This window comes from Danio rerio, chromosome 2, assembly GCF_052040795.2.
Source record: "Danio rerio strain M-AB ecotype USA chromosome 2, GRCz13ab, whole genome shotgun sequence".
NCBI lineage: Eukaryota > Metazoa > Chordata > Actinopteri > Cypriniformes > Danionidae > Danio > Danio rerio.
Window position 1 is genome coordinate 39652206 of NC_141022.1, and position 72089 is coordinate 39724294.

General features: G+C 35.0%; 1 long non-coding RNA gene and 4 gene segments (V, D, J or C); all 5 read right to left on the reverse strand.

Moving 5' to 3' along the window:
• Positions 1-4400: 4400 nt before the first annotated feature.
• On the reverse strand, positions 4401-5100 carry LOC141379223 (T cell receptor alpha variable 9-2-like). The segment is given in 2 exon segments: positions 4401-4840; positions 4989-5100. Coding segments are annotated over 2 exon segments (423 nt in total).
• A 2033-nt stretch (positions 5101-7133) lies between these two features.
• LOC147837158 (T cell receptor alpha variable 14/delta variable 4-like) lies at positions 7134-7802 on the reverse strand. The segment is given in 2 exon segments: positions 7134-7583; positions 7658-7802. Coding segments are annotated over 2 exon segments (384 nt in total).
• A 31710-nt stretch (positions 7803-39512) lies between these two features.
• LOC147837161 (T cell receptor alpha variable 12-2-like) lies at positions 39513-40008 on the reverse strand. The segment is given in 2 exon segments: positions 39513-39865; positions 39969-40008. Coding segments are annotated over 2 exon segments (393 nt in total).
• Positions 40009-58447: 18439 nt separating this feature from the next.
• LOC147837162 (uncharacterized) overlaps positions 58448-72089 on the reverse strand; it is a 92109-nt gene continuing 78467 nt past the window's right edge. Inside the window, exon 4 of the long non-coding RNA XR_015478722.1 lies at positions 58448-58723. This is a non-coding gene — a long non-coding RNA (uncharacterized LOC147837162). The remainder of the gene's footprint in view (positions 58724-72089) is intronic.
• On the reverse strand, positions 59814-64329 carry LOC147837163 (T cell receptor alpha variable 38-1-like). The segment is given in 3 exon segments: positions 59814-60633; positions 62600-63640; positions 63764-64329. Coding segments are annotated over 2 exon segments (525 nt in total).

Consider the following 72089-nt stretch of genomic DNA (forward strand, 5'->3'; position numbering starts at 1 on the left):
CTTGATTTCTGCTGCAACATTCAGATGGTAGGGTCAGAATTTGGCATCAACAACATAAAAGCATGGATCCATCCTGCCTTGTATCAACGGTTGTGGTGTAGTGGTGAGGGGATATTTCCTTGGCACACTCTGGGCCCATTAGTACCAATTGAGCATTGTGTCAATGCCACAGCCTGTCTGAGTATTGTTGCTGACCATGTTCATCCCTTTATGACCACAGAGTGCCCATCTTCTGATGGCTACTTCCAGCAGGATAATGCGGCATGTCATAAAGCACAAATCATTTCAGACTGGTTTCTTGAACTTGACAATGAGTTCACTGTACTCAAATGGCCTCCACAGTCACCAGATCACTCAATCCAATAGAGCATCTTTCGGATGTGGTGGAATGGGAGATTCTCATCATGGATGTGCAGCTGACAAATCTGCAACAACTGCATAATGCTATCATTTCAATATGGACCAAAATCTCAGAGGGACATTTCCAGTACATTGTTAAATCTGAGGCAGTTCTGAAAGTAAAAGAGAATCCAACCCGATACTAGTAGGGTGTACCTAATAAAAAGTGGCCAGTGAGTGTACTCTGTTTTTATGAGTATTTGCAAGACCTTAGTTTATTTCAGATCAGAATTTTGAATGACATATATTTATAGATTTGCGTTTTGCATTTGGCAGATTAATTTATTTAAATAAACTTACACTGCACTGAAGATACATATTTGATCAGTTCTTCATGCTTTCTATGAGAATCAAACCCACAACCTTCCTAGTACTATACTCTTGTATTAAAGCTACAGGCAGTGTTGGGTAAGTTACAGTACCTGTAAAAAATTTTAATTGTAATCTATTACTGATTATCATATAGTATTTACATTATTAACAGTATTTAACTACTTTCTAATTACTTTGTCTAAAAAGTAACTTAACTTGTTGTTATCACACTCACTCTTCATGCCAGATAAATAAGATCTGGCCCCGGATACCAGGTTCTGTCAGAAAATGTCTGTTTGTCTGGGTGTCCAGAAAACAAGCCAGCAGAGCCACCCAGTACCCAAACCTGTTAACCAGTATTCAACTGAATTAACAGTCTCTTATCAATATACAGTAGGAGTTGACTGAGAAAACTAGAGGAGCAAAAGCAGGGGACAAAGTAATGATGATAAAGAGAGCAGAGTTTATTGAATAATCTTAGTTGTGTATGATCCAATGATAAGAGTTTGTCTGACCAGGATAAATCCAACAAGTGTTATTATACCATAAGCCAGTGGTCGCCAACCACCAGATCCGTGGAACAATTGGTACCGGGCCACATAAGAAATCATAAATTATTTCTGTAGAAAATATTCCCCTCGCGACTTTCCACTCACCCCCGCCATCTCATGTGAAATGGACTATGCCAAAATCCAAAAGAGCGATTGCTAGAATATAGCTCAGTCGTGGTGGTTGATAGTTCAAAGTTATAAAACAGGTATTATAGAGTCCAAATCAGCAGAGCATTTAAGGACTGTGCATATATGTGTGTGTGTGCATCGCTAAGTAAGTACCCGAAATCATTGCAATATGTATCTATATGGAGTTTCACATGATCCTACTCATTAGGGCTGTAACATGACAATGCATACATTTAATTCGGCTAAACGGTTTTATTATTGTTAATATGTTCGTTAGTTGAAATGTTTGGCACAGATGTTATGTATTTGATGCATATAAACCTTGATTGAAACATCATCAGACCGCGGTAGTGCGACTAGCGCATGTGCACTGAGTTGTTCATGATTAACCTGGATGCACGAGCACAGCAGCTGTGTTCACATGAAGACACACACACACACACACACACACACACACACACACACTGGTTTGTTGTAAAATTGACAACCGTTGAACAGTCCGCGGTGATAAAAAGGTTGGGGACCACTGCCATAAGCGACAGTGGAAAATGGCTGTTTCACAAGACAACTGTGAAACAGTCACTGTCGTTGTTTCCAGAGACAACCTTGAAATGAAGACATTCTCTCATTTCTTATGCTTGAAAACAAGTGTTGCTTGAATCCATAGTCATAAGATTATAACAATATAGAAAAATTAAGTAATTTTAAAGCAATAATTATAAAACATAATAAATGATAAATAATCAAATTATTAACTAATGATCAATAAAATGTTATAATAATGATTATATAAATGACTAATGATCATATGATTAAGTAAAATAAAGAATAAATTAAATAAATTAAACAAATGAAAATAAAATACAACACAAATGAATGGTTGTTTTATTTAAACAACGCGCACATATGTTTGCTACAAGGATTAACAGATCCTTAGTTAGATTCTTCATTGTTTAATAAGTAATTGACTTCTTGACTCCAAATAATAAATGTGTACAACTCTCAAAACCTACAGAATGAAAATGAAACTATTTTGATGGTCTTTTAGATTTATTTAAAATAATTAACACTTAAGAAATGTCCTGTATATCTAAACACAAAACATTTCAAAAGTAATAGTAACACCATCTTTCAAACAAACAATAAATTGACATTAATTTGCTACTTAATTCATTGTTTCTTAAGCATGCGCATTTGTTTGACAAATCTATTATTCTGCAAATATATTTGTATGACAAAAACTACATATATTTACAATTAATTTGCTTCTCTGAAATGATTTATATAGAACTGTCAAATGTATGCACAGTATTTTTGGCAAGTTTGTTTTATTCATTCATTCATTCATTTTCTTGTCAGCTTAGTCCCTTTAATAATCCGAGGTCACCACAGAGGAATGAACCGCCAACTTATCCAGTACGTTTTTTACGCAGTGCATGCCCTTCCAGCTGCAACCCATCGGTGGGAAACATCCACACTCACATTCACACACACACTAACCGGAGTACCCGGAGGAAACCCATGCGATCGCAGGGAGAACATGCAAACTCCACAAACGCCAACTGAGCCGAGGCTCGAACCAGCGACCTTCTTGCTGTGAGGCGACAGCACTACCTACTGCGCCACTGCGTCGCCTCAAGTATGTTTTTAGTAACTATAATTAAATGACCTAATAAAAATTAAAAGCAATTTCTTAAATTTTTGCCAATGAAAATTTAATTTACACTGATTAATAAACTAATTACTTTGTAACTAATTTCATCCATCAGGATAGCACAATGTAATATATTAATATCATTTTTAATAACAATAATACTGTATCATAACTCTTAGATTCACCTTCCCTTACTGTATGTAACTCCTTTTAACTTTGCAATTTCACAGCTGTTACCACATATCATGTTTGTGGTTTATAGAGATATGATGTGGTTTGATAGCGATTGCATTAAAGTCTCTTCAAAGCATTATTTTCTTGTGAGTTTTTGTAAAGCGCCTCAGGGATTTTGTATCACTGGGCTACTTCAAGAGCGCAGTAATAGAGAGCTGAATCTGACAGACCCACACTGTTAATAATGATTTCAGTGGTTGAGTCTGATGTCCTTGACTGAAAACCGTCAGGTATATCCTCCTCGCTCCTTGATCGAGCACCTTTATACAGTATATATTCTGGTTCTCTGTTAGGAAACTGTCTGTACCAGGAAAGCCAGATGTCATTACTGTTTGTTTCATATGTGCAGCTCAGCGTCACAGACTCTCCTTCCATACTGATTATATTTGTGTCTCCTTCCCCTGGTCCAATCCTATTAGTATATCCACCTATTTTGGAATTCAACAGTGCAATATGGTTATCTTGTTCAATTATTGCTGTCAGAGTAATGAGGTAATTTATAGAAGTAATCAATATTGAATATCAGTATATATTTACCTGAAACTGTGATGAGCATCATGAGTAGCATCTGCCGTGTTTTCATCTTTACCAAAGTTTAATTTAAAGCATCAGATTGAGATTTATTGTATTGATTTATTCGGTTTTCTTCTTTGATTTAATATAATTAAGTAGAATGTCTTGTATAAAACGTGAGCAGCTGATGAGGGAATGAAAAAAAATTTCAGACTGAATCAAATTCTGTTTTATTCAAATGATGTGGGCGTGGCTTAGTAAAATAAAATATGCAGTCTATGCTTTCAAATAAATTAGTGAATAGTGTTTTCATGTGAGCACAGAGGATTGAGGTCTGGTGAAAAAAACAACATAAGTGATTGTTGCCCCCTTGTGGTGGAGCTCATAACTGCAGATGGGTTTGTCCATTTATTTTAAAAGTGTGCTTTAAAAAATGTGTCATCATAAATTATGAATATGTTTGTTATACAGTGTACAGTCAGTGTAACAATATTTAAGTACATATCAATGTTTAGGTGCATATGACACTTGTTTTATGCCCTTATCTAAGTGATAATCTGTTTAATGCCTTTTGTCTATTGTTTGACATTTATATTTTTACAGTATAACAGATTACAGATTTACAGTAGTAATGTAAGAAGCTCATATATATGTCCACTGTGTGATGTTCACTGTATATAAAGCGTTTGTCTTGCACAGTCATATTTAAGCTCGTTTTTGTACAGTGTAGATGCTTTTCCTGTCACTGTGGTCTCCAGTGCGCAGTAGTAAAGAGCAGAGTCTGATACTGCAGCAGAGGAGATCTCCAGATCCACACTGCTGTCGTCTTTTCTGTGTTTTATGGAGATTCCAGCAATCTGAGGTTTTGCATGAGTAACTGCCCCATAGTAATCCAGTATGAGGAACTGCGGTGGTAAACCAGGATACTGTCGATACCAGTGCAGACCTCGAGCAGAACCAGTGTAGTTACAGGAGAGGATCACTCTGTCATCCTTAAAAGCAAATTCATAAGCCCTGTATGGTGTGATGGCTTCTGTAGCACTGGAATCTAGATTTACATCATGAAAAATGTAAATGTAAATGAAATTTGTAGTTATTTCAAGTGCACTGTACCTAATTACACATTTTATAAAAAGCACATTTGTTCCAAGGTTTACATCCATCTTTTAAAGAATGCATCTGGAGCTATAGCCTACCTTGAGCTGATGATAGGAGTATAATAATGAAAGAGATCAACATGATGGCAGGTTTGAACAGGAGACACTCAGATGATCTAAACACACTTGTGAAATGTTGACAGTCTTCTTGAATCTCATGATGCCAGTGTTAAACTCCTCCCACTCAGATTTACAGCATTCAGCCCTCATCTCGTGCAAATGATGACAAGACTTTTCAAAGTGTGTTCTAAATATTCAAGTGGTCCTAAATATAGACAATATATGCAGTATATACTGTAGACAGACAGTTGCATGATTAAAAATACACACATTACTTTATATAATACTTTTTTTTTTTTACAATCCTTACATTACTAAAACTTTAACTCTTTTATTCTGTTCTGTTGTATTCTAATGTTCGATTCTGTTTTATTCTGTTAGGATAATTTAAAATTAATGTAGTTATTGTAATTATTATTATTATTATTATTAAGATATTTATTATTATTATTTTAAGGTCATTTAGATTTTACATGGCTGACAGAATTGAGAATTATCTTGGCTTGAACACAATTTCATTGATTAAAAAGTGTGAAATTAATTTGATTATATTTTACTTTAATCTTTAATCTCTTTTGGTCAGCTGTGATGGTGTTTTTCTTTATTGTATGCTGAAATATTGTTGAAAGTTTTGTGTATGCTTTGCCTCTTTTTCAAAATACAGTGAGTGAGGGTTTCTGTACAGTGCTGTTTGTTTTCCTGTCACTGTGGGCTCCAAGGCACAGTAGTAAATTGCTGAATCTGTGACTTTAGCAGAGGAGATCTCCAGAAACACATGGGTTTTCTTTTCATTCACTTTTGCAGAGAATCGAGGATCTTTCACAGCTTCAGATTTTTGTAAAACTTCTCCATTGGAATGGAGAATGATGAAAAGAAATTGAGGAACCGATCCAGGATTTTGGCAATACCAGAATAAAGTTCTTGCTGAGGAGTAGCTGCAGGAGACACTTATAACGTCTCCTTCACTATGAATCAGACGGGTTTCAACCGATGTGATGACATTCCCAAAACTGACACCTGCAGATCAACATTTGACATATAGTTCAGCTAACAAAGAGATTCCGATAAGAAAAATTAAGCTATTTAAAAGGGGACTTACACACAAAACAGCTGAACAAAGTCAAAACAAGTAGCATATTTTTTTTTTCAGTTCAGTACTCTGTTCAATTTCATCTGAATCACAGAAAAATCGTAACTGATGTAAACATTCATTCAGTGTACATCAGAGGATACCTTGTTTGAAGCACCTCCTCTTAAAGATACAGTCCTCAGTTCCGTGTTTATGGGGATCAATTTCTATCTACTTTATTACTACTGTACATTACATAATGTACTATAAATGTGCATAACCAGTAATTTGTTAATCTGTATAATCAGTAACTGATATACAGTACAATACTTTTGAGTGTTTTTTCCCCATAGCATGCTACTTTAACACAATAAATGTGTTAAACTTTGCACATAAAATCTAAAATATTTTTTCTTACAGTTGTTTTTAAATTGTATTGTAAATGAGCTATATTTCAGTACAGTAGTGATGGTTGAAATCTGACTGTTTCGGTATATTTTAATAATTGTAGCTGTGTACTGGTAATTCAGATCACTTCAGCAATATTGCCTGTACAAGCCGCCTTATTTGTTGACAAGTTTACTATTGAACAAATCAAATATTGAAAAAATCATTCAAAGACGATTCATTTGATTTACTACATCTTTTTAAGTGGTTGTAGACTATTTATTTGGGCTGAATTTAAACAATATAAGTTGCACATTACTACATTTAGGTTCGAGCCTCGGCTGGGTCAGTTGGCGTTTCTGTGTGGAGTTTGCATGTTCTCCCTGCGTTCACGTGGGTTTCCTCCGGGTGCTTCAATTTCCCCAACAGTCCAAAGACATGCGGTAGAGGTGAATTAGATAAGCTAAATTGTCTGTAGTGAATGAGTGTGTGTGGATGTTTCCCAGAGATAGATTGCGGCTGGAAGGGCATCCGCTGTGTAAAAACCGTGCTAAATAAGTTGACGGTTCATTCCGCTGTGGTTACCCCGAATTGATAAAGGGTTTTAAGCCAAAAAGAAAATAAATGAGTTAATGAATTACTACATTTAATTTGTTTAAATTCCAACCCATAGCAACAATTTTGCCGAAATCTTTTTTTCAGTGTATGTATTTTTGCAAATTTATGTTGAGTTTTAGCTTTGGTTTGTATACTTTTTAAGGCTTATTGTACTGTTTATGAGATGTTTTTGTACAGTGTCTCAGTGTTTCCTGTCACTGTGGGCCTCAGAGCACAGTAATACACAGCAGAGTCTGATACTGCAGCAGAGGAGAGCAGCAGATCCACATGTTTTTCTGCTTTTCTGTGATTGATGGAGATTCCAGGAACTGGTGGATTTGCTAGAGTTGTTACTCCTGAATCTTCTAGTATGAGGAATTGTGGTGGCGAAGCTGCGTACTGTCGATACCAGTGAACGCCACGAACAGATCCACTGTAGTTACAAGAGAGAGTCACATTGTCACCTTCAACAGCAAACTCTCTGTCAGTTTTTGGATCGATGGCTTCTAAAGCTCTGGAACCTGCAAAAATAAAAAGTGACAGTTTTTAAACACTTTAATTGTTTTAAATTTTTTTAAACTTTACAGTTATATACCTTCAATTGATGACAGAAGTATGATGATGCAGATCAACATGTTCACTTAATTTTTTGCAAGTTAAAAACAAAGCAGCTGCTTTACTCTTTGTTGCATGTGTGTGTGTGTGTGTGTGTGTGTGTGTGTGTGGTGTTCATATTTACTCGGCTGTATTGTATAACGTTAAGCTCCTCCTCCTGTCATCATGACATGATTCTGAATTACAAGGCACCTACAATAAGAAAACTTTGTCCCAATCCCAATTTCACACCTTAGCCTTTCTCTTACCCCTACCCTTTGTTTTGCATGTACACATTCAGGGGGTGTCCTAATTCTCTTTAGCTTTAAAGGGCACCTACTGTATGGTCAAAAGTCTACTTTTCAAGCTGTTTGGACAGACATGTGTGTATATATAGTGTATAGACCATCATATTGGGGTGATATAAACACACCCAGTCCTTTTTTTTTTTTTTTTTTTCAATTTAACAACATAAAAACGGTGGACCAATTTGGTGCGGTTTTCAGACCGACCGCAACTTTATGTAGGACTGCGGTCCCCCTGCCCACCGAATTGATGGATAGCTTAGCGTAGCATGTCCCGGTAGTCACGTGTATATTTGTCAACAAGACCAGATGTGCGCAAAGCAAGCGGGAATAAAAGGTCTGTTCAGTTGGCTAGGATCATCAATAGTCATCAAATGTGATCAAGAGTAAGTTTCACATGTTTAAAATGTTTTAAAACAGTGCACGTGTGTAATGAAGTACAGCGAGCTACTTCAGCTTTACTTCATCAGCACAGCCGCGTGTCAGAACAATTATGAAAGAAGACGCTTTAATCCTGGCTTGTGGACGATAATTCAGGTTTATTTTGTACACTAACATAACAGATATCCATACAGCAGTGGAGATTAGCCTGTATCCTGACACATTTGCGTGCAAAAACAATGCTAAGCTAAGCGCGGTGTGTCTGTGTGCGTCTGTGTGTGTGTCTGTGTCTCCGTGTCTCCGTCTCCGTCTCCCCTGCGGTGTGTGTGTGCGCGTGAACTTTGTAACGATATTGCGTGTCATTCATCAATGCAACTGCACAACAAATACTCATGGGTAAAGTACTTACTGTAGTATTTCTCACAAACGCTGTGGGAGACCTTCTTCCTTTAAGTCTGTCTGTTGTCTGATGCAGTCGAGGGAGGAGATTTAAGGCACGTAGAAACAGTAGGCAGTGAGGACTTGCCTTAAAGGCGCAGTACAACTAAACAAACCCCTGGTGGAAAGATGTATAAAACAGGATCTAGTTAAAGGTATAATGATAAATCTGATAGATGTTTTGAGCTGAAACTTACACATTCTAGAGACGCAAAAGACTTAAATTAAATTTGAAAAAAAAATGGGTAGCCTAGGTGCCCTTTAAGGCATAGGGCTAAGGGAAAGGGCTACAGTAGATATCCCTTGAAATTGAGATTTTTTTTTAGGATCACGAATTTCCCCGAATACACCAGCTGCAACGACAACATGGCATGCTTTAAAAAAAAAAAACCTGCTAAATTTTGCTATCTATAATGAATAATAATAACAACTCCTGTTTAGTAGTCCCACAACATACTTCCACATCTGACACTCAAATACCTGGGAATTACCTTTTACCATGTTTGTTAAACCGTTAATCGTCAATCTCTAAGCTCACGATGACATGTAATTGTGTGTGTGTGTGTGTGTGTGTGTGTGTGTGTGTTGCAGTGCTGTCCCATTTCTTAGGGGTAAATTTAAAGCCCTTTACACTCTGTTACAAGGGGTAGGGGTTAAAAACAGAATTGGGATTTCAAAATTGTTTTTAAAAGTCAGCTTTTAATAAATTTGTTTTTAATTTTGTTCCAATATTATATTAACATTTCTCTCATGACTATGTAGTATTTAAAGAGACCTTACTGCTTTCATTTGGAATTAATACAAATAAATATAAAAAAAAACATAATTATAAAAAAAAATCAGTTTTACAGATAACATGAGAAGCATAAAAGAGATGCATAAATGCAGCACGCACCTTCATGTAACCTTTTTCTTTCTTAAATTCACAGCTGTTGCCACATTCTGTGTTTGTGGTTTATAAAAGCTTGATGTGTTTTGATACTGTCTAATTAAAGACTCTTCAAAGCATTCATTTTGTGTGAATTTTTGTAAAGCGTCTCAGGCATTTTGTATCACTGGGCTCTAACTAATAGGGCACAATAATAGAGAGCTGAATCTGACAGAGATACACTCTTAATAATGAGTTTTGTGGATGTATGTGATGTAGCTGATTCATAACTATCTGGAATATCCTCACTGCTCCATGATCGAGCACCTTTATACAGTATATTCAGGTTTTGTTCTTTGGATACTGTCTGTACCAGTAAAGATAAATGGTGTTGCTGTTTGTTTCATATGTGCAGCTCAGTGTCACAGACTGTCCTTCTTCTTGGAGTATATTAGTTTCTCCTTCTGGTTCAATTCTATCAGCGCCTGTAATGTAAGAAAAATTATAAATATATATATATTATGATCTAATGTGAATTAGTTGTGAATTAAATGCATTACCTGAAACTGTGAAAAGTATCATGAGTATCAATTGTCTTTCATCCATCTCTTCTAAGTGTGCTTTAAAGTTTTATTTTAGAGATGATTGATTATATTGTGATTGAGTTATTAGAACGTGATAACTAATAGATTATGCTGAATGTAGCATTATAAAATAAATACAAAGGTCAGAGCAGTTTCATGGTTGAATGATTGGCCTGAGACTTATGTAAGCTCTGCTCTTTGTTAATGTGGGTGTGGTTACGGTAATCAACTAATCATGGAATATGCTCTGTGTGCTTAAAAATGTCAGGCAGTGTTTTAAATACTATTGCGAGTCTATTATCTTTAACCTGGAACTGCATTAGGAACTGATCTACACTTAAAAAAATATATTTTTTTGCTCGTTCAAGCTTCTTATTTAAAATAAGCTGAAACAACATAATTCTTGAGATTTCATTGGGACAACTTGATTTTTTATGTTCAATCCACATACATTTGTTAAAAGTGTTGAGTCAACATGAATAAATTGTGTGAAACCCTGCATTTTTTACAGTGTATATCTAGTGCAGGGGTGTCCAAACTCGGCCCTGGAGGGCTGGTGTCCTGCATATTTTAGTTCTAACCCTAATTAAGCACATCTGAACCAGCTAATCAAGCTGTTTACTAAAAAACATCCTGGCAGGTGTGTTGAAGGAAGTTAGAGCTAAACTATGCAGGACACCGGTCCTCCAGGACTAAGTTTGGACACCCCTGATCTAGTGCATATAGTTGTGGAGCAAATGTCATGGAGCAAGTGAAAAAAGACAAATGTTGATATATCTTAGTTGTCATGAGGAAACATCAAAAAAATACTCGCACTCAAAAATTGACGTTCACTCATTGTTCAAATTACATATTTAAAATGAGCTGAATCAACACTATTCTTGAGGTTTTTTGGGGACAACTTAATTGTTTTAGGTTAAATTCATTTATATTTGTAAAAACGAAGAAGTTACCTTAATTTCTTCATCTTGTCTCAACACATCAATTGTGTGGAACTTAGCATTTTTTACAGTGTATGTATGAATGAGACAGAACTCATGTGATTTTGCTGCCCTCATCTGTTGGAGCACAGAACAACACATTTTCTCTATTTACTTCAGCAATGTTCTTTATAGAATGATAAATGTGTTTAAGTCACTTATTTTAATAAATTCTTAAAAATTTAGGTTTCCCTATGTGGGTTTTCTTATTGATAGCATTGAAGACCAAAACATAAACCATTCTCTTTAGCACTTTCAGTTTACATTGTAATGATCTACACTGAAAAAAGATTCAGTGGATTTACTATATTTTTTAAAGTAAGTGGTTGCAAATAATTTCTATTGGCTGAATTTAAACAAACAAATGAAATGTAGTAATGTTTAACTTAATTTGCTTGTTTAAATTCAGCCCATATAAATTGTTTGCAACCACTTAAAAGAATTTAGTCAATCCAGTGAATCTTTTTTATTATTTTAATACACCATGAAAGCGCTTTTGTGCTGTGGGAAAGTCTGTGTATGTGTTTTTAAGGGTTTTGTTGTGAAAACCATCAATGACAATAATCTTTATATTTTTGAAGAGTATATTTTTCTTGATCTAACTGTTAACTGCATAGGATTGCAAACAACATGTATTTTATATAAATATAGCTTTAAGTATACTCCACTATGTGAAAATGAAAAATTACAGCAAATGAGTTTTCCTTAGCGTCTTACTATATATGCTGAATAATTAATCATTAAGAAAGTCAGTGGTTCTCAAATGGGGGTCACGAGATGTTTCCATCCAAAACCGCGAATTAACTTCATGAACAAAACTGTAATATCGCTTCTACTTCTGGAGGTCATTATTAATATTATAACACTTATATTGAAACGGTTAAGGCGTTTTAGAATGACCAAAACAACATTTGAGATATTTTGCGATGTGCTCAGCCTGCTCGTTTATCCATTTGCACACATTTTTATCATCAAATGACAAATGACTCCTATAACAAAATGACATGATCTTTTTAATGCGCATACTGGAATTTGTGGGGTAAAAGTATTTTTATCATAGTTTATGCACATTTTTCTTATCGAATAAAACATTTATCCTTCTCAGTTTTGCGCATGAGTTTAATATGCACATTTTCAAAATTGATGCGCATCTTGGTGTTTACATCAACTTTTTTTTTATGCACCATAACCAAACTGCACATAAAAATAGGTGGATGAAAGCATAGCTAATGAGGGGAGGGAGGTTGTTTGGTGATTTCCAGAAATATCATATGTTAATAAACTATTGAAATTACCATATTTTATCCATATCTTGCAGAAGATAAAAATAGTGTTTAATTCTTACATAAAAAGCAACATGGAAATAAGAAGCCATTAGGCTTTCAATTCTTTTTCCCAAAAAATTCGACCTCTGGGGTTATTATGCTAAATTACAATACAGCAATAGTTTTAGTTGCAGCAATTTGATTTTATGGCACAATGTTACACTTTTGACACCTTTATGGCACTTGCATATTTAAAATAAAGGCCACGACTGAACATCTCCAAAATTAAACCAAAAATAGTCTTGTGGTGTAAATATCATGCCCACCCTTCTCATTAAGTGAGGTTAATTTTAAATTAAACAAATGAATAAGCTCGTTTATATAGTTCCTACTGGTGTGTGCACTGTTGTGTGAAATATTTGTATGTTTATTACCGTCTCTGAGGGTAGTGGGGGGTTGCGAGTCACTGGAATTGTTATTTTGGGGGTAGAAAGCTAAAAAGTTTGGGAACCCCTGCACTAAGTGAGGTTTTTGTACAGTGTTTATGTGTTTCCTGTCACTGTGGGCTGCAGAGCACAGTAATACACAGCAGAGTCAGTCACTTTAGCAGTGGAGATCTCCAGAAACACATGGGTTTTCTCTTTATTCAGTTTTCCATAGTACCGAGGATCTATATTCACAATTGTAGAACTTTGGGAAACACTTCCAGTCCCATGTACTATTGTCAAAAGAAAGTCAGGAGCTGAACCAGGATACTGGCGATACCACTGCAGACTAAATGCTGAAGAGTATTTGCAGGACACTGTTATATTGTCCATCTCTGCCCCAAACACCTCGGTCTGGACTGGTGTAATGTCTTTCCCAAAAGTAACACCTGTAGATCAAATTGCATTATTTTACTACACAATTTTTATGACCATGAAGTCGAAGAGAATTTATCATAAGATTACATTAAATCCAAAGAACTAAATAAGAATGTAAAAAGAATACTTACATGGAATGGTACAGAACAGAACTAAAAACCTGAGCTCCATTTTGCAGTTTGAAGGATTTGTTGATCTGCTGAACAAATGGTAAAGACTGTTAACACACACACACACACACAGTCTGTCAGAGATTGTCTTCTCTAAGCACCTCCCCTTAAAACAGCACCTTCTTTAGAAGATAATGAATCTTTACAGTAAGCAATCTTGTTTTCACAGTGACCGTTCCTAAACTGGAATAAAAGACAAAAAGACATTTAACATTGAATGTCATAAATTTATTTTCCTTCGGCTTTGTCAATTATTTATCAAGGGTTGCCACAACGGAATGAACCGCCAACTATTCCAGCATATGTTTTACACAACAGATGCTCTTCCAGCTGCACTTCAGTTCTGGGAAACGCCCAAACACACACACACACACATTCATACACTTATACACTAATTTAATTTTATTTAACTCCGCTGTAGCGCATGTCTTGGACTGTGGGGGGAAACCCATGCGAACACTGGGAGAACATGCAAACTCCACACAGAAATGCCAACAGACCCAGCTGGTGCTTGAACCAGTGTGAGGCGACAGTGCTAACAGTGTGTTAAATATTTATTGAAAGGATAGTTCTGTAACGCTTTGACTATTGGCTTATTACCTGCCTATTTTTAAGATATTGACTGTTCATTAGTATGAACAGATATGATCTTATTCTGAATCCTAAATCCTACCCAAAACCGAAATCCAACTTCTAACTTACTAATTATCAATAAACAGCTAATTAGTTTATTAATCTAGTTGTTATGGTTTATTAATACCATGAATTGTGACCTAAATTAATGATAGTTCCCTTAAAAATACAATTTTAATTACAAAATTTTATTCAATCCTTTTCTTCCAAACATTTGTTTTTGTCCTGTTTTCAGTCATCAGAGCGTTTTTAAATTTTGTAACTTTAATAAATAAATAAAAAATTCATGCGTGTATTGCATTCTAACATTGCTACTTTATTAAAATAACGAAACACAGAAAAGTATACCTTAAATAGCCATAATAGTCAAACTGACCGCATTTAATTCTGCGTCCGCTGCTTATTTTTGTGCCTTTGAATATGCATGCCTCTGTTGCCTAGCAACTTTCTGCTAACAAAAACATAACCTACATCAGTCTGATATGTCTACTCAGTAAATCATACATTTATTCAAAGTCAATTCTAAATACTTGCTTGCCTAAATCTATAAGAATGATTGTTGGTACTATCCATAAAACAAAGTTGCAGTAACTTGAGTTTTATTTGGGTTTTATGTCTGGGATATGTGGCATATTCCTGTCAGGTAGTAATGAGTTGGTGACAATACACTCCTCTTTTTTTAAGGATTTGAGAGTCATAATTATCTTCATGTTATTTATTTTTTTGTTACATATTGAATAGGCAGAAATGTACACATTTTAGCTAAATATGTGTTCTCCTAGTGTTTTTAGCAGTGTGGGACAACATCCTCCTAGTCAACATCTCAAAAAATGTGTTTTGGTGTTTTGTCACCTTTTAACTGTAAGTTGTACTAATATGTACCAGATTTCATTGTTGCAAATGCATTATATTTTACCCATATGACTAAATGATTAAGCATCGGCAAACTGTTTTTTTTATATTTGTATTATAAACGCTCCTTTGCATGAGGACAAAAATGCAGAAAAGTATTTGGTACAAGTTGATGATAGACAGAGACCACTACTGTATAGACCATTTCAGTGTCATGTCATTGGCCCATGAACATTTCCTGCTTGTTATCAAACTATTTCATAACTGTAACAAGAGGTAATTCAATCATAACTCAATGTTTAAATGACTATCATAACATTATCAGTTAATATGTGGCTCTTTTTGGATGCTCAGAACCTATAGAAATAAAAACAAATGTAAAACAGGAAATGCGTTAGGACCATTGTTTTTGTTTACATCCCTCAAAATGGTCTATGTGTTAAACATTGTAACATTTTAAGTAAACTGAAATTAATTTATCTCCTTGAGTCCTCCATAAATTCAATCATTCAATCTCTTTGAATGATGCAAATATAGACCGTAAAAAATGCAGGGTTCCATACAATTAATTTATACATGTGCATTCATCTCTATACTTTTCATAAATGTTAATCAGTTAAAAAGGCTCTAAATACTAGACTAACTTCAGTGCATATTAATGTTATTTTTGACAATCTTATCAGGTCACCGTGCATGGCATTGTGAAACGGTATCAACAATAGCACAATATTTCTACTATCAAGTATCAAAATTGCTAATATAACACAATACTATAATACAGTATAAGTTCATGTCTGTGAGCTCAAGTGTGTTTTTGTTGAAGCACTGAATATCCTGTTGTCACTGTGGGCAGCAGAGCACAGAAGTAAACAGCAGAATCAGACGCATGCGGATGTTGAATCGTCAGAGGAACTGATTTTGAAGCAGAATCGAGTCTGGACCCAAATCGTCCCTTGAACTCAGTAGCTTCATCTCCATCTCCAAATTTATATCTTAGTAGAATGTATTTCGGAGAGCCATAATCATCTTGTCTGTACCAGAGTAGAGTAGGGTTTGAGCTTGATGTACTGTATTTACAATCCAAGGTTACTGCTGCATCCTCTTCATTTGCTGATTGGAGGGTTTTTGGCTGATAAACTGAGTCTTGTGCTCTGGATTCTGTAGGACAGTACATTATTTAGTAAATTTGTTGTAGGAAAAAAATCATGAGGGAAAATATATGCATAACAGAAGGTAAAGTACATTACCCATGCTAGTCGCAAACAGGATTAAAAGAGTTTCCAGACATCTTCTTGCTGTAATCATAATGAATAAGGCACACAGAAGTAAAACAATGTTCTCTTAAATCAACCTGGATCCTGTTGAGAGGCTTCAACTCCTTGTTTGAGAAGTTTTATGTCTGGCATCTGACTGTAAGAGTGATGTTGGATGTACTGTTTTTTGTTAAAACATCTCCCCCAAGTGGTATAAAACATGTATGCATTCTCATAAGCTTAATACATAAGAGTTGAAAGAACTAGCCCTACTGTGACATTTTAATTATTTTTCAAATGTTTCTATTGAATTTTAACAGAGCAAAGGAACTTTCACAGTATTTTCTAATTTTAATTTTTCTTCAAGAAAAAGTCTTGGATTTTTTTGGCTGTAAAAAAACATGTTTTTATTCATTTCATATATTTTTATATATGTTTTGTGTCAATATTAGTCTTCTGTTGGCTACAGAACAAACCACTGTTGTCCAATGACTTGCCTAACTAAACTAACTTGCCTAGTTGACCTAAATAACCTAGTTAAATCTTTAAATGGCACTTCAAGCTGAATACTAGTATCTTGAATACCTAGTAAAATGTTGTATACTCTCATTATGACAAAGACAAAAGCAAGTTGGTTTGTCTCCATTAAAGCACTTGGGAAATATTGGAATTTATTAATTTTTATTTTTTTTACAATTTTACAGTAGGGCTTATATATTTGCCTTAAATTTTATGTACATATATATGTATTAATCTATTTGTTTTATATAAAAAGGCAACCTGACACCAAATATGAGATTTTATATTTCTCTTATGATCTCTGCTATACTTTTTACTTTCACACAGAATTAGGGAATAAGTTGATTAATAGTAAGTTATAGTGAGCTTAAAATAAAATGCATAAAATAGAATACTGATGTATTTCAGGAACAGTATTTTGAAGTAAAAGAAGCGTTGCAAAATTGCATTTATTTATAGATTTGTATAGATAAGAATATAAGTTATACTGATTGAATAATCCAGTCTATAACTCTAATACTATGTGTTGGTGAATATAATGAATATGTCTTAACAATAAAATTTTGTATCATCTTATTTTTATTAGTATGTCTTATAGTAGGGGAGAGTGTTTACACACAGTAATGTATATCTGCCTTTTGTCTCTATCTGACTGAGGATTGCAGAGGTTTTTGTATAGTGTCAGAGTGTTTCCTTTCACTGTGGGCCGCACAGCGCAGTAATACACAGCTGAATGTTCCACTGATGCACTGAAGATCTCCAGCTCCACATGCTTGGTGTTTTTTTTATTGATCATTTTTATCCCTGGAACCTGAGGAGTAGCATGTATTATAACTCCAGACGATTCCATTATGAGGAACTGAGGTGCTGATCCAGGGGATTGACGGTACCAATATAAATCATAAACCGTGCCAGTGTAGCTGCAGGATAGGAGAACTTTTTCATCTGCTTTGGCAATTACCGTTTTATTGTTAGGGGATATGATTTCTTCAGCTGAAGAAACACCTTATAGGAGAGAAATTTACACATCTTATAATCAGACTTCTGATTTGCTACATGAAAACCTATTAAAAGCAATAATTAGTTCAACTTACCATGAAATGCTATTGAGAGAAATTCTGCTAACAGGACTACAGCGAAGGTCAACATGATGCTTTATCAGTCAGGGCAAAAAGTGCATGTTTACTGAATGAAGGAGTTGTTTAACTCGGTGTTGTAGATCTGCTCTTTACTCCTCCTCTTCTTGAGCATGTGAGTCTTACATGAAATCCATTACCCTGAATTGTCTCTCATTTCACAGTCAAAGAGAGTGTAAAGATATTAAAATGGGATATTTGAATGAATCGGATAAAAAAAAAAAAAAACAAGAAAAGCATTCATTTCCAACACTTTATTCAAAAGCAGAACTGCAATCTTTAGAAAATGCAAACTAGTATACAGTATACAAACCGGTATAAGATTCTGACTGTATAACCTTAGATAAAAATACCATGGTATTGTTACTGCTCTAAAATATATTCTTTTTAAATGTCAAAAACAGAAGTGAAAAAACAACAAAAAATTCCTATTGAACACAATACATTTTATTTTAGTAAACATTTATAATAGTTTGGAACAGTAAACATGTTGGGTTAAATAATTAAAATAAATCATTGACTTCTGCTGTCTTCATTAGTTTCAAAAACAGAATTATTTACAACACTAAAAAAAGCATTTAAAAAATATACCTTAGGAACAGTGTGACAGAAATTTTTAGCGGTTTTAAGACCTTGACAGTGGTAAACCTTAAAACCAGTTATCGTGCCATGCCTAGTGCAAGCATGTTGCTCCTTGGCCATCCCTGAGCTGTTGTTATAATAATAATAATAATAATAATAACAAAATTATCAGCTTTTTTTAAGCAAGATACACATGAAATAGCATAAGAAATGATGTCTTGTTTTCTAAAAAAAAACACCTTAAATTTAAGTGATTGTTTGCTTAACTTTAAGATTATTTTTCTTACCCCACTGGCAAATATTTTTGCTTATTTTAAGCATCACTTAATTTTCTCAACCAATTTTTTTGTCTAGTAATCTTGATTTTAGAATCTTTTTTTAAAAGTATTTGGATTGGAAACAAGACTAAATTATTTATTAAGAAAAGCTTTTTTAAAAGACTGCATCAATGATCTTGATCGTGACCTATAACGTGAGATAAGTGTTGCCATGTTTACTTACGTATACCTCATTCATAAAAGCGGAACACGCAGGATTCAACGTGTAAATCCATTGGTTACTCCCAAACTACATGCAAATGTCTTCACTCTGCTCTGCGCTCAGTAATTTGATTTTTTTTAATAATCAGACGTCCTTGCGTTGCATGACGCAACGTTGTTTCATCCCTACAGTCTACGCAGTTTTGTAGTATTAAAAGTAGTGCATTCACACTGAAATATTGTTTTTCTTCTAAAAAGATCAAGTGACCCGGATACCCGAGCGTCGAGCGATGCACTTATTTAACTGTTGAACTGGATAAATACTGGAATGTTCATACACTCAAAGGTCGCAGCTTTGCTCGTGCAGCATAAGGGGCGGAGCTATTGGGCACTATTGTTGGAATATTTATTTTGGATTGTTAAAGTAAATTTCAGTCTTACTCGTGTGATCATGCCGTCTCCTGATGGTGATTGTTATACACATGGCAGGTACTATTTGGTAGTTTGGTAGTCACTTATTTAAATATTATTTATTTATTTATTTATTTATTTATTTATATAACTCAATCGTCATCTGGGAAAGGTTTGGGGTAAAAAATCGCAAGCGTTCCATTTGGGATGACACTAAATTAATATATTATGCTGTTAAGTGTGTAAGTGCATAAGTACATTGTGCATAGTGTGCCATAGGACGGAGTGAATGTCTAATGTCAGTGGTAATTTTATATAGAATATGATGACAACTCATGACTGATGTTGTTTTTTTTTTTGGTTTTTTTTGTTGCTGGTTTTCATTTTTAGCCAAAATTTTAGTTCTTTACAGCATTTGAGCTTCCATGTAGACCAAAATTGTTTGTGAAAGCATCTCTCCAACACTGCAGCTTATTGTCAAGATAAGGGGATAGTGCACCCATAAATGAAAATTCTGCCATCATTTACTCACTATTTACTTGTTTCAAACTAGCTTGAGATTTTATTTGTTCTGTTAAACACAAAAGATCATTTAAATCTTGCTGATGTTACATTCATGACTGTGGGATGTACTGTGTTATTTTTAAAACAGAGATTGATAGTTATTTAGCTGTTTTTCGTGCCATATAAAAGGATATGTAACAGTGTGTCAAGTTGTTGTGCATTGTGTGCGAGTGTTTGAGTCACTGTGGGCTGCAGAGCACAGTAATACACAGCAGAGTCTGACACTCGCACATCTGTTATTGTCAGAGGAACTGATGTAGAAGAGCTGTTGAGATTTGCATTAAATCTGTCCTTAAAATTGTCATCTTCGTCGCTCGATCCAGCATATCTCTTCAGCATATACTTTGGGAGCTGATTTGCTTTATACTGGTACCAGTAAAGCGTTGGGAATGCGTTGGTTTTGTATGTGCATTCGATAGTGACTGCTTGACCTTCAGTAGCAGTTTGAACTGTAGCTGTCTGAGTAACACTATCTTGTGCTCTGCATTCTGAAAAACAACACAAACATACTTATTAGATAGGTAGACAAAACTGAGGTTGTGATGCAAAAGAGCAGGTCACCTACCTAAAGAAAATGAAAACAGAATAAGTGAAAATCTGATCCAGTTAGACATCCTGTAACTCTTACTGAGATGTCATTTTTAAAATGCTCTCAACAAAGTTTTGTATTGTACGCTGACTGTATGTGCAAACTTGAACTCCACCCACTGAGAAGGTGCATCTCATCATGCTGTCAAATTAACTGTGTAGACATGGGCTGGTATAAGATTCTGAATGTATGATAACCTTGGATAAAAACATCACAGTTTCACTGTATTGTGAATACTGCACCAAAATACTGTATATTTTACATATAATACATATATAATACATTTTTTAATGCCTGGTAAAAAACAACAACTTTTCCCCCAATGAACACAATACATTTTATTTAAGAAACATTTTAAATATTGTGGAACAATAATCATAATGTTACAGCCATGCCAGTTCTCCCCTTCCACTATCACCCCATTCAGCATGATCACGGTCACCTGCCTTCTGATTAGCCCCGCACTCGTCATCATGCCCATTAGCTTGCCACTTTATAAGCTGCGTCCTAAATGGCACACTATACACTATGCACTTTGTACTTATGCACTTACACACTCAACAGCATAGTATATGAATGTAGTGTCGTCTCAAATGGAACACTAATGTTTCTTTACTAAGAGGAACTTTAAACCGATTCCCTGATGACGTTTGTCAGTTGCCAAATTAGAGAAATAAATTACCAAAGTACCAAATAATACCTGCCATGTGTATAACCGCATTCACCATCGGGAGGCGCTATTGACCTTATTCTTCAATAGGGAAGTACGTTCATTTTTGTGATTGTTTTAGAACTTTCGATTCAGTCGCCTATGGGAGAAATGTCAAGGAATAATAAACGTCAGAAAACAGTCAAACTATTCGCTCTACAAACAAGTATTTGCATGACTTTACAGACCAAGTAGAATAACATAATAACAAAATATAAGTTAGCAACATCAAGCAGCATATCAAGTTTTTACATCTAAAAAAGGAATGGAAGCGAATGAGACCGGAAGTCTTGAGCAAAAAGATTCAAATGGCAGCGCCCGCTCAAATGTGAAGAATAAGGTGAATAATCACTCTTGTATGAGAATTTCGCTTTCACAATCCAAAATAAATAAAGTTATCCAACATGTGCGCCCGATAGCTCCCCCCTTCCTCTACATGAGCAAAGCCGTGGCTGTTGTGTGAAGTGTCCATCATTCCACACTTCATTTTACTAGTGAATAAGTGCATCATCCGCGTATGTAAAGTGCACTTAGTTTTCAATGTGAACGCACTACTTACACTATTTATACTAGAAAATGGTGTAGAATAGTGCAGAAGTATACAATTTGTGTGTCCGATCTCGTTACACCTGAAGGACACCTTGCAACCTTTCTCCTAGTGTGAATTTTTTAATTTTTAATTTTCCCTGGTTCCCTGTCTCGTCATCTTGTGGTCTTCGTGTCTGGTTCCCGTTTCTCCCTGCCATTTCTGTGGCATCTACATCTGATCACCGAATTCATCATTCACATTTATCTCTGTTTTGTTACTGCCATCCTGAAATAAACTATTTAGATCTACCCACCCTCTGTGTCACGGTCCTTCTGTGACACATGTCAGGCTAATTAAAATAAATCATTGAAAAAGTCTTCGACTACACAAAAAATTTTTGAAAAAATGTACATATACTGCAAGAAAGGTATACATTTTTATTGCAGTTTTAAAACTGTGACTTTTCCAAACCACAGTAAGCTTTGAAGCCGGTTATTTTTCCAATCTTTTTGCATGTCAAGTGAGGATTGCTTGTGTTTTGGTCACTTCTTAATTTTATAACTCAGATGTGTTTTTAAAAATCTTTCTTAAAGTTTTGTTTTTCTTTCTTACTGACTGATTGACTGCTCTAGTTCTAGCATATACACATGTAGACCCCAGTGAGCACATGATGGTTCAATGTGACTCTTAATGATTAAACTGAGGATAATTGCAAATGCAAGTGTGCTCTGTGTTTGGTCTCTATCGATATTCAGAGGATGACAATAGTCACTTGTAAGGCTGTTGGGAAAAAATTTATAATTTAATATTGAATTTTTCTGCAATAAATATTGCGATATGAATACAGTTTTATAAGATAGTTTGAATAGCTCTTTTTGAAGGTTTTCTAGGGAGTGGATTAATCACAATGCAAAGCCTACATTTTGTACTTTACTTTGTGTTATTTCTAGTTTAAATATCTGCAAATTGTTATATCAAGTAAAAATATTTTTTGTTTTCAACTTCAGAAGAAATAAGTCAAAATTAAGAGTTTTTCCTCAAAGCAAGCAAAACTATCTGTAGGGCGAGTAAAATAATCATTTTTTCATCATTTTTTATGTTTTTCTCTTTAAAATGTAGATTTTTGGATTAGAAACAAGACAAAAATTCAAAGTGAGAATTTTGTTTATTTTTTGAGTAAATTGTGTAAGTTCTGTATAAAACAGCCATTAAATACAATTCTGTAGCTCTTGGCCAACTGTTATTCAGACTTAACATTGCTTATCTTGCTATTTGACTGTTGTAGATGCGCACATTGCGAAATTGATGCTGAAACGATATATTGTGCAGCCCTACTCACTCATCTAAATAGAGAGTGACTGTTTATCAAAGAGAAGCTCAACACTACTTTACAATAATTACTAAAGTAACTTCTTGTCGCCCTCTTCTGGATTGCAAGAGTTAATACAAGGAGGACCTTACAACTGATTTAAATGTTAAATTAGTTTTTTTTTTATCTGCTTCTGGCAAAAATTGAGACAATTTCAGTTTTCTGGATTTGCGATTAATAGATGTTTTGAATAAAATGTTGTTTTGCATTTTATTTTACTACTAATAACATATTCAAATTCCAGTTGGTAAATTATCATTTACAGCATTATGAAATATTTTATATTTACAAACTTACATAAATATAAATACTTAATTTACAGATTTGACATTTATACATGTGTACATTTATATTTTCTTAAATTAGTATTTAATAATAATACCTTAGAACATTACATATTTTAATGTATAAAACATGGACAACTTTGCATATTTAAAACTAGTTACTAAACTAGTTACTAGAAACTAGGCATGGGCCGGTGTAAGATTCTGATGGTATGATAACCTTGAATATATGACAGTTTCATGGTGTTGTGATTACTGCTTTAAAATATATTATTTTAAATGTCTGGGTAAAAAACAACATACGGTTATCGTCCAAAGCCTAGAAACTAGTTAAAACTATTTACTACTGCTAAAGCTAGTTACTAGTTATTGCATAGCAAATCTCATCTACCATCAAAATATAGTGCAGCTCGTCACCATGAGGGTTTTTGTGTGAGTGTTGAGTGTGTTTTGTCACTGTGGGCCTCAGAGCACAGTAATACACAGCAGAATCAGACACACGCAGATCCTTGATCAGCAGAGGAACTGATTTTAAAGTTTTGTCGTGTTTTGCACCAAATCTCTCCTCCTCAAAGTCTTTGTCATTTTGTACAGTTGTAGCAAATATCATCATCATGTATTTAGGGATTGTGTTCGGCTTTTGTTGGTACCAGAACAGATATGGGGAAGGATCACTGGTTTGATATGTACAGTTAATGGTTACCGATCCTCCTTCAACAGCAGTTTCAACTCTTGTGTTCTGATCAACACTCTCAGCACAATCACAGCCTGAAACACAATTTAAATCCATATCAATTAATATTCTGCATGCTTTAATTAATTACATTTAGAGACTAAAAATGATCCTACTCACCCCAGAAATAGGTTAGAAATAAGATGCAATGTATTGTCCAGTGCATCATGATAAAATCTGTATTGTGCAGCTGACTAGAATAAACTGTTTAATCCACTGTAGTGCCAACAGCTTGTCTTTCGAGTCTGTTGTCAAATATCATCATGCTGTATATACAGTACAATGACTGGGAGGAGCTTGTTCTGTTGAGTTAGAACATGAAGTGTTTGTTCGTTTCCTCTCTGTACATGCTAACCATTTCTTCTTTTTTTTTCTTATTAATAAAAAATGTTGTCTTCTTTTTAAAAATCTTAACATTTCTCTGTATCTATGGATCTCTCACTACTCTCTTTATTGTCTTGTCAGTATTCTCATTACACAACATTGGAGAGAGAATAATTGTTTTAAACAATTTCAGTATTGTTTTTTTTTGTGTTTGCCATTTAATCGATGAGTTAAAATATGAAAATATGTATTGTTCATCAAAAAGACTGGGAAGCAGTACAGTGACTGATTTTATTAGTTATTTTATGTATCAGTATTTATTAATACTTTTAAAAACTTATTAGGTTTTCAGGTTACATTTTTTTATTTTAAGTTTTCAGAAATTTTGTAATAGGTAAAGTAAGAAAAATGAGAGTCTATGCTGAAAATTCACTGCCCCTTAATAGCTTATTTATTGTTTTTGCTATAGATTTTAGCTAGGAAGGGGTGCTATGTTTTTTATTTTTTATTTTTTTTGTGCAATACAACAAAATGTTGCAACTTCCTTACAAAAACATGAATTAAATGACAACAATAGAGACAACATAAACTGAGCATAATTTCACAGATTTTTAATTAAAATTACCATTTTATCTTCACGTTGAACTTTGCTTTTATAGCATTTACTGATGCTTTGCTGTAAAGTTTACTGGTTTCAGCAGATTTCACCTCATTCAGGGTATCCGTGATCAAAGATGGGCCGCTCTGGGGAAACTGTGCCAACCCACAACTCTTTAAAAAAAAAAAAAAAAAATTCATTTATAAAGATTTATTTTTATTTAAAATCAAGTTACGTTTTGAAAATATTGATGCATTTGTAACTTCTGAGAATTGATATAATCTAAAGCAGCATTGAAAATGCTCATGCCTAGCATCTTCCCTGTATACTGTAAGTTTTAGTTTTGGTGTGTGAGAGAGACATGTTGTGATCACTGTGGGCCTCAGAGCGCAGTAGTAAACAGCAGAGTCACACACACACGTATCCTGGATCAGCAGAGGAACTGATTTTGATGTTTTCACCTCAGAGTAAAATCTTTCCTTGAACTCTGTTCCATTCACTCCTCCGCCGTATGAATTTCTTTGTAACACAAGTTTTAGAGATCCATCTTCTCTCTGAATGTACCAGAAAAGCTCTTGTGATGTTGAGGATGTGGTATATTTGCAGTCCAGTGTTACTGAGATTCCCTCCAATGCGGTAACATGTTTAAGTGGCTGATCAACCGTGTCATCTGAATGACATCCTGCTAACACACAAGTATAATTCATAATTGAGCATTATAAAACTAAACATTCAATAAATAACGTGTAGTATACCAAACATACCTAGAATAACTACTCCAATTATTATTAATCTCTCCATCAGATGTATTTTCATAGTTTTTTTGTTCTTTGAGATGATAGCGTGGCATTCGAAGAGCCACTGAAGCATTCACTGAAAGCAGAGTAAACATATGCAGTGAATATGCACTGAAAGCAAGTAAACATATGAAATAAGTAAGGGAGGAGCTTATAACACTGTCAGATGTTCAATGTTAACTGTATTTAGTGCATAACTCCCTCTTCTGGTTTCTCTTTAGAATTACAAACAGTATAGTTCACTTTGTGTTCATGGGAGGGATTTGTTAGGTTTTTATTTTGTAACACGTTCCAAAAATGGTCCATTAGTTAATGTTAGTTGATATATTTATTTACAAGCATTAACTACATAATAACCCTGTTAAGGTTTATTTATTTAAGCAGGTATTTTTTAAACATTTACTAAGGCATTTTTAAAATCCACAGTTGTACTTATTAACAATAGTTATGCACTGTGTATTAATGTGAACTAAAAATATTTAACCTTAATAAATATGAATACCACAACATATGCATTACTTATTTATTATTTATGTTAGTAAATGGACCATTCTTTTATATTGTTACCGTTAATTGTTTTGTTATAATGTACATTAGTATTTTTATTCAAAGGAGATCATTGGCTTTAGTTTATGGAAATCATTCTCAACAAAGTACTTTTTTAAAGATTGGGTTAATCCACTTTACTCAAAGTAATTAATTTACTCTTTCTTTTAGTAATACAAAGAACACACTTTTTATGCACAAAGCTAACTTATGCACACAATTAAAAAATTGCATAAAACAATTATTTCCATTCGGCTTAGAATGAACCCATAACTATTCTAGCATATATTATATGCAGCGGTTGTCCTTCCAGCTGCAACCCAGTCCTGGGAAATACCCACACACTATCTCACACACCTGACACTATGGCCAATTTAGTTCATCCAGTCGGGACTCCAGGAACCAGTGACCTTCTTGCTGTAAAGCGACAGTGCTAACCACTGAGCCACTGTGCATAAAACATTTGTGAATACATGTTTTTTGTGTTTGGCATCAAGACAAATTTAGTCATATTTAGGAAATGCTTTTCAGTATACTTTATGCCCATATCTGTAATATGATAATTATCAGATTATATATGCATGCACTATCCTAAAATATACATTAAAAAGTAGCTACAGTCAAATATAAGCTACTGATATTCAATCATATATTTTTTTTGTAAAATAACTTTAATAATTCTGTTAATATTGTGTGTTCATTTAACAAAGCACTTAAAGGTGCAGTATGTAAGTTTGACACCCAGTGGTTGAACTAGACATTGTATTTCTGGATCAAAACAAACCAACAGTATTTGGATGCAGCCTTTATGATGCAACCTGAGTTTGCATTACTCAGCGATGCAATGTCAGACACAATGCACTCAAATGGAGCGAATGACGTCAGTGTGTGGGGTACGGTTAGGGGTGGGGTTAGGTGAGCCCGTTAAAAGTCATTGGAAGCAGCACAGATTGCACTTCACCAGGTCTGTATCCAGAACAAACAAACGCAAGTGCAGACCTGACTATCGAGGTTAAAGGCTGCTTTAAATTGTGTTCTATATAAGCAATGGCCTGTGATCGTAGGAATATTTTCCATATTAAATTTTTGTTCTAACCAACTCTAATAAGCTGGTTAAAACAAAAAAACTGACAATGATCACATCAGGTGCACCCCGTGTGTTTTATCCAGTATTAAATGGTAAGAATGTGAGTTTGCCGTTTTACATGACATGTATTGCCATATACTGAAAGCAGCAGCAGATTGTTCACCTCAGATGTTGGAAATAAAATAAACAGTTTGAAATTGAACTTTAGAACTAAACACATATCAGTGATTCAGCATGTACATTTAATTATGTTAAAGAGGTTTAATATGTATTAATTAGATTAAAAAACCCATTTCGTGAGTGAGTGCATACTCTGTCCTTCTGAATGGCTGTATTCAAATTTCTGTCATGTTTCGTCTAGTACAAACAGCCAAATTGCTTATCACTGCAAATCTCATCATGAAGTGTGTTTTTAGGACACAGGGTTACAATGTAACCTGCTCACTTAATGTTAACCAGAGTCTTTTTGAAAGAATAAATAAAATACGCTGTTTTTCACCAAGGCAACCTGGGGTGCTGAAATATAATTGGCTAAAGTGGCATTGGGCGGGTTAAAGGAACCAAAACAAAGACAGACATTCCAGCACAGAAAGCACATTTTAAAGCAGAATATCTGACTTCAGCATTGTTTTTCAGAATGTTCACTTGGCATGTTTCTTAAATATCAGCAAACATATTTTAGTATTTTTATGCTTTAGAAGAGTCAAAAACTTACATACAGCACAAGAAAAGTCCTGATAATGCTTTGTTAAATGTGACTTTTTGTACACATGAGAATTTCACATGCAATAAAATCACCTATAAAAATACATAAACAATACTTCCACAAAAATCAGAGGAATAATTTAAACCCTTCTAGTAATAAACTGACCCTAAAAGTGTCTATCATCTACCTCATTGTACAAAGCTATGCTGAGAAATAACTTTAATACATGACTAGCATGACATATTGTAAACACCGCATACATAAGTACTATAGTCACTCCTGTTTTTCAACAGGTGCTTCCACATTCTGTTATTTACAGTCTCAGTGGTTTACGAAAGATATGATTGTGGTATGATAAATGCTTGATTACTGTCTTTTAAAGCATTAGTGGTGTGTGTGAGTTTTTGTAAAACCTCTCAGGCATTTTGTATCACTGGGCTAAAACTCTTAGAGCACAATAATAGAGAGCTGAATCTGACAGAGTTACTGCAGAAATAGTGAGTTCAGTTGCAGTTCGGGATGTTTTCAAATTAAACCGAGAGTCTGTTTTATCCTCTCCTCCATATGATCGAGCTCCTTTCCACAGTAAATACTCAGGTTCTCGATTACTGTTTTGTCTGTACCAGTATAGTCTAATATTATTGCTCTGTGCATCATATGAGCAGCTCAGTGTCACAGACTCTCCTTCATTACTGCTCACACTAGTTTCTTTGTCATTTGGTCCAATGCTGTCAGCAAACACACCTGCATTAAAAAAAGGAATTCTGTGTTAAAGTAACTTTAAATAAGTTTAGACATAATTTTTGTAAAAAAAATATTGTCTGAGTAAAGCATGAATTATATTCACCTGAAATAATAAAAAACAATATCAAACAGACCGCCATGTTGATGTGTTAATAGTTGTTGATCCTAGCTTTATTTTTTAGGTTCATACATTTACAAACTTCCCTGTTTAATCCTTGCATGTAATATGAGGCAAACGAGTACAGAGATATTTTATAAATAAGTGTGGGTGTGGTCAGTGACATCATAAATCTACCTCTTCTATTATAACAGGATACAATGTATATTAGTGTGATCTAAATATTGGCAGAACTTATGAACCTAACACTTATTCATCTTTATTTATTTCTATAGTGCTATTAATTTTCACTGCTGAAAGTCCAAACACTGTAGAGCAAACCCATCGATGTGCAGCTCCACAAGTCCCAAACCATGCAAGCCAGTGGCGAGGAACAAACTTCACCAATTTATGAAAGTAAAGGAAAAAAATCTCAAGAGAAAACAGGCCAAACCTCTTGTGCAGAGTTGCAGTCTAAGCACTGGAGGCTGGAGAAAGCTGGACGTCCATCGTAGAGAAGCTGCAGGTGCAGAGGTCACCGGCTGGTGTACAGACTGGCCCTTCAGGATCAATGCAAACCCTCGTCTGTCACTGATGTCTTACAGGAATCAGTCTCATGCTCTCCATTCCTCCATGACCACCACAGCAGCTGCTGAGGATACAGCCTGGACCAGGATTATGGAAACCTCTGGATTAATAAAAACAAGTGTTCCTGATTCCAGTTGCCCTAAATAATGCAGAACTAACAATGCTTTAGAGGATTTGGATTTCAAAAGCGTTTGTGTTTTGTGTGTATGTTAATCACACACAGTGGATCTTATAATAATAAAAGCAAATGCTTCCTATAGTTCTTATTAAATTGAATCATTATTGTTCTGAGAGTGGCATGGTGACTCAGTGGTTAGCACTATCGCTTCACAGCAAGACGGTCACTGGTTCGAGTCCTGCTGGACCATTTAGGATTTCTGTATGGAGTTTTTATGTTCATTGTGGGTTTTCTCCAGTGCTTGTGTGTGTGATTGCTAGTGTTTTTGAGTGTTTCTCAGTATTGGAAGGGCATCCACTCCATAAAACATATGCCGGAATTGTTGGCGGTTCATTTCGCTGTGACAACCTCTAACTAGTAAAAGACTAAACCTAAGGAAAATGAACGAATGAGTCATTGTTCTACAGTTTGTGTAAAAATTTACATTTTAGGACTGTTTAAAAAAATCATCAAACTAACAGTTGTATACATCTAACAAAGTATACATCTGGCAATATTTATCCCTTTTTTTGGCTATATATTTTAAAGTCATAATATTCTGGATTATTTCTGGTTAGAAATGATCTGATTGGTTGTTGGTCCAATAAAGATGTGTGCTGCTGGCCATGATGATTTCGAGTGGTGCATTCCCTCCCTGCTGGACTGCACCATGATATACTCAGAGTATACTCTGACCTAAATGTTTCCATACCGTTTTTCTAGTTTTTCTTAGGACTTTTGAGATTTCAAATCAGTTGTTCTCTGGATCTATTTGTTTATTTATTTTATAGGCTCAGAAAAAAAAATCCACTTTTAATATCATGTCAACAGCTTGGTCTATTTCCTTATCATATTGTTTTCACTTTTCTCTTCATTGGTTTATACAGCAGGTGTAACCACCTTCTGTTATTTACAGTATCTGTGGAACATGTGGTGGGATAAACGTTTGATTACGGAGTAATAGAGGAAGAATTTGTGTGTTTGAGTTTTTGTAAAGCCTCTCAGGCACTTTGTATCACTGGGCTACAACTCTTAGAGCACAATAATAGAGAGCTGAATCTGACAGAGCTGCTTTATCAATTGTTAGTTCTGTGGTGATTTGGCCTGTAGATGATTGAAAGTGATGATCTGGTCTGTCCTCAGATCTGCTATTTGATCGAGCTCCTTTCAAAAGTAAATACTGAGGTTCTTTGTTAGTATATTGTCTGTACCAGTAAAGCCAAACATTATTGCTCTGTGTTTCATATGAGCAACTCAATGTCACCGACTCTCCTTCTCTCCTGATTATATGTTTGTCTTCATCTTTTGGTCCAATGCTGTCAGAAAACACACCTGATAGCAATAGAAGACACTTTAAAACCACAATAGTTTCAATAAACCAAGAAAAGAGAATGATTGAGGAATCATTAGTATATATGTTATGCTTAACACTCATGTAAATTTTGTTTTATGTTACCTAAGTTTGTTTTACCTGACATAATTGTGAAAAGGACCAATATATATATCTCCATGCTGATTTTAAGATTTGTTTTTGTAGTAAAGATAGCAGTTTTTAAGCATAAATTACACCCGGATTACTTTTAATAGTGCAAATAAATCATATCAGTGCTCTGGAGAAATGGTGTGCTACATATATTAATAATGTGGGTGTGGATTGTTACGAAGTCCCGCCCTCTTTTCTGTCACTAAATCATTTTTTTTAATCCACTTACTGTCATTGAGCAGTTTTTTTTTTATTATTAAAACATGCATTAGTAATTTAAAAACACTTGTGTAATATGTTTTTGCATATGCGTGTATGACAATGAAGGAAGAATGGATGCATGTCATTAGCATTGATGAAGGTTTTTGTCAAAGACTTGAGAGCGTTTGAGTCTCTGTGGGCTTCAGAGCACAGTAATACACAGCAGAGTCTGACACACGCAGATCTTTGATCAGCAGAGGAACTGAATCCGTTGTTAAATCAACATGAAATCTCTTGTGAAACTCTGTGCCATTTTCTCCTCCATATTTGTTTTTCCTCAGGATGTATTTGGGAATGTCATGTTCTCTCTGGATGTACCAGTACAGGTCTGGTGTTGCTGTGGAAGTTGCAGTGTATTTGCATTGTAATGTCACTGCTCCATCTTCAGATTTAGTTACGTGTGTGTCTGGCTGATTAACACTATCTGGTCTGCATTCTGCAAATAAATGATGATGTTGTTACAAATGCTACTTTAACACATACCTATGAACAATAAATAAATAAAACTTCATTAGATAAGTAAATACTTGTACATACCAGTTATAAGTAATGAAAAAAACATCACCTCCAGCCACAGATCCATTGTTTGATGGAGTATTATCCAAGCACTTCAACCCAATCCTGAAACTGTGAGTCTGTCATTGACAACTTTGGAGCTGTCAGTAATAATACAGAGGAGCTCAGCATAGTGCCAGAGAAACATACTGTAAATATGAAGTCGATATCACCCTCTATTGGTGTGTTTTAGGTATTGCAGAATGTCATTTCTTATATTTGCCATATATAGGACTATGCAAACATTGATGTATGAATTTACTCATTTGGTAACACAAACCATATTGATAAAAAGTTCAACCTATTTTATTAAAGCTACATTTATGTAATATAGTACCATATTTTTTTTCTAACTATAATCAACACCTGAGCCTAAATGTAATGCATTGAAATAATAAATTATTATATTAATAATTATAAATTATTATATTACCATTATGCATTTTAATTTATATGCAGTGCCTATGAAAAAGTCATCATACCCCTTTAAAATAAATACTTTATTTGTCGTCCAGCTAAGTCAACAATCAACAAATAAAATCACATTTCAGTCAAATAAATCTCTATTACATAATGTTGGTGTTTTAGTCTTTTTTTTTTACATGTTTTATTAAGATCTACTTAACTATGTCTATTTTAGTGGTTTTTAACTTTGCTTGATTGATTTTTATAAGGTTTTTAATGTTTTTAGGTTGACAATTTTAACATCTTTCCAGGGACAACGGTTAGCCTTCTGGCTAATTCTGGTGCTTTTGCAGCACTGCTATTTAATGCACACTGTCCCTGCCAAATAAATAAATAAACAAATAAATAAATAACTTTTCCAGCTTTCGAAATGTTTTTGTAGCCTTCTCCTAACCTTTGCCTTTCTACAAAAAAAACTAAAGTTCTTTAAATTTTCACAGGGTACGAGGATTTTTTTTCTATAGGCACTGTTGAACCAAATATATATATATGTATAATATCTAAAAGCAATGAAACGCTGTTGGATCTTATATTAATTATATATATATATATATATATATATATATATATATATATATATATATATATATATATATATATATATATATATATATATTTAATATTCTGTAAGCTCCAACAGTGTTTTATTGCTTTTAGATATTCTCAAGGGGAAAAATTACTATTGCAGAGGAATTATGTTGAATCCAACTAATAGCACAATAATAGAGAGTAGAATCTGACAGTGTTACATTAGTGAATTCCTTGCTTTTGCTGCTATTTTATGATATTTTTAAAAATGGTTCTCACATAGTTGATGAACGCCTCTCTTCATTGTTCAGCAGGTGTTTGCAGCTCCCCTCATTTACATTCTCTGTGGTTTACAGGAGATTGTGTCTGGTTTGATATTCATTAGATTGCTGTTGTTCACAGTAAAAGTGGTTAATGAGTTTTTGTAAAGCCTCTCAGGCATTTTGTATCACTGGGCTCCTACTCTTAGAGCACAATAATAGAGAGCTGAATCTGACAGAGATACACTCTTAATAATGAGTTCAGTGGAGGTCTGGGATGTAATCGAATCGAACTGACTGCCTGGTATATTCTTATAGTTGCTGTTAGATCGAGCTCCTTTCCACAGTAAATACTGAGGTTCAGTATTAGCATACTGTCTGTACCAGTAAAGCAAAACATTATTGCTGCTCGTATCATAAGAGCATTTCAGTGTCACAGACTCTCCTTCATTACTCGTCATATTACTATCTTTGTCTGGAAGAATGCTGTCAGCAAATACACCTGCAATAAAAGTTGAAACATTACATGATCACATTAGTCACATTATCATTTGTGCTATTGTTAAAGTGAGAATTGTGTCTACCTGCAGCTGTAATGACAATCACTAGCAGAAATCTCTCCATGCTGATACCTCAGGTTAAACTGTTTTCAATATGGTTTTAGTGATGTATTTTTCTTTCCATTTGCTTATAAACTAAAAGTTATAAAAATGAAGAAATTGGATATATAAATGTCTGCAGTGAGGAGGAGCTCTGCAGTTTCTGAATGTGTGGGTGTGCTCAGTGACATCATTACTAATGATGAAATTTAGCATTATTTACTCATTATCAAACTGTGTGACTTTTTTTTTCTTTTTGACCATATTATATGAAAGAATACCTGTTAATAAAACCTCTTGTATATTTTTTGACTGCAGTCATTGATATGAAAGGTCAGATTAAATGATGCTGGTTCTGCACATTCAAATCTTAAAACCTAAATATTAATATACAGTAATATTACATATCTTATGATTATGAAAATTAGCATGTGTAAAAAATGATGGTTTGATGGCCAGCTTTCATTACTAAAGAAATGTAAATAATGAAACAATATAACAAATAAAAAAAAATCTTTAAACCATTTGAGGGAACTTGTCTAAATTGTCTAATACATGTGATGACTAATTTAAAGAGGAGCACGTGTTTTGATTGATCGCGACTCGTCTCCCTTCCATTGTCATTAGTAAGCCAATCGGATTAATCCAAACTCACTATAAATAGCCTGTCTAGTATTGCTCCTTTATCTTCGTTTTTTTAAAGAATCCCCCCATCCACCCCCTTTTCCTCCTTTACCTGGAATCTTGAAAACTACCTCATCTCGTACCCCCTCACATGCTCATTGACCAGGCGTGAGCCCTGGGCTCAATTATCTCAGAGCTCTGGGTTTCTCTACCAACACAACATGCCAAACCTGCTAATAATATCATGCAATATCTAAGTGTGAACTAGACACGGGTAGAAGATTCTAACGGTATAATAACTTTGGATAAAAAATATCACTGTTTCACTATATCACGGTATTGTGATCACTGCTCTAAAATATATTCTTTTTATATGTCTGGGTAAAAAAAAAACTTTTTTCCCCTTTAAAAATAATATACTTTATTTTTTGAAAGATTTATAATATTTTGGAGCAGTAAACATGCCAGGCTAAATAATTCAACTGAATCATTGACTTCTGCTGTCTTCATTAGTTTCAAAGGCAGCTTTCTTTACAATTTAAAACTGCATCTTTGGATATTTTTTTCTGCTGAAGACACTGTTGTCTTGAAAAAAAAAGGAAATAAAAAATCTTACACATACCTAAGTAATGGTATTGCAGAACATTTTGGCGGTTTTAAAACCTTGAAATTACCAAACCGCGGTATACCTTGAAAACGGTTATCGTCCCATGCCTAGTGTGAATTCTTAAAAATGTGTACAAAAATAAAAAAAGTAAATAAATAGAATGAATAGAAATTATCATTTGAAATCATCTCATGTGACAGTAGTATCAAAACAACTATTTTTGTTATATGACTTAGCATAGGAGACTTGGACAGCAGCATTTTTGCAGCTGTTGTGTTTAGAAGTTTTATATTAGCATTTGGCAAATGTAAACAATATCTGTGTCTTTTAATCAAATCAAGTGAAAAAATAAATCAATGAATCACTCCTTATTAAGTGCAATAAGGATATCAGCTGACCGACATTTTACTGGAAGTTGTAGTTTGCATCACATCTGGTGGGAGTTTTAGAATACGTTACTGCTTACAGTGTTTTTGTGTGAGTGTTAAGTGTGTTTGAGTCACTGTGGGCTGCAGAGCACAGTAATACACAGCAGAGTCTGACACATGCACATCCTTGATTGTCAGAGGAACTGTTTCTAATTTGGAGTCCAACTTTGCTGAGAATCTGTCCTTAAATTCAGGCTCTGCTTTTCCTTTCCCGATGGAAAACTCACTCAGAATGAATGCTGGTGATGTGTCTGGTAGTTGTTTGTACCAGTAGAGATATGCATTAGCAGCGCTCATCAGTTTATAATTACACAATAAAATCACTTCATTTCCTTCAGCAGAAGTCAGTTCTCTGTCCGGCTGATCAACACTGTCTTGTTCCCCACATACTGGAAATACACATGACATACAGTAAATTAACAATCATTTACAGATACTGAGCAAATCAAATAGTAACAAAAAGTGAAAATGATGAAGGTGGTTACTTACCAAAATCATGTGATGTGAAGAAAAGAGCAAAAATCACCCATTTTATCATTGTTGAAGAGTGTGTGCAATAACCGGTGCGAGTCTCTTGTATAGATCATGTCTTTACTAGCTTCTCTGTGTGTGTGTGTGTGTCTGCAGCTGTTGAAAATATCCAGGCCCACACACACACATACACAAAATTGACTCCCTCTGGTGGTGAAATTTTTTTTCTCTCTTTTTTTTCAGTGACATTTGGAATCTTTTGCTAATTATGAAGCAGTTTATAAGCTGTAAAACTATAGAGAGCAGTGCCCTTTAACATATTATGAACAGTATTTTATTGTTGTGAAAAAAGTAATACTATATAAAACACATTTTATGGACTTAATTTTATATCGTAACAAATTCTGGTATTTATTCCTAAAACAATATTAATGATGATAAGTTTAATGTATAAACTAAGACAAAAAAAGTCATGCATCTTTAGAGAAACTTTATTTTTTATATTATACAAAAAAATACAGCAGTTCTTCAACTCTGCTAATGGATGCCAACTGTCCAGCAAAGCTCAGCTCCTACCTACTGTAGATAAAGATGAAGATGATGAAAATTAAAGCAGATTTTTAACAAAATTTTCAGCAGTCACAGATAAAAGAGTTAGACCTTGTCCACATGAACATTGATGAGGTATTGTCAAAACTGCACTTTTTTAAAACACGGTTTCACTGTTTATCCACACACAAAAAGTGAATATTGTGTGACTGATCCTAAAAAAAATTTTTAAACTCAGGCCTGGTTGAAGATTTTCCAAAACTCTGGGTACATTGTTGTCATGTGAACACTACAACTGGAATTTTCACCTCATGACATCAACATGCTTGCTGTTTTCTCTTTTCTGATTGGTCCACATGGCTGGGTTCACATCAAAAGCAGAAGGCGAGCTCGTAATGTGCAGCACAGTGCGTTTTGCATTGTTATGTGGACAGATTAAAAAAAAAAAGCAGGGAAAACTCTGTATATAAAGATATTTTGGGTATGTGTGGACATGGCCTATATCATATTCATGTCAGTGTGTTTCTGTTTGTGCTTTCAAAGAATTTGCATTACATGTTTTTGTGTTTTAAAACGGTGACATTTTAATGTAGGGCTGGGCGATGTAGCAAAAATACAATCTTGATCATTATTTTCCTTATTGAACGATAATAATGCATATTTTTATGTTAATGCTTCCAGATTGAAGAGTACCCCAGCAATGACTGAACTTATAAAAATTTAGAGGGTCCATTAAATGGCATAACATATTTTCATAAGATACATTTTCGGTGGCCAACAATTCAGTACATCTCTGATATCAACACACTTAAATTTCCATTGTTGCATTATTCTGCTGTGTGACTGGCTCTTAGGTCAATATAGAGTAAAAAAAAGTCCAGAGCTTATCATTGTTATAAACATAAATTTTATTGGGATTTGATCTAATATAATTAATCGGCCCAGTCCTAATGTAATGATGAATGCAATACTGTTAAGATTTTATTTAATTAGTTTAGTTAACTTTTCGTTTAGTTGATGAACATCTCTCTTCATTGTTCAGCAGGTGTTTGCATATTCTCTCATTTACATTCTCTGTGGTTTACAGGAGATTGTGTGTGGTTTGATTCTCATTAGATTGCTGTTGTTCACAGTAACAGTGGTTAATGAGTTTTTGTAAAGCCTCTCAGGCATTTTGTATCACTGGGCTCTTACTCTTAGAGCACAATAATAGAGAGCTGAATCTGACAGAGATACACTCTTAATAATGAGTTCAGTGGAGGTTTGGGATGTAATTGAATCAAATCGACTGTCTGGTATATTCTTATAGTCGCTGTCTGATCGAGCTCCTTTCCACAGTAAATACTGAGGTTCGGTATTAACATACTGTCTGTACCAGTAAAGTCTAATATAGTTGCTGTTTGTTTCATACGAGCATCTCAGTGTCACAGACTCTCCTTCACTTCTGATTATATTAGTGTCCTTGTCTGGACGAATGCTGTCAGCAAATACACCTGCAATAAAATTTAAGGCAATAGTACATTTAACAAGTCAACACATCAGCAGTTTATTGCGGTCAAAAATTATATTTACCTGAAACTGTAATGACTATCACCAGCAGACATCTCTCCATGTTGATACCTCAGTTTAAACTAATTTTAATAATGTATAAGGGTAAACTATTATATGTATCATTCGTTCTGCATCTGCAATAGAATGCATAATAAAAATAGATGCATGCTCTGTATAAATATCTGCATTGGGGAGGAGCTCTACTTTTCTAAATAGTGTGGGTGAGCTCATTTGACATGTAGTTAATTCACAATACAATACAATATTTATTTATAAAGCACAATTAAAAACAACAGAACTTTTTTCAAATTTATTTGATTAATTTATTTCATTTTCAATTAAAGTTGGCATACATTTATGTCACTGTTACATATTCTAAAGAAATTTAGAAGTGTAAAGGGTCGGGAACAATAGTGATAAGGATCGACGTGTAGCTTTATTAAACAGAATAGTCAGCCAGGGAATGGTCAAAACAGGAGCAAACTGGAGCATACAAGTAATCCAAAGCATAGTCAGAAATGCAGGTGAATGGTCGGGACTGGGAGCAAAACAAAATAAAACTATGAACAAAGCAAAGGTCAAACACACGGAAGGCAGGACAAGTAAACACATTGAAATGCTCTTTAACAGATAAACAATACTTGGAAAAGTCTGTGTGTGCTGTTTATATGGTCCATCTGATTAGTCCATCATAAGCTTCCAGGTGTGTGTGTGTGTGAAATTAAGAACTGGTGTGTCTGGGGTGCATGATGGGGGTTGTAGTTCATTAGTGGAATATGTGTAGTTCTTCCGCGATACACACAGGCTAGATTGCTGGTGATTGCGACAAGAAGAATGTTTTAAACCAAAGAATATAGGAGCCTATTTTGAATATGTTGTTATCTTGATGTAATTGCTAATAGTTGGTTTTAATGGCAGTTAAACCTTTGAATGGTCTTTATGTTTTGTGTGTTGAGTGAGTGTTAAATGTTTTTCAGTCACTGTGACAGTCAAACACATGAATCCTTGAATTTTAGCTATATTTTTACCAAAAGCTATGTTTTGAGTCATAACAATGAAACACAACACCTTTTTTATTTAATGTAATATGTGTTTGTTCTTGTAATGCATTGCTGTTATAAATGTTACTGATGAAGTGCCACATGACTCTAAACACCAATTTTTAGAAGAAGATGCTATAAATATTTTTCTACTTTCAGATTTGTTGATCATTTTGTGTATGCCTCATAAACTGACTGTACAATTAAACCTTGCATTGGTAGAATTGGTTGAAAAGGGTATTTTTTTTAAATTACCTGTTCACTACAGCATGTGTTTACACTAGTGTGATAACTCTTAGATGTGCTTTAGGTTTTTGTTCAGTGTTTGTGTGTTTCCTGTGACTGTGGGCCTCAGAGCACAGTAATACACAGCAGAGTCTGATACTGCAGCAGAGGAGAGCAGCAGATCCACACGCTTCAGTGCTTTTACAGCGTTTGAAAATAGACGAAGATAAGACTTAGTGCTGTTTGAATATTCATTGAGCAGCAGTAAATACTCTGGGTTTGCTCCGGGATACTGACGATACCACAGGAGAGAGTCAACATTGCCAGTACTAGCTCTGTAATTACAACATAGAGTCACATTTTGACCTTCAGCTACATGTTTATCTGAAGACAGGGGATGTATTTCATCTGAAAAAGACATTCCTGTAGAAAAGAGTGATTAAAAAAATTGAAAAAAGTGATAAAATAAAAGAAATACAAAGCTTCACATATTTTTTTTTAAGTTGATCGACTGAATATCTCTTACCCATGTAAAGCTGTATTATAATGTAGATGAAGAGAAACATGTTGTCTTCATAGAGTCAGTGATGCAGAAACAGTGTTTGACTGAACTCTTTCACTCTCAGCAGTGTGAATAAACTCCACCCACTGTTACACTTATTATTCTAGATCAGTGTAAAACAAGCTCATGTCAGAAACTGCACACTTTACAGCTCTGAGTTTTTGTCGGAATGTTATTGTGTTTGAGTCACTGTGGGCCTCAGAGCACAGTAATACACAGCAGAGTCTGATACTCGCAGATCCTGGATCAGCAGAGGAACTGTTCTTAATGTTGAATTCAGTTTTGCTGAAAATCTCTTGTTAAACTCAGGCTCAATAGTTCCTTCACTAAATGGAAATTTATTCAGGATGAATGTTGGGGATCTGTCTGGCAGCTGTTTGTACCAGAAGAGATAAACATCTGCATTTGTAGAAGTAGTAGTGTAATTACACATTAAAGTGATTTGATCTCCTTCATTTTCAGTCTTTTTTCTTGTAGGCTGTTGAACTCTGTCTTGCGCCCTACACACTGGAGGAAAAAATAAAAATTAATGACTTGTAATGTAACAAACTCCCACATAAACAAATTTATAAGTGTAAATGATTCACTTCCTTACCACAGTCCTGTGTTGTGAACAAAAGCATAATAAAAATCAGTTTTTTCATTTTCATTCTAATGTAATGAATGTCTTTCTGTCTTATCTGTAGCTCTGTTTCCTCTGTTCTGTTGCTCGATTCTTAATATTTGAACTCTCAGTACACATGCTCTTACACTTTGAAGGATGCTGCCCTCTTGTGGTGATGGTGAAGGGGTATATTTGTAAAGCATTTTCAACTCAAGTCACTCACAAATGTGAAACAATCAGAGACAATCAATCAAAGCAACTGTATAACAAAGATAGTACATGTCGCATAATATTCAAAAATGTGTGCAAACACCAGAGTTGCATCTCATTGATGTGCTTTTAGAGGTGTGTTGTCAGACTCTCTCAACATAACATAGTTAATTATTTTAGTATACAATAGTACAAAATTGTAATATTATTACATTGACATGTTATTATTTTGTTTTGCATTAGCATTTAAAGGTGTGAATGGTCACTGTCTTCTGAAACATTTTTTTTGGTAGAAAGAATCTTCACATCCTGATGTCAATCATTGAATGAAGTGGTTCAACTGAATTTATATCAACTGTATTTAAATACTCTGTGAAAGGTGTAGGACCAAGAAAAGGTAACCCATTAAAAACATTCGGTCCAAACTTTATGATAGGCTGTTGGTCCTGCTTGTCAAAATATGTAATTTTTTTTTGTGCACCCTGTTTACACAACCTTAGGCCCCGTTTACACTGCCAGTTAAATGTGACCCAATTCCAATTTATGACCATGTAAACACGAAAAAAACACATGCGTTCAGATATTCAGAGATCGGTTTTAGGCCTCCTTCATATGTGACAATAAATCGGATATGTGACAATGCGACTATCATGTAAACAGGCAGATCAGATTTATTGAAGCATTCCGTTTTGCATGTAATGAAACGTGCAACAATGCGGTGCATCTCCGCGGATTAATGACAGAGAAGGGAGAACGTGTGTGAAAAAGCCGACGTAGTAAACCACAACAACAGAGGAAACATGGAGGAGGAAAGTGGTATGTGGACAAGCTTTGACGCAACAAATCGCATGCTGCTTTGCTCATCCTAAAATTTCAGACCCACTGCTCCTCATTAAAGTCCGCCACAATTTACTCCCACCAGACCTGAGATATCTCTCGTACCCACAAATTCCTCTGAATGGTGGAGGACACCATATATAAATCATAGGTGCAAACTGCAATGACGGCTCTTCCCCTCCACCTCAAAATCATTTTAAAGTTGGGCGAACTTTGCTTATTTCGCAGAGCTGAAAGCAAGACAATTTCCTCCATTATTGCTAGTGTGGCGCAGATGCTAGAATCTGCCTTTTTACACATGCGTGTTGTCGTAAATTGTTATGTCAAGTGTAAATGAATTGGATATGGGTTACAATTAAAAGAATGTGTAAACAGACAGGCAAAAAGATATAGGCAACAAATAGTAATTGGGCATCAAGACCTGACAGTGTAACCGTGACCTTAATGGCTGGTTTAAAGATCGAGTTTAGACTGAAAAGGACAGGTAAACAACAACAACCTACCTAATTAAATGTACTGTCAAATGTTCTCTCTGGTGAATGTTGGATATGATGGATTGTATAAGGGTGTCACGATTTCGATTTTAAATCAAAATCGATCGAAATTTATGCTCAATTTAATCAAAAAATAGAAACGTTGATGCTGCCACGCCCCCATGTCACGTCAGCTTGGCTTGCCAAGCAGGAAAAAGCACGCTTGTTGAAGTGCTTGTTTAACTGCAGACGCAGGAGACCCGTCGACAGAGCTTAAACCCGCTCCTCTTTCAATGAAGTCGCTGGTGTGGAAGTATTTTGGATTTCCAGTGAGTTATGTTGACAACGTTCATGTTGTCGCCAAAAAAACACAGTTTTGCAAGCTCTGATATGAACGTATTAGGGTTCATCCGATAGACGACACCGGCATGGCGATCCTCCGCCCCCGTTGCAAATCCGCTCGTGAAAAGTACACACTCAGGCCTTGTTTACACTAATGGGTCTGTTTTTAAATGGGACTTTAGAACTACAACGATTTGACATCCACAGTGGCGTGTAGCATTTCTGAGCAGCCCTCCTTCCTCACTACCATTGAAAACGCACATCACGTGACCACAGGCACACACAGACACACACAGACACACACACACACACACAGACACAGACACAGACGCACACACAGCCATGCGCTCGAGGCAGCAGGTCCAGGCAGTCAGAGGGTCAGTAGACTGCTTCAATCTTTCACTCACTTGTACTTAGTCATTTTAGCAAACACCTTAGATACTGTTAACTGGTTCCTGTTGGTTGTGCACCTTTATAACGACACCATTATAACGCCATTATAACGACACAGATCACTATTCACGAGTCCCGCAAAAAAAGTGATTGACAGGTGATAATTATGTGTGTATCTTGCCTTTATTAATTTACTGTATGATTTTTTATGGGTAAAACAAAGACCATGCAGGTCAGGTAGTTTAAACTGTAGGCTACAAATAATTAATTCGTTATTAATTAATCAATTATTCATAATCGAAAATCGAATCAAACCATGACTTTGGAATCGAAAATGTAATCGAATCGAGGATCGAGGAGAACAGTGTAGAATGTTGACTGGATCATAGGCAGCAGAAAGAGGGAAAGAATTGGCAAAGGACTTTGAGCCGGGAATCAAACTGTTCGTGCTTTATGTCGATGGACTATAATATCTATAACACTAGGCACATTTGTGGTAATTATGTAATGCAATTTCTTTAAAACAAATGTTATGATAATGACACCCTGCATCTATACAGATTGACTGTTTGTTCTCATGAAAAAAATAAAAGTTCAGCAACATTCAGACAAATAACATCAGTTGAAGTGTATAAGTGAGAAAGGTAGGAATTCAAAACTACACGTGGTTATATTTGTAAGCTTGTGAATGCTCACACAGGGTATTTGTGTGAGTGTTAAGTGTGTTTGAGTCACTGTGGGCTTCAGAGCACAGTAATACACAGCAGAGTCTGACACTCGCAGATCCTGGATCAGCAGAGGAGCTGAAGTTGAAGATGTGTTCAGTCGTGCATTAAATCTCTTTTTGAATTCGTCGTCTTTGCTTTCAAAAGTAGATAGCATGTACTTAGGGAACTCATTTACTTTTTGCTGGTACCAGAAAAGCGTTGGTATTGGGTCAGTGCTTGTATATGAGCAACTGATGAATAAATCGGTGCCTTCAACAGCAGTTTCAACTCTCTTCTGGTGGACAGAATCCTTACATTTACACCCTGAAATTTACATAACCATTTACCTGTTTAATTATTTCAATCAATTATTAATTCGAAAATTAAAATGGCAGAAGATATATTTAAAATCTGCTTACCCAAGAAATACGATACAAACAACACCAAATATTTTTGCCAGTGTGTCATCATCATACTAAACAATTATGAGCTGAATTAAACTGAATCTAGATCAGCAGCTTTATCTTTCCTGATACTTCCGTCTCTCTTTGCTAGAGTTACTCTGAACACGTTTATATACAGCTGGAGGAGGAGACTGACTTTACCACACTGCCTGACTGAAAGGTTTATTCATGCTTGATTCAGAGACTGTGGATAGTTCACCCAAAATTTTAATATCCTTATTGTTTGCTCACACTCAATTGGATCTGAAATCTAATTAATTTGTTTTTTTCTGTTGAACTCAGAACTAGATATTCAGAGTGACGTTGGAAAAAAGCAGCCATTTACATCAATAGACCTTTTTCTTCGTTCCTGCAGGGCGCCATAGTGACCAGCTCTTTCTGGTAGGGTGCTTAGAACTTCCGTTAAGAATTGTCATCAGCCGCGTTTCTCAACTGGGTGTCGATATTGTTTTCAGTGGCTTACGGAGTGTTTTTGTGATTGATGCAAAACTTTAATTTAGAAAGAAAGACATGTGTTAAAGCCGTTATACTTCTGTCAGATGCTGTTCAAAAGCAAGAGAAAAGCATTCTCCTAATTCAGTGTCTGCCATCAGATCAGATGCTGACGTATAGCATCAGTGTTCCGGACCTGTCAGCTGTTATACTCTACTTCACTGCTCTTCAGTACAAACACATACAGCAGGGCTGTGCAATTAATCGAAAATTCAGTTTTAATTTCTATTTTGACTTCTAGCCATTAAAAAAAAAAACATTAATCGAGATAAAATGATTAGTGCATCATATACCGACTCCTTTCCTGTTGTACACATTTGTTGTTCTGCAAAGCTCAGTTCCACGTGAAAATGACTAGAAGCATGTACTGTAATGTACTGTAACGTGCAGCATGGGATGTGCATCATTCATTGATGTACATTCAAATCATTCATGTTTTTAAAAGCGTGAAAGAGATCACATACTGCTGTATGTTAGGGCTGCTCGATTTTGGGATAAATCATAATCACGATTATTTTGGTCATAATTATAATCAAGATTATTCAAAACGATTTTTAGTTGTAGTCAAAATTATTAGCACTCCTGAGAATTTTTTTTTTTAAATAAATATTTCCCTAGTTATGTTTAACAGAGCAAGGAATTTAAACAGTATTTCCTCTAATATTTCTTCTGGAGAAAGGCTTATTTGTTTTGTTTTGGCTTGAAAAAAAAGTAGATTTAAATATTTTGAAACCTCTTTTAAGGTCAATATTATTAGCCCCTTTAGGCAATATACATTTTTGATTGTCTGCAGAAGAAATTACTGTTATACAATGAAAAGCCTAATTACCCTAATTAAGCCTTTGAATCACACTTTTAATTTGAATGTTTGTATTTAAAAAATATCTAGCCTAATATTATGTACTGTCATCATAGCAAAGATAAAACAAATCAGTTATTAGAAATGAGTGATTAAAACTATTATGTTCAGAAATGTATTGAAAAAAAATCTTCTTTCAATTAAACAGAAATTGGGGAGGAAAAGGGTTGCTAATATTCAGGAGGCCTTATAATTCTGACTTCAACTGCATATATACAGTTATTTTCCACCCTGCAAAGCAAAGAGAAATAAATAAAATAGAATAAAAATATGAAACAAACTGTGCTTTAAGCATCTTCACTGTAAGAAAAACACTTTAGCCACAAAAGTCTTCAGTCAAGAGCACTGAGGGATTTTCTCGTTGTTTTATTAATCATGATAAAAAAGGCGGCAGTAAGAATTGCACGCTGTTACTTTAATGGTTTCGCTTTCACGTGTCTTTTGATCCTTATTACAAAATGAGGGTTAATAGGAATAATCACTAAACACCGCATTTTGACACCTATTTGACCTTTAAGCACTCACGTTAAGATAACTTTAGATGTCTGCGCTCTGCTCGTCAAAGTGCGCGAATGAGACCAAGTGCAGACCGCATGCTTCTGACTGTCTGCGCGCCGACAGTGAGGAGAACTGGAAAGGGGGCGGTAAATAATGGAATAATCGTTTATCTCGATTAATGATATTTCATAATCATTAGAAGCCAAAATCGAAATCGGATTTTCGATTAATACTGTATGTATGCGCTCAGCCTCAGAGACAAGCAGAGCACACAACTAAAATCCTCTTAACATGTTCGTTTTAATGGTCAAATACATGCAAATTTATGTCAAAAGGCTGTGTTTATTGGTTATTCATATTAACCCTCATTTAACAAACGAGTTGAGAATTAAGAGACATGTGGAAGTGAAACCATAAATAAGAACTGCACTGCTCTTAAAGTGACAGCACACAATATTCCTGCCGCCGACTGTTTTTCTTATTAATCAAACAACAAAAGGACAAAATCACTCACTGACTGTCTTGTAGCTATGATTAAGGTTTTTTTCTTACAGTGAAGATGCTTAAAGCACAGTTTGCTTTATGTATTTATTCTATTGTATTTATTTCCCTTTCTTTATTTAGAGGGAGGAAAATAACTGTATGAAGTCAGAACTATAAGCCCTCCTGAATTATTAGCTTCCTCTTTCCCCCAATTTCTGTTTAACAGAAAATATTTTTTTCAACACATTTCTAAACATAATAGATTCAATAATTCATTTCTAATAACTGATTTATGTTATCTTTGCTATGATGACAGCACATCATATTTGACTAGATATTTTTTAAGATACTAGTATTAAGCTTAAAGTGACATTCAAAGGCTTAATTAGTGTAATCAGGCAAGTCATAGTTTAACAGTAGTTTCTTCTGCAGACAATCAAAAATATATATTGCTTAAGGGGGCGAATAATATTGACCCTAAAATAGATTTCAAAATATTTAAATGTTCACTATAGCGATGACGAGGCTTCAACAAGGGAAAAATGCCTTGCAGCAGTTGTTTTCCATCAAATTATATTATGTTCATTAACTAATCAGTCCAGGAGGTGGCACTGATTGTCAGCAGTGTTAGTTCAAAGACGTAAAAACGGATTAAAACTATCGTTTCAAAGCTGTCTGAATGTGACTCTTTATACACATCAGCTGCCGACAAGAAGTTCTTAGCATTCTCCTTGCACATACACGCAAAGCAAAATAGGTAATTTTGTATTCTTAGAAAAAGGTCTATAGTAGAAACAAAAATATGTCAAAGACGAAAATAAATTTTTTTTTGGGTGAAGTATTCCTTTTAAGTGTCAGTGTTGCAGAATATTTAGCATTACGTTTCAGCATTCTCTTATATTTCACTTAATTATTTGGAAGTGCAGATTAAACATTGCAGATGAACATACAAAATACATAATCATACGTTATGCAAGTTTTCTAATACTGTGCATTAAAGTAGTACAATACTACAAATTTATTCTATTTCTCTGTATTTAATAATCTATTTTAAATTCAACATAAACCTTTCTAAGTTCTCTTAGAAACTTCAGTGAAACAAGTTAACTGAGAAGTCTCTAATGATTTATCTGCATCTACACAACTGCAATCAAACGGATTTTATTGAAGAAATAAAGATTGAGAACAACTGGAGTGTGAGTAAATCACAGTATTGTTTTCATTTTTGCATAAACAAGACAATGTTTAAGAAAAGAGGATTGTCTAATTTTGTTCACATTGTGATAAAAATGTTCTCTGTTTTTTTTTTGGTGTTTGTGAAGTATGATAACAGGAATGGTTTTTAGTAGATCTCAGTGTTTTTGTATGAGAGTGAAGTGTTTTGTCATCACTGTGGGCCTCAGAGCACAGTAATACACAGCAGAGTCTGACACTCGCAGATCCTGGATCAGCAGAGGAACAGATTTTAATGTTGAATTCAGTGTTGCTGAAAATCTGCCTTTAAATTCATCCTCAGTAGTTCCTTCACCAATGGTAAATTCACTCAGGATGAAAGTCGGTGATCTGTTTGGCAGTTGTTTGTACCAGAAGAGATAAGCGTTTGTGAAAGTTGTAGAGTAACTGCACTGTAGATGAACTGAATCTGCTTCATTTGCTGTAATTTGTCCTGACGGTTGTTCAACATTGTCTGATGATCCCCGGCACACTGGAGAAAAACATTTACTCATTATTATAGTATCTCAAATGAAGAATAAAGTGCAAAAAATGATTTACATACCCAATACATGAACTGTGAAGAAAAAAACAAGTTTGACCAATTTCTGCATTGTCATGTCAACATAAAAATGAGGAATATTTTAACAGCAGTGTTTTCTTCTGACTGTATAGTCTCAGTTTGGCTTTGTAGTTCAGATTCTTCTTAAAGTCCCGCCTTGTGAAGATTTTGTGAAATGCTGCCTCCTTGTGGTGAGTTTGAACAGATTTTGCTGAGCTGAACTATTTAAATAAAATTTTCTTTGCTATTTAAATTCAGTTCACTCTATTCACAATGTGAAATTAATGTTTCTTGACTAAGATCTACTGTATGTTGATCCTGGAACAACATTCCAGTAAGCCAATCAGATTTTTAGGGATATGCTTAGAGTTTATGTTACAGTTTCGATTTACAATTACGCAGTAAAATAATTGATGACAAAGACAACCATTTTTTTTATGTTGCTTTAACTTATTTTAATATTCAATTTAATTAAAAAAATAAGTTATACAAAGTTTAATTTATTTATATTTTAGTCAGTTTGATTGATATACTGTTAAGTTAAGATGACTAGAAAATGTAATTTTTTAAATTTTGAGAATAATTTAAAGTTAGGTTTAGGGGTAAGGATTAGGTATGGATTACATTTTTGCACAGGGATGATGTTTTAGAATCAACATAGAAGGTAATTCAGGATCGCAAAATCACAACAAGTCGTCATTCGCAAACAGTGTAACTGATTTTGAATTTTTAGCACATCATTGAGTTTATTTATTTACTTGTTTAAATGTGTGTTAATTTATATTTAGTCAGTTTTTTAAATAATTTCAGTAATATTATTGACTAATATGAAAATGTTCATATGATTTATTTACAGTACAGTTTGTAAAGTAGATATATTATATAAGACTTATTTTGTTTACCAAATATGTAAATCTAATTGGATTTGCATTGTAAACATTAAAAGTTAAAAGGGTATTATTTTTAAAAAAGGAATGATTTCATTTATTTAGGTTTTTAGTAATGATACTCCCAAAATCATTCAGCATAAATTCAAAGATTTTTTTTTTTTTTTTTTTTTTACAAAATTTTACAAAGAAATAGAAAAAAATGTCTGCAGATTCTGTCCGGCCCTACTGATTAGCAAGTAAAATCACATTTATTGAAAGACTTTGACTTTAAAAGTTTAAAAAGTCTCAGGCAGACTTCGAGACATTAATTGAAGAGGAGATATCAAATAGTTAGGTTTAGTAAAATCTAGTTGGTTGTGATGTAGTGTAGTAAGTTGTTACAAACCCCTGATGTTAGTCTAGGGTGTGGGGTTTGACATTTATTTAATTAAAATATATTTATAAAAACAGTGAATGAGTGGAAAGACAACCAAAGTAATGCCAAAAAATGTGTGCTTTTATTTACAATCCCAAAGTGAACAACAACAACGAATTAATCAAAAATAAAGAAAAAGTAAGTAAAGCAAAAATATAGTATTTACAATATGTACAACAATGAAACAAATAAAGACGGGAAAAACAAGAGAGCTGGCAGAAGGGACGCGGGCGGCGCTAAAGAAATGAAAAGAACAAAACCCAAACTAAACTTCCCAGAAGCATCTAGCTAACTAACTATGTGAAAAACAGTATAATTAACACACGAAGATCTTCCGAGTCCTAACTATCTACTCTATCTATTCAAAAAGTACAAGGAGTGGCGCTCGCCCCTAACCTAGTGTAGACAGCAGAGTAGTCCTATGTGTTGCGAAATGTATGTCACGTGACCTTCTTACCTGTCCGCTTCGTCCAAGCCTCGTAAACAACGATAAACTAAGAACAATGTACGAATAACGGACGGATAACGTGCACACAGAAACAAGCAACCACAAAACACAGTTAGACAGGGTAATTTCTAAACGCTAAGGATGGCTGACGTGAAACTGACGTTTCGACACAGTGTCGAGATCCCGAAGCGCAAATGTTTCGAAACACTGCACCGAAGCATGATCCGAAACACCCAGGTCACGTGACTAAAGTGTTTCGAAACACTTGGTCACGTGGCTAAAGCGATTCAAAGCATTGATCATTTCAGAGGCGTTTCAAGACCCGGAGAATCTCCATCTGACTGGCATGATCAAGGACGTAACTGTGTCTTGTATGGCTTAGTGGACTGTGCGTGTGCACAACAGATCTGTGTTACAAATTTGTTTTGGGTTCGAATCCCGACTAGTCCAAATACTACAAAATCATGATTTTATATATTTTAATCATGTTACTGTTTTATGGTGTAGTCTAGATAGGATACAGCTACGGATATGCCATCAATTTAGCATCATTTTTGTAACACTGTAAAACAATAATTAATATTTTTACAGTACTGTGATGGGTTTAGGTTTTGGATAGACGTTAATAAAATACAATGGGAAATTTAATTAATAATATAAATAATTATTGTTAACTTCTGGCCACAACTGTATCTGATCTAGCAACAACCCTGTTTTATGAACAAAACAATACAAATTTATTTACAAGGTGTTTATTCGTATGTCAGAGCAATGTTGAAACAAAACGATACAACAACAAAGCATTACCAACTGCTATCAAAGCATTTCAAAATAATTGCTACAGTATGAATTCGAACCCATTATTCCCGCATGGTGGTTACGGACTCTAACCGCTTGTCTACACCACTTGCAGATTTAGGGCTACAAAGTGGGGTTTCATACCCTAATTTGCTCAACTGTTCTTTGCTGAAGCTGCTTCAGTGAAATACAATTAAAATGACCACTAGGTGTAGCCGTAGAGTGGTGTTTCGAAACGTTTCGAAGCTTCGACACATTTGCTTCGATAGTTTCAGTGTTTCACGAAGCCTCGCTTTGCCCACCACTACTAAACGCACGTGGTAAATACAAACAAGCGACAAAACAGCGAAAGAGAAAAATGCAAGCAAGAAAGAGCGAGTGGTCTCGCGTGCGCTTTTAACACGGATGGTCTTTTCTTATTGGATGTGACGTAAGAGTGACGTAACCGGAGAGGAATGACTGACAGCTGAATGGACCAATGAACGGAACCTGAAAATACATGAGAGCAGATACGGGAGAACAGAGCGAGAGAGAGAGAGAGAGAGAGAGAGAGAGAGAGAGAGAGAGAAAACAGAGCACAAAAAACACAAATACATAACAGAAGTATTCTTCTGTTTTTTATTTCCTTTTCATTACTCTTTCGGTAACCACATCCAGGTGTTTCCACAAGTGAAATTATATTTTGTGAATTATAGATTGTGGTTGTGATGTGGTTTGTCATCAAAGTGAAACATTTATTAGAGTTTTTGTTCGGCTTCTCGTATACTTTGTATCACTGGGCTCCAACTCTAAGAGCACAATAATAGAGAGCTGAATCTGACAGAGTTGCACCGCTAATAGTGAGTTCAGTGGATGAGTCTGATGTGCTCGACTGAAACCTACGATCAACTGGATCTCCACTTACAGAAGCTGATTTTGCAGGTTTAAAGATTAAATACTGAGGTTCTCCGTTAAGATGCTGTCTGTACCAGTAAAGCCAAACATAACTGCTGCTTGTTTCATATGAGCAGCTGAAGGTCACAGTCTCCTCTTCCTTTACAGTAAAAGCTTCTTTATTTGGCCTAATCTGGTCTGCAGTCATCACACCTGAAACAAAAAAGTATTATTTGCTGTTACTTTAAACAAAATGACCTCACCATATCTCATTAACCCCACTGTGATGAATCAAGAGTGCTATTGTACCTGGAGTCAGAATTAAAATGAGCATCAGTTGTTTCTCCATGTCTACAAGTAAGATCAGGTGTGTGTATAGATGTTCTCTCAGTTGTAGATCTGTGTAACTGTGAGTCTCTGCAGCTTCACATACACACAAACACACTCTGAACTTCCTGCTTTCTGTGTGATGAAACTATCAACAATCCTCATTTCTGCTCCGTCATCAATTAAAAACTCTAAGCCTTTGCAACTACAAGATAGAATACAAATGTGAATGATAAATAAACTAATGACGTTTGCTGTGCTGATACCATTTTTTACATGATCAAAGTACAGGGTGTCTGCAGGGTCTTAAAGGTCTTAAAATATCTTATATTTAAAAAAAATAAAATGTTAATTTTTCTTTGTCCATGCAGAGCTTTAAAATGTGTAATAAAAGTATTTTTTAAAGAAAGGTTATGCTTGGAAAAAGTAAACCTTAGCTTGTTTCGACACATTATTTAAAGCATATGGCTAAGAAATTAAACATAACTAAATGTAAATTTGAATGGGGCGGGTAAAAATCTTTTCCACTGGCCATTAGAAAGAAAATCTCAGCACTTCACCCTGTATAAGGCTGCCTTTACACTGCAGATCTTGATGGCCAATTCAATTTGTGACTGTATCCAATTTTTTTGTTGTTGTTGACCAGCTTACATCATTTAAAAGTGACTCATATTCAATTGTCTGCATTTACACAGCACACGGCAATGACCAGGAAAATAGAGGGGGTGCTGACTGACAATTACTTTTCTCCATTCCTGTATTTAATCTGTTCGCAGGGTTTCATTTTTTAAATTTCTTTTTGACAAGTTGTTTTACTATAGTTTATGATAGAAACGTTCTCATTTGGCCATCTTCTTTTAATCTATGCCTTTTTAAACCAGTAGGCATTTTCATGTAATGTCCATGGCATGATTTATGTATGTTATGTATGCAATAGTTTTATATTCGTTTATATTGGTTACATGCCAGATATTGCGCTCTCTCGCTCTCATTAACATGCTTAAATTTTTGTGCTACATGACAATATAAAAGCTTTTTTAGTCCTCATGTATGGGATTTAAAGTTTGCGACTGTTCTGAAATGAAAGTGTCCGACTTGACGTCATTCTCTATGGTTTTAAATGACGTGCAACTCGTTTTGACAGGTGAAATTCCGGTCTAAGTGCTTACACTGCAGACACGAGGGCACAGATCTGATAGGTATCTGGTAAATTTCCACATGTGAACAAGACCTGAATCTGATTTGAGTAAATAGTAAATGATTTATTTATTTTTTTCCAGCTTACATTTGCATGGGTCAAATCCGATCTGTGCCACATGGGAGAAAAAAATCTGAATTGAGTCATTTGAACCATGCAGTGTATGTGCAGCCTAAGTCTGATGAATTCATAACTGTCTTAAAGTCTTAAATTTGAAAATCGCAGAAACCCTGAAATAGTTGGCCTCTTGACTGAACAGATGTATTAGGCTGAGGTTTAATTTCAAGGTGCCATATGCTGCATTGGTTTTTAATATGTTAAATTGTTCTCTGATATCTACATAGTAGGTTTATTGCTTCGGTCAGTTAAAAAAATCTCCAGAAACTGTTTAATAAGCTTATTTACTACTCCTAGAAACAGAATTCTTTTGGTGACGTCAGCTGCTCCTCAGGTCTGGATGAATCACCTAAATTATGCGTACATGCAAATGAGGAGGACATGGCCTGTAAGTCTCATCACAGTTTGTTTTTTCTTCTGATTGCCCCGTTGTCCACCAGGGTTTTACATGAGAATGAGGAAACAGTGGTGTATGAGGCTCACATTATGCCCATTTTCATATACCAATCTTTTATTATTCTACTTTGCTATGGTATATACAGTTTTTCATTATTGGGCACATTAAATAGTTAGCTCCAGTGTAAGAAAACTGAGTTGTGACCTGAAATGTGTTCTTAATATTTAATATAATTAATTATCTTGTGACTAATTAAAGTTGTTTATTCCAGGAACAGCAAAGAGTGTAGAACATTTGTTTTAAGATGTTGTATAAGTCTGGGATTATACCACTAACAGACTACAGAGGGAGTTTTGAAACTCTTGTGCCCTGTTTTTGTGTGAGTGTTGAGCCTGTTTGAGTCACTGTGGGCTGCAAAGCACAGTAATACACAGCAGAGTCTGACACTTGCAGATCCTGGATCAGCAGAGGAACCGTTCTTAATGTTTTATCCAGTGGTGCGTTAAATCTCTCTTTAAACTCATCCTCAGTAGTTCCTTTGCCAACTGTAAATGCACTTAGCATGAATGTTGGCGATCTGTTTGGAAGTTGTTTGTACCAGAAGAGATAAGCATTTGTAGTCGTGACAGAATAGTTGCACGACAGAGTAACTGTATCTCCTTTATCTGCCGTCATTTCTCTTGAAGGTTGTTCAACTCTGTTCTGTCCCCTGCACACTAGAAAATACATCCATTTACAAACAAATCATATTTTAAACATTTATTAAAAAGTAAATGATCATCTTTCCTACCAAATTCCTGTGCTGTGATGAAAAGTGCAACGATGAGCAGTTTTTCCATCATTTATATTTTTGTCTTTTCAAATGAATGTGTTTCTGTATAGCTCTTCGTTTACTCTCTGCTGCCTTTTTCTTGATGCTGAAGTCTTCTGCATCTGAATCTTGTAATGCCACACTGATGATGGCACTTTTGAAGAAGGCTGCCCCCTAGTGCTTAATTCATGTATTTCTCACACTAACATTGTGTTTACATTTTTGAGCATAAACAAAGACACATTTGTGACTCTAGACCACGAAAAGAGTCAGTGTAATTGTTTGAAAATTGAGATGTATATATTTTCAGAGGTGTCATGCTATCAGGTATGGAAATATAGTGAATTTATTTAAAGTTGCAGTTAAAAACAGAACTATTATAAGTTTTACCATACACATCCAATTTCAAACATGGAAACTGGAAACATGAATAATGGCACTTTGGAGAAACCTGAAACATTGTAGAAAGATTGTTCAGTTTCATTTCTCCTGACTGATCATCTTTTTCCAGCACACTTGCAAACATTTATTTTTTTTTTTTTATACATTAATTAGTAACTCAAAGATTGGGGTTCGTGTGCAGTGTTTAGCCTAGCCTCTGAACGTTTCCCCTGGTTTAACTAAAGATTGGTTTTAAAGAAGAGGTATCGCCTGTCACGATATCTATTTTTTGTTGTATGATATATTGCAATTAATAATATTATAATAATTGTATTCATTTTTTTTTACAAGACCATTTTATGCCACTCACACAATACTAGATGCACGTACACTTTCAAAGAACACAATGTTTTACTCTTAAGAATATTTCATTGAATTATAGTCATTTTAACAATTTAATAATTAGGCATTGAAATCAGAATATATTCTAAGCAAATAAATAATAATAAATAATATTTACCAAATAAGTGCTAGGTATAAAGAATTAGAAAAAAGTAACCTCTATTTTCACTTTTTAGGCACACACATAATATACATATACAAGTAATTTAAAGTAAAAAAAAAAACTAGTGTTTTTTAAATCATACTGACACCTCCAATAGAGAAAGAGATGTTGCACAATCAGCTAAAATGTTGCTAGAATTGTTTTTTATGTATAAGCGATAGTTATTGCATCATCAAAAATGATTGAGGTCATCGCCATGTGTTGTGCGACAAGTTGATATATTGATTATTGTGACAGGCCTAATGCTGGGGAGGGATCCTGAAGTCAAAGGATAAAGGAGGTTGGACGAGCTTGATATTTATGGGGGTTTGGTCTTATGCTGATTGGATAATAGAATGATTATCAATGATGAATTATAAATGTCAAAACAGCTGCACATGCTCCTCCCAAAATCTTTGTTTTATAAAACATTACAAAGATTTTTTAACACTAAAGACTTCCAGCATGGGCGAAGCAGTGACGCACTAGGTAGTGCTGTCGCCTCACAGCAAGAATGTCGCTGGTTTGGACCTCGGCTCAGTTGGCGTTTCTGTGTGGAGTTTGCATGTTCTACCTGTGTTCGCGTGGGTTTCCTCCGGGTGCTCCGGTTTCCTCCACAGTCCAAAGACATGCGGTACAGGTGAATTGGGTAGGCTAAATTGTCCGTAGTGTGTATGTGTGTGTGTGTGGATGTTTTCCACAAATTCCCAGACATGGGTTGCGGCTGGAAGGGCATCCGCTGCGTAAAAATGTGCTGAATAAGTTGGCGGTTCATTCCGCTGTGGCCACCCCGGATTAATAAAGGGACTAAGCCGACAAGAAAATGAATGAATGAATTCCAGCATTCCTCTATGCAGGAATTCCTCTTTGTATTTCAGAAAAGCATTTTTCATTTGCAGCCTTTAATATAAATTTGAGACCCTGCCACCTTGTGGACACATTTTCAGATTTCTCTCAGTGACCTAAAATGATCCCATTTATACCATTATACCAATGACCCCGCATAATACCATCTATAATTCAAGACTTTTCATACTACACAATAAACGGGGAGTAAACATAGCATTCATGCATGCCAATTTGGGAAATAATGTTGGTGATCTACAGATTAATGTCAGACAATATAAATGACTTGATTTCAAAGACTAGTTTACCTCATACAACTAAAGTTTTAAAAATTGCTTTACATAGAACAATAAAAATAAAAAGCCCAATCTTCAACAGTAAGGAGAAATTCCATACCCAGTTACATCTTTAGTCCATACAGAAACATTTTATTCAGTTATGTTTCAATCACACAACCTTCTTCAGTCATTTGTGAAACTATTACATGCAGTATAAATATTCATTCTTTTGTTCATTCATTCAGGGGTCACCACAGCGGAATGAACCCCCAACTTATCCACCATATTTTTAAACAGAAGATGCCCTTCCAGCTGCAACCCAGTATAGGGAAACACACATACACTCTTACATCTACACACATACACTATGGCCAAAATTTAGCCAATTCACCTATAGCGCATATATTTGAGATTGTGGGTGAAACCAAAGCACCCGGAGGAAACCCACGCAAACACGGAGAACATGCATACTCCACACAGGAATGTCAACTGACCCAGCCGGAACTCGACCCAGCGACCTTCTTGCTGTGAGGCGACAGTGTTAACCACTGAGCCACCATGTCACCCCAATAAATAAACAGCTAATTTTAAAAACAATTAAGAACAAATGTCTGATTGAATACATCTGACAGGGCAATTTGGGAATCTGATTCTGTTGATTATGTGATTTGTAGGAAGTATTTTTTATTTAAAAATTTTTATTTTTTATTTTTTTTTTTTTACATGTGTCAGGTTTTTGTATAGAGCTGTTGTGTTTCCTGTCACTGTGGGCCTCAGAGCACAGTAATACACAGCAGAGTCTGATACAGCAGCAGAGGAGAGCAGCAGATCCACATGCTTCTCTTTGTCTTTAGTAATTCTGGCTGTAAATCTTTTATCAACATCTGACTTCCAATCATCTTTAGTACCTTCTGGAATGAGCACAAGATATTGAGGAGCTGATCCGGGATACTGACGGTACCAGAAAAGAGTATTTGCAGATGAATAAGTGCAGGATAATTTAACGCTTGAACCCTTGTCAGCAAACTCCTCTGTTTTTACTGGTTTAATTTCATCTCCATATGTTGCATCTGCAAAAGTAGAACAAATCTTTTATGAACTGGTGAATACATTGAAATTGAAACATTTCTGTACAATTTCAACATAGTGTGTACAGCATTAAAAATACTCTTTATAATATTCTGGTTGCTCAGGCTTAAACCCAAATCACAAAACACGTCAATACTTACATGCAAAGGCAGAAAGCAGAATGCCAGAAAGGAGAATCATTGTGTGCTTCTTCTGCTGTCAAGCAAACTTGAAGTTGAACAAGATCACATCAGATGTCAGTGCTTTAAACCCTCCCTCTTTCATAGTGTTCTTTGGCAGATCAGATCTGGTTCATGTTCTGTATTGTCATTCATAGCACCCTCTTGTGGTTGATTACTGATTCTCTTTTTTTGGTATGAATCCTTTAGAGCAGAGATGCCCAATAGTACCTGCAGGCCATAGTTGGCCCATTGTAACATTTGATTTAGCCCACCATCCCATCTGGGGGGAAATGTTGGTCATTTCTAATTTAACGTAAGCTTTCATTTGTTAGTTTTATTTTTAAGCTACAAAAATAACTTGAATTAAATGTTTTAATTAAATCTTGTAATTGAATCAGATTTTTTAAAATTAAACACACTGTTGCTCAATGGAAAAAGCACAATTGTCTCTTCGCTAAGCCACACCCAAAAGCCGCCACCCACCAAATATGGCATAGCAACCGTAGCTATGCGCAGGAGTTATGTCAAGCTTTTGAGCGAGGGAAACAGGCCAAAGCGCGGTGCATATGGATTGTGCAAATCTGACACCCAGTACCTTAAAAGTTTGGACAGAGTGGTGGAATATTTGAATAGGTCAAAAAAATATATGAATCTGTTGCTAACTTCACTGAACTTCATATTTCCATCTGTTTCAAGCTACGAATATTTTAAATTGCATATCAACAGAACAAAACTGAAATGTGATCACAAACTGAGCGCTTGCGTTCAATATACTTCATCAGCAGCTTTTTTTCAGTCATTTATATACCTCATGTCAGTTCATTTCAGAGCTACAATTCACCAATGCTTTCATCTGTCTTTTGAAGATTTAGTTATTGGTGATGATGTTATAGCGGATTAGTGTCTGCTTTTATATGTGGTGTCGTTTGGATTAATATTTGCTGGTAGGGAAAATCTAATTGTTCACTTCTGCTATTTATGCTTTGATTTGCATTTCAATTTATTTGTTTCTTAGAAACAGGATAAAGAGCACACAAACATACTGACAGTAATAGGTACTGTACATTGTTATGGGTCAATGATGCTAATATTCAGCACAAATCCATCAATTTTCCCTTTCTGGCTGTTCTTTTTATGAATGAATTATGTAAAAGCACTGTCCATGCGTGTTTCCTCATCGGTTAGTAACGCTGTATTTCATTGCATAACAATTAGTCTATGAGGCTTTTTGGCTAAAAAAAGTGAAATCACGGCTTAATTAGTTATTATTAGATTATTTGTAAATGTCACCTCTCCTGTGCATGAACTGAGCTGTTGAATGGTTAGTGTATGAGGTGGAAAGGCTAAGCTTCAAGCTTCAATTTTGAATGAATTATTTTCTAATTTGTTGCTTATTATGTGGTGAATATACCCCTGTAAAGCATACTACAAGCCTTTTTTGTCTGGCTTTCTCGGATATCTCACCTGTTTGCCAAAAATGACTAATTATATCCCTGGCAATGTCTGACACCGGTCATACACACTGTAATAGACGTGCCAGGCACGAAAGCTTGACAGGATTAGCAACAGTATAACCAAGAAGGACGGGGCTTAGCGAGGGGTCCGTTCTGAAGTCCTAAGTGACCAAATCAAGGCAAAGACAAGTGCCGCTTAACTAGTGCATATGGCAATGAACTCCATATTGTTATAAATGGAATTCTTATGTTTTCATTATATTAGGTTCATTATAAAATGTAAATAAAATATATAATAGATTAGTTAATATACATAAAGTAATGTTTTCAATGTATTTTTAAATAAACGAAAAAGAAAAAAAATATTTATTGAACGTTTGTTATACAGATTGATATATTTACCTTCGGCCCACAGCCCTCAATCAAGATTGATCAACCATTACTAATGGTGTATATATATTTTGCCGGCAGTTAAGACCTCTCTTTTTGTCCTCTTCGAGTAAATTATAAAGTTTTTCCTGAGTGGTTTAGATTAAAAAAGTGAATTCTTAAATGTTGCTCTCACAATCGTGACTGTGTGCGCGCAGTCAGCTGCGAAGCCAAGCGAAAGTAGGCTTAAGAAAAGTTGATCCCGGACAATTCGCGAGACTTAGAACCTGGGACGGACAAATTTTTGAGTCCTAAAAAGGCACAGGGTCTGCAGAGCATGTGAGGCTGTCTATGGGAGTGTCGTCAGGTCTTGTGCAAATAGAACGAAACGGGTAAAGGAGAGAAGACTTTCTACTACTTAATTGATAGCATATGTTTTTGTTATTGAGCGGATACAAAAAAATGTAAGGATGTTAATAATAAAAAAAAAATAAAAAAAAAGTGCCACTAAATGTACTTGCGCGGCCGTTAATATATCTATGCAGCACACCCAAGTAAAGTCTATATGGGGCATGCACTGTAGTTTTTAATATAAATTACTATAGTATATTTTCATGTGTGTCTGACAACTGAAAATAGATCTGGTAGCAAATATGTTTTTTTTTTACCTTGCACCTTTTTCTTAACATGTAATATTGTTTATTTAGGATTTTCATTTTCACAGTCTGATTCCAATGCCTAATCATTAAATTGTTAATATGACTATAACTAAATGGGATATTCTTAAGAATAAGAGAATATGTGTTCTATTGAAGAGTGTATTTGCATTGTGATGACATCATATTGTCATTCTGGCATTATATAATGAGTGGCATAAAATAGTCTTTAACAAAAATATGTATTTTGGTGCAATATATAGTACAACAAAAAAAAAAAGATATCGTGACAAGCCTAATTATACATATGAGTTTTTATGCAGGAACGTCACTGAATAAGCAAAGTATGCAGACAGCATGATATTTCTATTTAGCATATTTGTTCCTGCTGCTTGCAATAGTGCTACTGTGCTGTCATTGCAATGCTGGTAAAATCTTTAGCTGCTTTTCCACTATCGTGCCAAACCGTTCTAAAAACACTTCGGTACGGTTACGGTTGTTTCTCCACTGAGCCTGGAACGGCGCGGCACGATTACAAACCGTTCTCGGCCCGGAATTCTCGGCACGGTTAGACAACCGTGCTGAACTGTGCTGACAGATTCTGTGTGTTGACGTCGCGACTCGGTTGCTAAGCTACCACAGCTGGCTCAGCAGAAGCGCGCTAGTCATCAGACATCCTCAATAAACTACAGTACATTTAATATAAAATAATGATCCAGGTCTAAACGATACAGTTTGAAAAGGGTTTTAAAACCATAGCGTAGTCTTTGGCAGAGAAGTGAATAACTCATCACATTTTTACGAAGATATTTTATTCATTAAAGTTATTATTTTATTGACTTTAATAAAGACCCTTCTTCGCCTGCCTGAAAGTGAGTTTATTGCACGCAGCGCTGTATTTCACAGCACAAAACTCGCTCTGATCCAGGAAAGACATGCCAGCGACTTGCGCTGCTGACTTTTTTTCCTGCTGCGCATCGAATAAAGCGAATAAAGCGAATAAAGTCACGCTTTGCATCGTCGATGTCCAAATTCCACAACAACATCACAATATCCATGGAACACGAACTTGCAGACTCTTTTAACAACGAGGAAATAATTGCACTTTTTAATTCAAAGCCAGGACAGCTTGTTAATACCGGCGAGACCACCTGAAGGGCGGCGTGTTCGTGTTGTAATGTCGGCCGTCCAAAAGACTTTGCTTGAAAGCTTTACGGAGCGGCACTGTAACTGTCCAAGGTACTGTTGTATGATTTATATTATAGCATATGCACTAATAAACAAGTCAAAAGAATGAATGAATTAAATAAATATGGATTCTTAAATGTCAGTATTGCTTTTACTCAAAAAATATCAATAGCTACGTTTTGACAAATGTTTTATAAAAATAAAATTTTCATCATTTCAGCTATAGGCAATTATATGATTCAGTTTTACATAAGTTATATGACATTTATGAGGCATGTAACATGTTTCTGTGTTTTTGTTTTTTTGTGGTGATCTTTAATATAGCTATGCAAATATTTTCTAAAACGTCTAGCAATAATTCGCCTACAGCTTGTTAGTTAATTATGAACACAAAATTATTATAATAATAAAAATAAAATGATTAAAATAAAAAGATAATAGAGCAGCATTTTGCTAAATATAATAGTGCTTTATATGCTTTAAATCCTGCAATATATGTGTTGTTTCATATTCGTTTTTTTTTTTCACTTGCTGCATTCGTTATTTAATGTTTGAATAGTAAAACAAATAACAACCAGCGCTTAATTGGTTTCATTTTACCATCAAAATGTAGTATATTTTATACCATTATCAACTTTTGATATAAAAACGCAGTGTAGTTGAATTAATTGTTAAAAATGAAATAATTTATGTGCTGTGTTTTTGTGAAAGTGCCCGCTCACCTTTGACAAGGCCTGTCCAAAATTATATTTCTGCCACTATAATGCAAATGCACTATTATTGTTGTCTTATCATTGTTTATTTTTTTGTTATGTTCAGAGATTTTAAATATTATTTATTTCCCCTTCAATTATTTTCAATCATCACGTTACATTTTGGTCATTTTCCCTCCAAATAAAATTTAGCCAGAGCTGCGCAACATATAAATAAATAGGGGTGCACATTTAGAATAACAGTGTTTAGTCACATGGTTGCTTTTGCTTTTATGAAAAAAAAAAATAGTTTCGGCTCTTATTTAACTTTAATTGAACAAAGCCGTTTACATTGCGTTACCAAGGCAACCACTGATGCGTTTTGTGTAATGTTTTAAAGAGCTTTGTCGCAGTACGACAGTGGAAAATGAAACCGTATCCGTGCTGTCTGGCCCGGTTTGGCACGGAATGGAACAGTTCTGTTTAAAGAACGATTCAGCACGATAGTGGAAAAGCGGCTTCTGAACCCGTTTACTGTCAATAAATATTTACTTTCAATAAAATGTCGTTATTTTATTACCTTTTTTATGATTATAAACTATGTTACTGAGTTCAATCTGGAAAGTCTTACAAAATTACTTAAATTATTGAATAAAATAAGAACTAGTTATTACAAAGTTGTTTAGGTTTCAGTGCATGCATAAGTTTCGGTTTCTGTTTTGGGCCAGAGTTTTTATTTTGGTGTATTCCTATACTTTTAACATAAACCAGATTTTCAGCATATTTCAGCTATATTTATGAATGGATGCAATAATTTTGGCAGTAAAACAGGTCCAGATTCGCGCTCTTATTCTTATTTTGTTTAATTTTATTTTAGTTTACCTTATCTTATTTCATTCTCTAAGTTTTTATAGTAGCGCACAGTCCGCTGTTTTGTGGTCAGTTATGTTGTTTAATGTAGCACCTTGGTCCTTGAGGAACATTGTTTCGTTTGAAATGACAATAAAGCTGCCTTGACTTGACCTTATAATTTTATATATCAGACAAAAAAATGGTTCTTAAATCAATTTTTTACATCCATAATTAAAATCCTTAACTTGAGTAATGTCAGTAGTATGAAATTAAAACAAGTAATAAAGAGGTTATTATCCCACTACTGCTATTGTTTCTCATATTTCTAAAATGCATAATCACATATTATCATTCAAGAGCTGAATGAATCAGGTTTTTGTTCAGTGTTGTTGTGTTTCCTGTCACTGTGGGCCTCAGAGCACAGTAATACACAGCAGAGTCTGATACTCGCAGATCCCGGATCATCAGAGGAACTAATTTTGCAGTGGAGTTCAGTGTTGCAGAAAATCTCTCCTTAAAATCAGTCGCAGTAATTCCTTCACCATAAGTGAGTTTATTCAGAATGAATGTTGGTGATCTGTTTGGAAGCTGTTTGTACCAGAAGAGGTATATATTTATATCAGTGGTGCTGTAACTACAGCTTATTATAACTTGACCTCTTTCATTTGCACTTATGCTTCTTAAAGGCTGTTCAACTCTGTCCTGTCCTCTGCACACTGGAGAAATGCATAGAAAAATGGATCAATAGCATAAATTATGAGCAAAGCAAACTTAATCATTCAGTTATCATAATGTAAATCATTTCCAGTTGAAGTGCGCAGAAGCAGAAATGCACTTACCATAGTAATGTGCAATGAAACACAGGGAAATGAAAGCCCATCTACACATAGTTGATTTCTGAGGTAAAAGAACAGAAATGGACTCGGCTGTGCTGTCAGAAGCTTTGTGAAGGTGTCTCTCACTGAGCTCTACTTTAAATTCACATGACCTACTCATACATGATGAGAGCAATGCTGACCCCTGCTGGAGAAAACTGGAAATGGCTAAACTTTATATTCTGAAAACAGTGAATAATTCTCCACATTGGTAGAAAGTATGTAAGTGTTTTAGACCCATTTCACCTCACTACACGTAATAACTGCCACTAGTTTAGTTATAAAAAAAAACTGAATGTTTTAGATTAACACCTGATGTCTAAGGAAATGTAAAAAAAATCAAAGCAAGAAAAAACAAATATAGCATGATGGTATTTTTTCCTTTGTTTGTTTTGATGTTTTTTCCACTTGTAAATGAAAGATTTCTGCTATAGTTCTATACTTATACTATTAATTTTATCAATAAAATGGTCAAAAATGCAAGTGCTTCCTTTGAATGGGCATGATGCTTCTAGATATAGAAGAGAAGTGATCTGTATGTCATTTATGAAGCAGGTTTTTGTTCAGTGTTGTTATGTTTCCTGTGACTGTGGGCCTCAGAGCACAGTAATACACAGCAGAGTCTGACACTGCAGCAGAGGAGAGCAGCAGATCCACACGCTTGATTTCTTTTCCAGCTTGATTTTCTTTTCTCAGCTTAGTTGTAAACCTGGAATCTACTTCAGAAATCTTAGTCTCTGTTAGACCCTCTGATATGAGCACAAGATTTTGAGGAGCTGATCCAGGATAGTGACGGTACCATTGAAGATTATATGCTGAGGAATACCTGCAGGATAAAGTTACTTTTGAAGCCACTGCAGCAAACACTTCACTGCTGTCAGGACTGATTTCATCTCCAAAAATGACACCTGGCAAACAATGACAGCTTTAGTATTCAAATAAAGACATTAATTTATTACTGTAATTTTGAAATTTTACACACGCAATGAAGTTGTTATTTATATCAATTTCTGCATATTCTAAATATTTAATTTAAGAATGTTTACATTTCCATTTAATAGGTTTGTTAAAATTTGAAAATTATTAATCCCCACACATACTGTATGTACAATTGGGCTTTTTAATGTAAATGCACGTAAAACATACACAAGCACACTTACATGTGAAGACCGAGAGCAGAATGAGTGAATGAAGAACCATTGTTGAAGTGTGTGTGTGTGTGTTTCTACAGCAGGACTGAGCTTTGAACATTCAAGCAAATGTAACAAGAAAGTCTCTGATCCATGAGCTCAACTCCTCCTCTTTCAGCCTCCTATACAGCTTGATGGCAAAATGTGTTTTTCATATATACATAGTTTAGATCCAGTCATTTTTCGTTAATATTTTACCATAAGATCATACAGATTTAATTTCAAAGATTTTTTTTTTTTTTTTTTTTTGCATATAGTAGAAGAATGATGAAATGCAGTAAACAATGTGCACAACATAGGAACAAATGCTGTAATTAAAGCATTTTTAAATATTCTGTTAGGGTTGTGGGCAATATGACGATATCGTATGGACCAAATGAAAAATCTATCGTTTCATATTATGCTCTATCATTTATTTTGTGGTGTAATGTTGGGTGAGTAAAGTATTTTTAAGAAATAAGAAAGCACAATATTATGTGTATGCAGAGAGAAACAGGAATAACAGCATTGGGAGAAAGTATTTTTGCTTTTTATGTAGCAATATTTTTATTTTCATGTTGGACCTGTAATCATGTTTTATATTTTATAAATATTTATTTTATATTCCTACATTTTTAAGGAAACATTTGCCAAGAAGTGAGAAATATGATCACATTCGAATAAGGGATTTTTTTGAGTATTTACTTTAAAATATAAAAAATCAATATCGTCAATATAGTGGTCAATATAAAAATATTAATTGATTGAATTTATTTCCTAGAGATGGGTTGCAGCTGAAAGGGCATCTGCTGTGTAAAACATATGCTGGATAAGTTGGTGGTTCATTCTGCAGTGGTGACCCCAGATTAATAAAGGGACTAAGCCGAAAAGAAAATGAATGATTGAATGAATTTACAAAAATGATTGACATTTAATCTATCATTATTAGGATATGAGATGGCTGTTTATAATTGTCATATTAATAATAGATTTTTGTAGATTAAAAGGTATTGTCATATTGCCCAGCCCAATTAACATACTACACTCTGGTACCAGCGAGCTGTTTCACAAAAATGGTTTAGAAATCGGGGAATGTAGTCAAAAGCCTGACTTTAATGAGATTAGCTAAATGTCCACGCTTAAATTGGTTCCATAACAGCAAGTTGAAGATCATTTGATTTTACTAATCTGAGTTCAGATAATTGGGCATGTTACTGTCGTGAAACCTTAAAGGTTGAGCATTTATCCATAGATTACTGTATGTTGTGTGCTACTATGGCAACTACGAGAACTGAACGAGCTCTGAAATGAGACACAGCTGTTCACAGCGAGTAAGCGGCGTTGGCTTTTAGAGTTTAAACATATAAAAAATAAATTATCAAATTTTATATTTTGGGGGAAATATCAAATACAATTTTAATAAAAAGGGAAAGAAATCTACATAAACAATAAAAATATATAAAACATTTAGTTAAAATGTTGTAGTTTGTATTAGAATAACTGGATTGAATTTAAATGTATATATCGTTCTACTGTATATTCTAAAAGATGTTTGGTGTGTATTTATATATTTACTATTAAGTGACAATAATTTTTTCATCATTATTAGGTGGTTAAGTGAATTAAAAATAGAATCATTACTTTGATTAAACTTGAACTTAAGACTTAGCCTTAAAGTTAACCTGCCCCAGACCAGGCTAGTTTCTCTGCATAAGTTGCCAGAGTATTTGAGTTTGAACTATCATAAATTTGATATATGAAACCGAATCCGCTATTAATAAACCTGATTTACCAAAATAAGCTTGGCTTTTTCTCTAAGCTTTTTCTATAAGCCCCCAGGACTTGATTAATAATAATAATAATAATAATAATAAACCTGCTAAACAAACCTGTCATTTCATCGTGGTGACCCCGAATGAATAAAGGGACTAAGCAAGAGGAAAATAAATGGATGAATGTATGTGTGATTAGTTGATAGTGTGTGATGTTTCTGTTCAGTTTTTATTGTTCATTGTGTTTTTGTAGAGTGTAGATGAGTTTCCTGTCATTGTGGGCGTCAGTGCACAGTAATACAGCGCAGAGTCAGTCACTTCAGCTTCAGAGATCTCCAGACTCACACGTTTGCTGTTTTTATCAACTTTAGGTAAAAGTCGAGTTTACTTGTGTCTCCGTATTCAAAAATGTATGCGAGGAACTCTGGTCTGAATCCAGGATACTGACGATACCAGTGCAGGTTATTCACAGCGCCTTCATATTTACAGGACAGGGTGACCGTTTCTCCCTCACTTTTAAGTGTCTTGTTTTCCAGTGGTGTTATTGATTGTGCAAACGTCTCCTCTGCAAGACAACCATTAATTAATTCAACTGTTCATTAATTCATGCTAATATATTACTAGGAAATCAGTGCCCAGCTGCATGAATATTGAGAAGGAAAATATTAAACAAACTTCATATTATTGATGAGTTGATTAAAGATTAAATAATAAGTAAACTCTTACTTTCTATCAGTGATAGCAGAAGCAGAACACGGAGAATCTTCATGTTTGCAGTGTAAGAAGCAAAGTTTGAGCTGCTCTTTTTCAGATCTTTACATGCTCCACCTCCTGACTAAGAGGATGAGAACTCTGTAGTAAAGGGACAGTTCACACAAAGATCTAAATGTGCTCACTTTACTCAGTTGTTCCATACTTTCGACTTTCCTGTTTCAGTTGAACACAGAAGATGTTTAGAAAAATGCTGGAATCCTGTAACCATTGACTTCCTTACTGTTTGATTTTCCTATTATGGAGGTTTCCAACATTTTTTAACAATATATGAATATCTTCTTTTGTGTCGTAGACAAATTTGTGACAAGTGAAAGTTGAGAAAATGATGACGGAATGTTACATTTTGAGTGAATTATCCTTTTAACATGATTAAATTATTAAATGTGACACTATAACACTTAATGGTGTCACGTCAGCTTGTCTTGCCAAGTGGGAAAAAACAGGCTTGTTGAAGTGCTTGTTAAACTGCAGAAGCAGGAGACCCGTCGACAGAGCTTAAACCCTCTCCTCTTTCAATGAAGTCGCCGGTGTGTAAGCATTTTGGATTTCCAGTGAGTTATGTTGACAACGTTCGTGTTGTCGACAAAAAAAAAACACAGTTTTGCAAGCTCTGCTATGTATAGTACGTATTACGTACGGTTCGTCCGATAGACAACACCGGCATCGCGATCCTCCGCCCACCCCCGTTGCAAATCCGCTCGCGAAAAGTACACACTCAGGCCCTGTTTACACCGTCTTTGTTTTTAAATGGCATTTTAGAACGACAACGATTTGACATCCACAGTGGCGTGTAGCATTTCTGAGCAGCCCTCCTTCCTCTCTACCTCTGAAAATGCACATCACGTGACCACACAGACACAGACGCACACACACAGCCATGTGCTCCAGACAGCAGGTCCAGGCAGTCAGAGGACTGCTTCAATCTTTCACTCACTTGTACTTAGTCATTTTATCGCACACCTCAGATACTGTTGACTGGTTCCTGTTGGTTGTGCATCTTTTTTTACCGACGCCATTATAACGACACAGATCACTGCCTATTCACGAGTCCCGCAGAAAAAGTGATTGACAGGTGGTAATTATGTGTGTATCTTGCCTTTATTCATTTACTGTATGATTTGTTTATGGGTAAAACAAAGACCCTGCAGGTCAGGTAGTTTAAACGGTAGGCTAGAAATAATTAATTGGTCATTAATTAATTATTTATTCATAATCGAAAATCGAATCGAACCGTGACTTTAGAATCGAAAATGTAATCGAATCAAGGATTTGGAGGATCGTGACACCCTTAATAATATTGCAATAACAAAAAGAGAAATTAAGCTCATGCGATCATAAAGATGATCTTTTTTTTTAATTATGTTGGATGTGTATGTTGGCCTATTACTAATTTAGTCTTATATTTTAGTTTATTAATTGTTTCACCTTTACATCTAAATTTCCATTTATAATTGTGTAATTTAGTAACTCAACATTTAACTTAAAGGAGGATGAATAGATCATGAACAGAGCTCCTGGGAATTATTGTGTAGTGTTGTTTACACTATGCTATACTTTTATTTGACAACATACATCGTTTACACATCAATTTACATATAGCTATGAACAGTGCAATTATTGTATAGTAATATACATGTACATACATTTGTCAATTTTTAGATTTTTATTATTCTTACTTTTTAAATTCTCTCTTATCTGTGTTTTTGTCCTGTCACAATCATCCTTTTGCCCTTTGGAAACTTCTGTTATGAAAGCAAATTTCTTGTATGTGTAAACGCCTGACTTTAAAATGTTCATGTTAAGAGCACATCGCCCTCCTCTGGCTTTTCTAGTCAGTTGCACACATGCATACAGTGCTTCACATTTCCAAATGAGTTTTAAAGACAATAACATTTAATGGTGATTATATCATTTCAGCAGCATCAGTAATATAAAGTAATCTACATTTAGAATATTAGAATGTATAATTTGACTGTCAACTTTCAAGTGACAAGTGAAAGAAACTTGCTAAATTGGTGTATTTGTGGATTTTAAAAATGAAATCATCCACTTAATAAAGTAAAGTGATCAAAGACAACATTTAAAGCATTATTTGTTTGTTGTAGCATTGTCAGTGTTTTTGTGTGTGTGTTGAGTGTGTTTGAGTCACTGTGGGCCTCAGAGCACAGTAATACACAGCAGAGTCTGACACACGCACATCCTGGATCTTCAGTGGAAATGATTTTGAACTTGTGTTGAGTTCGCTGCTAAATCTATCCTTGAATTGCTCTTCATCAGAACTGAATCTGTTCAGCATGTATTCTGGGAATCTGTTGACTTCTTGCTGGTACCAGAAGAGATCCGGCGATGTATCAATGGTTTCATACTGACAGTTGATTATTACATCTTCACCTTCAACAACAGTTTCAACTCTTGAGTTTTGTTCAACTTTATCCAGAGAAACACGACCTGTAATATCAAATAAAACATCACTGATGAGAATCAAATTCACTTATGAGATAATTATCACTAAATGTGCACTTGTGGATTTTGACTTACCCCAGAGAAATGTGAGGAAGAAGATTCTTTGCCAGTTTGCCATTAGAGTAGTTCTTAAAATACTAATTTAGATGTGATGAACTTGTTGAAGTGTTCAGTAGACTGTTGTTTCAGCCTCTCTTTGATGAAGTTGTACTGTAGTAAAACTGTGACCTGTGGGAGGAGTTTGACTGAACACACACAGTTTGACAGTCTCCTCCTTAATGTGCCACAGTCTTAAAGGCTGCTTAATATATGTATGAATGTTCAGACCTGTAGCCAGCCTGGTGACCTCATTTTCTATTTAGTTGTGGTGTTTAAATGCTCCAATGAGTGGCATTTTAAGCTATATTTTTATCTGCATTAGCTTGTTGTATTCTCCCTTTTTGATGTACCAAAAATATTTCCTAAAGATTTATAATAAACAAATATAAAAATGAGCTTCAGGATTTTTTTCTTACCTCTCTTGAAAATTTATCTAACAACAGCCTAATTATCTCAAACAGCAAAAGTCAGTCTAATCACTCGAAAAATGTGGAAAAATATTAAAAAGCCTTTACTGACATGCCTATTTTTTTATGCGCCTACACCTTTTGATAACACTTGACTTCATCATGGTGTAGCTGCAGTTTTAAAGAACAGCCATTTCAACATGTTCTTTCGAACCACCCAAACCCCCAATATCAGTTACAACAATAACAGCAACAATAACAACATCATGCCAGACGAAATCCATATGTTTGCAGTTTTGGAACCTCTTGCAATGTAAAAATTCATTTATAATTTCTTAATAATCATTGTTTATTGTTATTATTAATTTATGTGTAAATACAGGAATATAATGCCATTTTTAATGTTTAAGATTGGGGTGCTCCGTTTGATCGTACGAATATCAGTATTAGCTGATAATCACAAGTAATAACTTGATCGGTACTCGCCAATATGGTGGATTTCATAAACTGATCGCAGGTGTTTTTGAGATTACAAGCAGAGGACGACTCACTCGCGTTCCTGTATATTATGCATAGCTTACAGCAGACACAACATGTGAAGTAAATGAAAAGGTTCGAATCGGTACTCTGTCTTGTTTGGTTCTCTTCACCATCGTCATTCTATCTGCCTTTGACAAGTGACGTCACCCTCGCGAAACGCTGACTTGCATTATGGTACTAGCCGCCGTTTATGGGGTATCCGAGTTAACGTTAGCAGTTACATAGTTTTAGCGTCTTTCACAGAGTAAATACAAAGATTTAGGAAAAGATTAAAATAATTCTGTGTATGCTGAACATGTTCTTTATATCATGTTTTTATCTTATATTATATAAAACACAAAAAGAGACACAGATCTTTCAGCCATTGCACATGTTTATTTACAGGCAGGATTGTGCAGTGGGAAAAGGGTGAGTGGGATATTATGGGGAGGGACGATGATCAGCATCAGCACCATCTGTTGTTGTGGTTGTGTTTGTTGATCCACAGGTGCTTCAGTTTAGGATCATTTCTGTAACGCTGGTGCAGCAGCTCTCTTTCTCTCCTCTCCCTCTCCTTCTGGAGATTCCTCTCCACATTCCCTTCACCTTCTCCTCTGCCCTGGTGAACAGATTCATCTGCACTTTTCTTTTGGTCTTTGGCTGCTCCGGGACATTCTCACTGAGCTTGCTCTCAGCCCCATCAGCAGGAGACACGCAGAACAGAGAGGCCATATCATGTTCAGCCTCAGAGTGTCCAGCTTCACTGAGGTCCTCAAACTCAAACACTTCACTCGTCCATGATTCATCATCCAGCACCTCCTCCTCCTCCTCCTCCTCCTCCTCCTCCTCCCAGGCAATCATCTGTCTTTGGCATCTTTCAGGCTCGAGGAAGGTCTGGATGGTCTCCCCAAACTCACTTTCCTCATCCTCAGTATCAGAAAACATGAGCTCTGAAGCAGATACAGACCAGGCAGAACCTGAAGACTGAGACTGCAGTGAGCTGAGAGAACACACTGATCTCAGAGGAGCACGAGGAGGAGGAATAGGACACACTGTGGAGAACAGCTCATCTGGTGCAGGAACAGGA